This window comes from Muscardinus avellanarius, assembly GCF_963383645.1.
Source record: "Muscardinus avellanarius genome assembly, chromosome: 11".
NCBI classification, from domain to species: Eukaryota; Metazoa; Chordata; class Mammalia; order Rodentia; family Gliridae; genus Muscardinus; species Muscardinus avellanarius.
Window position 1 is genome coordinate 13,020,243 of NC_137797.1, and position 70,547 is coordinate 13,090,789.

At 53.3% G+C, this 70,547-nt stretch overlaps 2 protein-coding genes across 2 annotated transcripts in view; both read right to left on the reverse strand.

Moving 5' to 3' along the window:
* Positions 1 to 30,570: 30,570 nt before the first annotated feature.
* MCM5 (minichromosome maintenance complex component 5) lies at positions 30,571 to 57,318 on the reverse strand (the record flags this gene model as incomplete). Its single annotated transcript, XM_080705903.1, has 16 exons — positions 30,571 to 30,672; positions 31,528 to 31,655; positions 34,451 to 34,593; positions 35,692 to 35,820; positions 36,952 to 37,064; positions 37,841 to 38,017; positions 38,242 to 38,307; positions 38,675 to 38,818; positions 41,551 to 41,662; positions 42,576 to 42,747; positions 44,623 to 44,789; positions 47,100 to 47,255; positions 50,054 to 50,226; positions 55,299 to 55,427; positions 55,507 to 55,633; positions 57,152 to 57,318. The coding sequence occupies 16 exons, from the start codon at positions 57,316 to 57,318 to the stop codon at positions 30,571 to 30,573; spliced, it is 2,205 nt and encodes a 734-aa protein (XP_080562029.1).
* A 5,852-nt stretch (positions 57,319 to 63,170) lies between these two features.
* HMOX1 (heme oxygenase 1) overlaps positions 63,171 to 70,547 on the reverse strand; it is a gene marked incomplete at both ends in the record, with an annotated part of 9,150 nt that continues 1,773 nt past the window's right edge. Inside the window, 3 exons of the mRNA XM_080706233.1 lie at positions 63,171 to 63,301; positions 66,575 to 66,674; positions 68,250 to 68,741. Coding sequence (XP_080562359.1) covers positions 63,171 to 63,301; positions 66,575 to 66,674; positions 68,250 to 68,741 — 723 coding nt within the window. The remainder of the gene's footprint in view (positions 63,302 to 66,574; positions 66,675 to 68,249; positions 68,742 to 70,547) is intronic.

The window sequence follows — 70,547 nt, forward strand, 5'->3', positions numbered from 1 at the left end:
CAGTACCACCAAAAAACAAAACAAAACAAAAAAACCACCAGGGTCTCATTGAATTGCAAAGGGCCTTACTAAGTAGCTGAGGCTGTCCTCAAACCATGATCCTCCTGTCTCAGCCTCCCAAATGCTGGGATTACAAGTGTGTGCCATCACACCAGGCTCCCAGTCCTAGTTTTTATTCTTTATTTTGAAACAGAGTCTCACTAAATTTCCAAGGCTGGTCTTGAATCTGTGCTCCTCCTGTCTCAGCCTCCACAGTACTGAGATTAGTGTGCGACCACACCTGGCTTATTGCTGTCACTTTAACTGTGCACCTCTTTGTCACCTGAGGAGGTGAAGACAGTACTTGAAGCTCAGTCTCCCCCGGGGCTACCTCATGCTCTCTGGCCCTGGGCCTCCTCTCCTCCCTCCCACCTTGGAGTCCTGGCATCAGGAACCATGCGAGCGAGCCTGATCCCCAGAGGATCCCAGCTGAGGACGAGGCGCTCAGTTTGCAGCTACTTGGAATTGGATCCAGCCATGTATTACTGGGGTGTCCTCGGGCAGGTGACTTGACCTCTCCGCACCTCGGTTTCCGTATGTGTCTAGTGAAAACTTGAGCGAGTTCTCCCCCCACCCCGGTGGTCTGCATGTGGGGCTCCGCAGGGCTCTCGCCTCCGCCTTGCGCTCAGGACAGTGCTGGGAGTGGGGGTAGGGACCCAGGCAGCCTGGAGTAAACACCCCGTGGCTTCCAAGACATCAGGGCTGGTCTTCCCATGCAGCAAGTCCCAGGAGACGGGGGCCATCTGGGAAGTGACATGCACTGAGACCCAGGACAACCACCCCAGGCCACAGGCAGGTTTCCCAGGCCAGTGGGCAGCTGGAAACTGATCAGTCCCCTCCCCGCAACCCACTAGGGAGGCAGCCCGGGCCCGGGAGGACTGGCGACCTGTCCACGGCGCCACACAGCTGGCCCTGCCGGCTTCAGGGCCCAGCTCTTTTCTTACCCAGGACTATCATCTTTGGCCTCTCCTTGGAGACGACTAAGACATGAGCCACTTGTGACAGAGCTGCCACCTCAGGTCACCCCCAGCTCTGTTAGAGGAACCCCGGGAAGGGAGAGGCCTGTGGGGAACAGGTGCTCGGAGAGGGGTGTCCACGACTGTGCTCCGTCCTCTCCCCTCTGGGCCTTTGCATATGCGGGGCTGCAGCATCCTGCAGACCCCAGGGAGGCGGCCAGGGCACAGGACGGGAGGCTGGTCCCTCATCCCTGCGCTGGCTGGCCATCGGCCTTCTCAGGGCATCAGGTCGCTGCCGTTGCTGCCACCGGAGCCATCTTACCATGGCCACCCGTGCTGGGGCTGTGCTCAGCACTGCAGGAGGGGCAGTTACTGTGCCCCCTTGACAGCAGAGCAGGCAGAGACTGACAGGGGAGAAGCTGTGGCTGGCCTGGGCCACCCGGCCCCTCGAGCAGGGAGAACTGTAGCCCGGGTTTTACACAGGGAGGAGCCAGCCAGATTAAGTCCAAGTCCCACATGCCCCGCTGGGTGACTCTGAACAAGTACCTCCTGGATCTGTGGGGGTGCTGGTCTGGATACTCCACCCGGTTCTGGTGATGTGTTAGATCCAAACCATCAGCCCCTTGGGGGTGACCTGATAGGCACAGAAGGGCCCTGCTTCTCAAATTATTCCCAATGCTTTAGCTCCCACAGGGCAAGAACTTTCCCCTGGGAAAGAGAGGAGGCTCAGGGATTTTTTTTTATTAAAAAAAAAAAAAAGAGCCGGGTGTGGTGGCGCATGCTTGTAATCCCCACGCTTCCAGGAACCCCAGTACCACCAGAAAGGAAGGAAGGAAGGAAGGAAGGAAGGAAGGAAGGAAGGAAGGAAGGAAGGAAGGAAGGAAAAAAATAGGGCTGGGGGTATAGTTCAGAGGTAGAATGCCCCTGGGTTTCATCCCCAGTACTGAAAAAAAAAATTGTACTGGGCTGGGCATGGTGGCACACACTTGCAATCCCAGCATTCGGAGGCTGAGACTAGAGGACCACGGTTCGTGGACAGCCTCAGCTATTTAGTGAGGCCCTCTGCAACTTAGTGAGACCCTGTTTCAAAATAAAGAATACAAAATAGGGCAGGGATGTAGCTCGGAGGTTGAATGCCCCTGGGTTCCATCCCTAGACCTACAGGGGGAAAAAAAAAAAGGGGACTGGGAGTGTATCTCAGAGGTAGAATGCTCCCAGGTTCAATCCTCAGTACCACAAATTAATTAATTAATTAATTAGTAGCAGCAAGCTGAGTGTGATGTAGCATGCCTGTGATCCCAGTACTGGGGAGGCTGGGACAGGAAGACCGCAGGTTTGAGACCAGTCCCAGCAACTTAGTGAGGCCCTGTGCGACTTAGTGAGACCCTGTTTCAAAATAAAAAGAGTAATAAAGACTGGGGAATGTAGCTCATAGGCAGAATGTCCCTGGGTTCAAATCTCAGCACCACACACAATAACGATGATGCTGATGTTGATAGCAGTAAGCATCAATGCCAGGAAAGATCTGAGAAAGGAAGCCCAGGGGAAGTGAGGGCCCGGGCACTGGAGGGCAGCGGGGGCGGCCATGTCTTCAAGGTCTGTAGGGAGCTCACCCAGAGGAGACGCCACTGGAGCCAGGGACCCAAGAGTCAAAGCCAGGACTAGCCAGGAGAGGTGCCCTGGGCTCAGGACCTGCCAGCACAAGAGCCTTCCCACAACTCCACAGACAAGGTGGAGGCTGCCGGGAAGGCCCAGGGCGACGAGGCCTGGCCGGGTTGTGGCGTCAGCCAGGGCTCCTCTGGGCCAAGATGGGATTTGCTGATCACAGCTGACTCATTTCATCCTTGCTAACGGAGTCCTGCTCACGGCTCAAAAGGATCGTTGAACCACTTATGACACTTCTCCTTTGCCAAATCCTTTCCCAGCCTGACTGCAAAAGCAGACTTCATGTGTCCCAGTTCTGGCCGATGGGCTGTCTGCTGAGCAATCTCTAGAAAAGATTATGTGTCAGCCGGGCATGGTGGTGCACACTTGTAACCCCAGTACTTGGGAGGCTAAGACAGGAGGCTCGCAGGTTTGCAGCCAGCCTCAAGCAACTCAGTGAGGCCCCGTTTCAAGATAAAAGAATAAAGCTAGGCGTGGTGGCACACGCTTGTGTCCCAGCATTTGGGAGGCTGAGACAGGAGGATCACAGTTTGTAGACAGCCTCTGCTTCTTAGTGAGGCCCTCTGCAACTTAGTGAGACCCTGTTTCAAAATAAAGAATAAAAAATATGGCAGGGGGTGTAGCTCAGAGGTCAAATGCCCCTGGATTCCATCCTCAGACCCACAAAAAAAAAAAAAAAAAAAAGAATAAAAAATAGGGCTGGAAGTGTGGCTCAGAGGTAGAATGCCCCAGGGTTTCATCCCCAGTACCACACACACAAAAAAAGATAAGATAATAAAATAGGTAGAATGCCCCTGGATGCAATCCCCAGTACCATAAAATAAAATGTACCATCTTTGTACAATTTTGGACTCGACATGTATTATAATAATGACTAGGTATCAGAGGATAGTTAGTTGGCTTTTTTGTTTTAAATTAATGGAGGTATTTCGTAGCTTGGAGATATGTCCAACACATAAATAGCACAGTGGAACTAAGATTCCAACAGGATGTGGTCTGGGAGACAGAAGGGAGGCGAGTCCAAGCAGCTTGAGCACCTACTGTGTGCAGGCGCCTCATAGCCCCCTCCTGGCACAAGCAGAGCCCGGAGCCCCCACGGGGAAAAAGCAGGGGCAGGCTCTACCCTGAGGCTGGGCCAGCTTAGAGGGCCAGGGTCCCGCCTCTGTCCCTCTCCACCCTCAGGCCGACACCCCTGTGGTCCCCAGCGAGGACCCAGCCGAGCCCCCGTGGTCCCCAGTGAGGGCGAGCACAGGACGGGCCTCCTCTCAGTGTGGAACACTTGCCTTTCATTTGCCTTTCACGTGCAAGGTTGGGCTTCCACCCCCAGCTCCGCCAAAACAAACAAACACCAACAAAACCCTTATTCTTCAGATAAGACAGAAGGAAAATCTAAAGCACACGGCACTATTCCGGAGCGGAGGACTCTATAAATATCACTAGTATTACTGTTGGTGAAACTGCCTAACCACAGTCTCTGAGGACAAAGGTTCAGCGAGGGTCACGACTGACCAGGTCCACGTGGCCAGCGAGTGCAGAAGCGAGTCTCTTCCCACCTACTGATAACAGTGATGAGAATAATGGTCACAGCACCCGACACTGCGCCCCCGTCCATCCTCGGTGCTAAGCGTACGTTTCTCTTTTAACCCTGAAGACTTCCTGAGACAGGTTCACTATTTTTATTATTATTATTATTATTATTATTATTATTATTATTATTGCCATCCCCACTTAAGAGATGGGAAGACCAAGGCATGTTAAATCAGTTGCCCAAGCTGGGCGTGGTGGTGCACACTTGTAATTCCAGCATTCAGGAGGCTGACACAGGAAAATCTCAGTTCGCGGTCAACCTCAGTTATTGATAGTGAGGCCTTTTGCAACTCAGTGAGACCCTGTTTCAAAATAAAGAATACAAAATAGGACCAAGGTTGTAGCTTGGAGGTAGAATGCTTCCCGGTTCCCACCTCAGTTACTGGAAAAAAAAAATCAGTTGCCCAGGGCCACAGGGGCAAGGAGGCAGGACTGGGACCCAGGGGACTCTGGCCCCTTTTCCCTGGAGACCTCCCATCAGACCCAGCTGCAGTGGCTGCACGAGGGGTGTCCAGCAGGGGGTCCAGGTCAAGCTGGAGGGTGCTGCTGCCCTGTGTCTCCTGCACCCTTCAGGAGCAAAACACACACGCCAGTCACCTCTGGGCCCCACATGGGTGCGACAGGGTCATGCCTGGCTTCTCAGCTGCTTCTAGAAGATTGGAGACCATGTTCAAAGAGGCCCAAGGGTGGGGGCTGGAGAGTCTCACCTGCACTCCCTTGAGTCTCACCTGCACACCCATAAAATGAGGGCATGGTGTCATGTGGCAGGGGCATCATGGGAAGGCACACCTACAGTAGAATTGTTTCTGCAGGGACCAGTGCCCCGGCCTGCCGCAGACACTTGGATTCCCTGAGGGGGAGCAGGGGCTCTGGGCTCCCTGGGCTTCCGGGTGAGGTCTGGGCGAGAAGCTCTGGTCTAAGAAGCCCAGGGGGGTAGGGCAGAGACTCCAAGCCAGCCCACTGCACGGCTGTCCCATGGGAGGGCAGCCGGGTGGTCGGGGCTGGGAGGCGGTGTGGGAAGGAGGAGGGCTCCTCTCTGAATACCCCTGGGCCTTGTGCGGCTTGGCCCATACGCACGTATCATCTATTCAAATAAGCTAAGATGCTTAGAACCATAAGCATCATAATTCAATCCCACGCACCCGTTCCCAAGATTGGCAGGAAGTCCTTGGCTGGAGCATTTTTAGCTCCTCCCTCTTTCTGGATCCCACCAGAACCCCAAGGTCACCTCGACCCTGGGAAATGGAGGTGCCACTGGCCAAGGCACTGCACAGCAGTGGTGGTCTGAATCGTGCCCCACATTCACATGCAAAGTCCTAACCCCAGTACCTCAGAATGTGACCCTGCTTGGAGACAGGGTTTTGTGTTTGTTTGCTTTTGTTTTTGCAGTTTTGTAACTTTGACAATCAGCAGTTAATTCTTATCCTCATCAGCTGCAGGTTTTTTAATGTGCACACAGAAGCTTGTCATGACTCCTCCTGTTCCATAGGTTTTCTGGAAACTGCACAAGGATGCACTCTGGGAAATTCCTTATTCCTCAGCTGAGACAGCTGTGTGGAGCCTGACACCCCCGTGCACATCTGGAGTCCCCAGGTCCTCCATGGCAAGTTTCCAGATCTCTCTGAGTGCCCAAGGGGCAGCCTCTCGAAGCAGTATTAGGCTGCTACTGCTGCAATACGGCTGCATAACAAATCAACCTCAAGCCTCTTTACGATAATACCCCTTTACTGTTCTTTTGTGGGTCCCAGGGTGGATCTGCCTCAAGCTGGGGGTTTGGTGACTCTGCCCCTGGCTGCAGTTGGACAGGGGCCTCTGAACCTTTCACTTTCCTCTTCCTCTCTGCATATGTGACCCGCAGGGACTCTTCTGGCACCTGAGCTGAGGCCCCCAGAGTGTCTAAGAGCTCTGTGGCCCAGAGGAGAGGGGAAGGATGCACGTCTCCAGGAGGCCACGGGGACCCCGGGCTCCCCAGAAGCTGCAAGGAACCGAATCCCATTCTTTGCACCACGCAGGGGAACTCGGTGCTGAGCTATTGAAGAAGCTCGCCCCCCAAAACTGAGCTGGCGCCCAAATCGACCCGCTCTCCTTGAGGCTGGGGAAGGGGACACCGCTCACAGCCCGGGGACTCACTGGGGCTCCTGGGGGCTGGGAGAGCAAGGGCGCGGGTGACAGCGTCAGGCCCTGGGATGCCAAGCTGTCATCGCACGTCTTCTGGGAGCACCCCCGCTGGCACCCTGCACCCCGCCCCAGCACCCACCCACGCCGTGCCACGCTGGGCGGAGGGAGCAGAGTGGAGATGTCAAGCGGTGCCGGGACACGCCAGGTGCCGCGTGAGCGCTGGGGCTCCGTTCAGCGGGGAGCACAGCGCTGCCCCTGGCCAATGGGGTTACTGCGCCCACTCCTGCCCTAAAGGGATTCTCCAGCTCCCCGCTCAGGGCCAGGGGGAAACCTGAGTCCAGAAAAGCGAGGCTTCCCCGACCACCCCCGCATGCACACAGCTGGAAAGGAGCGGGCCCTGCTTCCGACCCAGGCTGGCCACAGCCCCAGGTCTTGCGTCTGTTCTCTCCCCCCAGTCCCTCTGCCCCTCCCTAGCCCCAGCACCCTCAGCCCGAGGCCCTCCTGCCTCCTGCCTGCCTCCACTTAGCTTCATCCTTACCCACCCACAAAGGTGTTTTTCTACCAAAAAAAAAAAAAAAAACACAATGTGTTTCTGTCCTTACCTTGCTCAAAACCCAGGCGTGGTAGTTGGGCATGGTGGCACACTCTTGTAATCCCAGCATTTGGAAGGCTGAGACAAGGAGGATTGTGGTTCCTGGGTAGCCTCAGCTATTTAGGGGGGTCCTTTGCAACTCAGTGAGACCTTGTTTCAAAATAAAGAATAAAAATAGGGCTGGAGGTATAGATCAGAAGTAGAATACCCCTGGGTTCCATCCCCAGCACCACCACCCCCCAAAAAAGGCATGGTGATGCATGCTTGTAATCTCCCTGTTTAATTAAACAGGGAGAGTGTCCTGGATTATCCAGAGGTTCCCTGTGCAGTCACCAGGGCATTTCAGAACAGAAGAAGAAGGCAGAACTGAGAAGGACGGGACCCAAGGAGCCTGGCATCAGGGGCTCTGAAGGGAGGCGGGCAGCAGGCAGGGACGTGGGCAGCTGGAAGGGCCGGGACAGTTCTCCTCCAGGGCCTCCAGAGGGACCGCAGCTGCCCACCACTGGGCCAGCTTGGGAGGCTGAGCCGGGAGGACTACAAATTGGAAACCAGTCTCAACAACTTAGTGAGGCTCTCAGCAACCTAGCGAGACTCTGTTTCCAAATTTAAAAATAAATAAATAAAATAGGGATAGAGGTGTAGCTCAGAGGTTTAATCTCCAGTACTTGAGTTTAATCCCCAGTGCAACCGCACACACACATGCACACACAAACACACACACACACACACACACACACACACACATCTTGCTGTGCCTTTCTATTACTTCTAAAAATCAAACCAGAAATCCCCAGCCAAGCACATCTATTTCCAACACAGGAACAGAATCGTGTCTCATCTCCCTTTCCTTCCCAACAGACCCTCAGCCAGAGGCGGAGCCAAAGCCCAAGCCTAGTGGGCAGAATACGCCTTCCCAAGGAAGTTCACATCCTAATTCCGGAGCCCGTGCCTGTGTGGTTACCCAGCAAGGGTGATAAGATGCTTGCAGATGGGACCGCTTGCTAATCAGCTCACGTGAAAACAGGGAGGTTGGGGCCGGGGATGTGGCTCGGCGGCAGAGCGCTTGTCTAGTGTGTGCGAGGCCCTGAGTCCCACCCTCAGCACCTTATGCATTGTAAATAAGTAGACAATGTCAATTAAACAGGGAGAGTGTCCTGGATTATCCAGAGGTTCCCTGTGCAATCACCAGGGCATTTCAGAACGGAAGAAGAAGGCAGAACTGAGAAGGACGGGACCCAAGGGGCCTGGCATCAGGGGCTCTGAAGGGAGGCGGGCAGCAGGCAGGGACGTGGGCAGCTGGAAGGGCCGGGACAGTTCTCCTCCAGGGCCTCCAGAGGGACCGCAGCTGCCCACCACTGAGCCAGCCCGACCGCCTCGGTGAGAGAGTTCTCATCTACAGAAGTGTCAGGTGGCACGGAGTAGACACTTGTTTTCACAGGCCAGCCTGGCTCCTGAGAGCGAGAGCTGTGAAGAGCCACTGGGCCCTCCTCAGCCCTGATGGCCACCGACGCAGCAGGCAGCGGGCCAGAGAGGCGCCAGGGAGGGCGCGTGGGAACAGAGCCTGTGCGCGCGCCGATGTGGAAATGTCACCTGTAAAATTAATATGAATGTATAATTATAATTTCTAAAAGGCAGAAAGTAACTCAGCAGCGCAGGTGTGAGCCAGAAGCCCGGGTCCCTCCTCAGCTGGTGGCAGTGCCGTCCTTTGTCCCCTGACTCTTAAGCCCAACCGGGGCTGGTTCTTGTGTTTTCTGGGTTTCTTTTCTGAGTGGGGCCTGGTCTGTCCCCCTACATAGGTGGTTAGCATCCTGTGGCTACAATTGTCTTCACCATGGCTGTGTGTATGTGTCTCTGTGTGTGTGTATGTGTGTTACTGGGGATTTTACTCAGGGGCATTCTACCTCTGAGCTATACTCCCAGCCCTTTTTATTTTATTTTTTTGTTTTTATTTTTTATATTTTATTATTTTTTTATGGTACTGGGGGTGGAACCCAGGGGCTTTTCTACCTCCGGGCTACACTCCCAGACCTATTTTATATATTTTTTATTTGGAAACAGGGTCTCAGTAAGTTGCTGAGAGCCTCACTCAGTAGCTGAGGCTGGCTTTGAACCTGTGCGATCCTACTGTCTCAGCCTCCCAAGCGCTGGGATTACAAGCATGCGCCACCACGCCCGGCTTGATTTGTTTTGAAACAGGGTCTCGTCACACTCCTGAGTCTCACTACATTGCTGAGCTGGTCTCAAACTTGTGATCCTCCTGTCTCAGCTTCCCAAGAACTGGAATTACAGGCATGCACCACCACAGCCCGCTTTCACCATGCCCTTTAAAATGTTTGTTCTTGGTTTGGAGGTGTAGCTCAGTGGTAGAGCCCTCGCCTAGCATGTCTGAGGCCCGGGTTCCACCCCATCCCCGCACACACAAAGAATCATTCGTATGCTTGATGGTGATATTAGCTCTGGTTAGCCTAATAGTTCATGGACAGGGTTAATTTTGTCTCCAGGGGACATCTGCCAGTGTCTGGAGACAGCCTGGGTTGTCTCAACTGAGGGACACTACTGGCATCTAGTGGGTAGAGGCAGGGGTGCTACTGAAGACCCTGAAGCACTCACACAGTCTCTCACAGCAGAGAACCTGCCACCCCCAACGTCAGTGGTGCAGAGGAACCAGGGCTTATCCTGATGCGTGGCACTGCCCCGGCAGCTTTAGACACTTTAGTACTAAACCTCAACAACTCTGCAAGGTTGCATCATCACACGGAAAACAGCACTCTCTGAGCCCAAGGAACTTGTCCAAAGTCACACAGCTAGAAAGAGGTTGAGCCAGGATCCCCTCACAAGACTCCACCATCTGCTCCCCACGCCAGGGAGCGGAGGAGGGTCCTCCTGACCATGGGCCTCCTGTGGAGGACGAGGGTCACTCCAGGCTCAGCGTCCCTGAGGCCTCCTTGCTGTGACGAGCCTGTGCCTGGGCTTGTCCATTCTGTCGGGGTTCCCTCAAACAGCCCTCTAAGCCAGCCAGCGGTGTGTGGCGTCACAGGCCTGTAATCCCAGGACTTGGAAGGCTGAGACTGGAGGATCTCAGATTTGAGGACAACCTCAGCAATTGAGTAACACCTAGTAAGACCCTGTCTCAAAACAAAAAAATAAAAAGGGCTGGGGGTGTAGCCCAGAGGTAGAATGCCCCTGGGCTTAATCCCCAGCACCCCACCTTCCCCACCACACACACACATGCACGCACGCACGCGCGCGCGCGCACCCTTAAGTACGTAAGCGCTCAGGGGACCCATTTCCTTCAGCAACAGATATCTGTTTGTTTAATGGAGGGCGAAGACATTCCCCAGGACACCGTGGAGTGTAAATATTTACCAATGGAGAGTTCCCCAACCGGTCCTGGGGCAAGGTGAGGCCTTGGAGGACATCCCCAGGCTCACAGGGTGGGGCACCTGGGACTGGGGAGAACTTACCTCCCAGCACCCACTGGGCTCCCTGTCACAGCCCTCCATCACCCCAGGGAGGGAGGTGTCCCTCCCAGCTGGCGGGCAGCAGGGCTCTGGGAGGCTGAGGCCGGAAGAGCCTCAGAGCACAGGGCGGAGACCAAGCGAGCGGGACTGTCGTCCCTCTGTCCGCCATCTCCCTCCCCGGCTCTCTCTCTCTCTGCCATTCTCTCCTCTGTCGCTGTTGGTCTCTTTCTGTCTCCATCTCTGCCCCCCTCTCTGCCGTCCCACCTAAAAGGACGGTGCTGAGACACACGCAGGCGACAGAGCTCTGGTCACGACACTGGGGGACCCGGTTCCTGTGTCTGGAACAGGGAGCCTGTGGTCTGCAGGAGAGGCGGGGTCATGTCATGGGGGGGCCCTGGACGGCCAGCAGAGGCCCCCAGGAAAGGAGGAGCCAGAAGCACAGTGGTAGTGGGGACCCTGCCCAGGAGCCGCCGCCTGCATTTGGGGTTCAGTACCTCGGGCTCGCAGACCCGATCTCAGCCCCCTCAGGTCTCCTGGCCGTGGTTTCCTCTCTGCCAAGTGAGGATGGTGATGCCTCCTCAGGCTGGTGGAGGTGCCAGGGAGGTGACCTAGGGAAGCCACCGCAGGCCCACGTGGACGGAGCGTCAGGACACGAGCGCCGGCCCCTCCCTCCCTGGCCTGATGCAAGAGGTATGTAAATATTTACTGAAAGAGAACAAATCCCACAAGTTTGGAACTACTTAAAATGCGTCTATTTGCACAAGAACCAGCCACCCTGGCACCGACAATGGGGGCAGGGACTTCGTTCTTTAACATAAACAGACTCAGAGAGCAAATAGGGACTGAACCATCCACTCCTAAGTACCTCTAATCACTGGACACACGATGCAGAACTTGACACCAGGGACCGTCATGGAAGCCCTGCCCTGCCAGGCGCTTCTGTGTGGCTTTTTTTTTTTTTTTTTTTTTCAGAACTGGAGATTGAACCCAGGGGCATTCTACTCCAAACTATACCTCTAGCCCTAGTTCTCATTCTTTATTTTGAAATAGGGTCTCACTAAATTGCAGAGGGCCTCACTATGTAGCTGAGGCTTTCTGCGAACCACCATCCTCCTATCTCAGCCTCCTGAGTACTGGGATTACAGGCGGCATGCACCACCCCACCAGCTGATATGGCATTTCTTTACTTTGTTGTTGTTGTTGTTGTTGTTGTTTGTTTTTGTGCTGAAACTTGAATCCAGGGGAATTCTACCCCTGAGCTATACCCCTAGCCTTTCGTATTCTTTAATTCAAAACAGGGTCTCACTAGGTTGCTGAGGCTGGTCTCGAACCTGGAATCCTTCTGTTTCAGCCTCCCAAGGACTGGGATTACAGCCGTGCGCTACCGCCCCCGGCTCATGTGGTATTTCATTGAACCCAAAGCAAGTAGATCCTCAGAGTTACTTTGCCTTGGAGGAACCTGAGAGGGTCGCCCCCCAGGTCATTTAACATTCTCCACAGGCACCCACAAGGTGCCAGGCACCATTCTGTGCTTTAGGCAAAAAGCATAAATGAAGGAGACAGAGTCCCACCTACATTCTACTGCAGTGGTAGATGGTAACAACACAGATTCGGAGGGAGATACCAGCAACGGGACAGTGAGGGCCCGGGTGGCGGTGATCCGGGCAGGGGGCTCAGCAGTTGCAAACCCAGGGGGTCGGGCCCAGCCGAGAGGTCCGCGGGGACAGGAGAGACAGAGTCGCCAGAGTGCCTGCGGTCAGGGACTGGAGCGGAGCGGAGCCAGAGAAATGTGCAGCCCACGTCCCCACACCCCAACCTGAGTCCGTGCCTGGTGGTCACACGTTAGGTGGGCAGGTGCTAGACGAGGCACACAGGAAGGGGGGCCCAGAAGGCAAAGGGCCTCAGTCCCCTTGGGTGGCCTTGTCTGTGAGTGGACCAGGCCACCGCCTCTTTCCTCACTAGCCTCGGCTTTTCTCTCTTCTTCTCCCTGGAGAGAGGGGCTCGTTCTTTTTATCTGCTCAGTAACGGCTGCTGACAATTACAGCACCCTTACACCATATGCTGAGCACCCTCGTTGGCTTCGGCAGGGGACGAGGGACACATGGTTCACCCAGGTAGCAGAGGCCCCGGCAGCCCCAGCATGAGACGGGCGAGGACGCAGCAGCCCAGCGCCCCGTCCACCTGCAGCAGCCCTGATCGCCGCCTAGGGCTTGTCAGGAGTCAGAGGACCGGGAGACGCAGATCAACTGTTGTTGGAAACTAGCCACCCCGGAGCTGGGCTGAGCTCGCGCTGCAGGACCGCCTGGCGGGGGCCTTGCGGAGGACAACCTCCCCACGCTGCGGCCCACGAAGTTTGACTTACATGTTCCTGTTACCCTGGCAACTTCTCCGCTGCTTCTCCCGTGTCATTCTCCATCACAGACCGTGGCAGGAACTTTTCACTTCAATTGGAAACTTACGGTTGCCAAGGCAACCACCCCCCCCTGCAGCATCCTGAGGATGGGATGCAGACAGGGGTCTATTATAGGCCAGAGATGGCTGCCTGGAGGGATAGGGCCGCAGCCACGGTGGGGCAAGGTGAACCATTTGGTCAGAGCATGGGGGTAAGGGGCCATTTCAGGAAGGAGGGCAATGGGGCCTCCGCAAACACACTCACCCATTCACTCCCTCACTCACCTGTCAGCCATTCGTTTACTCATTCATTTGCCCGCATCCTGTCACCCAGGCGTCTGAGCACAGGTGGCTGGAGGGATGGGGAGCCTCTCCACCACCCCTGTGGATTTGTACCTGGACTTCTAACTTCCCTCATTTCTAAGTGGAGCACAAGCCATGGCTGTTCTGAAGAATCTGCGAGGCTCTAAGCAGAGCCCGGCCGGCCGCCTGCAGCCCCGACCCAAGCCTCGGCCTCTCCACCGGCTCCAGCTTGATCCCCTGTGGGGGTGAAAGGGCTGACCCCAGGGTGGACAGTGGGCTGGTGCCCAGGGGAAACGGCCAAGATGGGAAGGACCGAGCAAGCCCTGCACCCGTCCTCCCCCGGGTCCGTCCATAGAGGGAGGGAGGGGCACCCCGGGGTCCGGCCTGCGGTGCTGCGGGCTCTCTGGACCCGTCTGAGGCATTCCCAGTCTTGCAGACTAGGAAACTGAGGTCGTTAGCGAGGTGGAGTGAGGTCACCCAGAAAGTACACGGCTGATCCAGAAGTCACCCGTGGGCTAGGTTCTTCCCAAATTTCCTCATTTAATTCTCTCAACGGCCCTACGAGGCGGATTCCATTATCCCCATTCTGCCGACGAGAAAAACAAATCTGTGACATGAGACAGCTCCGCAGGGATCACACGGCTCCCCGGGTGAGCTCAGCCCCGCGGCTGGGTGAGCCCGCCCGAGCCTCGCGCCGCCGGCCACCCTGGCCTCCCGCCGCCCAGAGCTCTCTCCTCCATAGCCTCTGGCGCCCACCCCGAAGGAAAGGCGCTCCGTCTGAACCTCAGGCCGGGTGCAGAGGAGCAAGGCAGCCATGCCAGGCAAAGGAGCCAAAGGGCTCCTCGTTCTGTTCTTTCTACTTACATATGTTTGCAAGTTTTCATACTGTCTTCAAAATACGAAATAGTGGAAACCATCATCCCGTTTTACTTCCTTCATAATATTTAACCCCGCCGCCCTCCTTCCACCATTTGTCGGCTCGTTGGTGGCTCCTGGAGAACTGGGCTTCGTCCTGTTCTCATCTGCACCTGGAGCTGCTCCTGGCACAGACGAGCTTCATCAATGCCGGCCCAGTCAACGAGATGCTCGCAGCAGCCGGAGCTGACCTGTCCTGGGGAAGAGCCGCCCTGTGGTGGGGGGCGTGGGGACCCCAAGCTGTGATCACAGAAGTGGGGGGCAGGGACTCGCAGAGTCTCCCCAGTGAGTGCTTGAGGCCCTCCATCTTGCCAAGCCCTGTGCTGACACTCACAGTGCCCAACAGGTGTCCAGGGAGGCCCCTGGCTGGCTGGACACGTCTGAGCCTGCCAGAACCCTCAGAGGGGACCTTCCTCTGGGGGTTGCCATTAGACAGAGATTTCTCAATTAAGTGTCATCTTGGTTTAGTCCCAGGATGAGCGGCACTCGGTAGGCTTTCCTGGCAGAAGACCCTGCAGGACCAAAGGCTCGGCAGCCGGACAGGACTGGAGCTGGGGGACCCCTGTGTGCATGGCTGGGGCTCAGCACAGACCAAGTACAGTGGTGCTAAGTGGCCGAGGAGTCTAGGTGCTGTCCTGGGTGATGGGGGCGCCCGCTGCGTCCCTCGGGTGATGGGGCGCCCGCTCCGTCCCCGCCTCCTGCCAGTTCCTAGGTGCGTGATTTCTTTCCTGCTGCCAACGCTGGCACTCGGTGCTTCCCCGGGATGCCCTTCCCTGGAAGCCCCTGGCCCCTGGCTTCCTCCCTCCCAGAGGCACACTGGCCTTCCTCTGCCCAAAGAGGGCGTCTGCTCTGTGGCATCTGAGTCGGCCTCGCCCTCAGACTGTGAGCTGCGCCCTCTGACCCCTCTGCTCACCAATCATTCATCCAATCACGCATTCGCTGCACAGTACCAGGCAGATCTGGGTGCTGCAAACACAGAGAGGGGCTAAGGACAGGTCTTATGTATTGACGGTATGAGAGAGAGAGTTCTAGAACAAGAAAGAGGGCTTTCCTTTGGCCCCACACCTGGGCATTTGACTTCCTCTGTGGGAATCCAGGTGCTGCGATGTTCCAGCCAGTCCCCTGCAGTGGTAACTCTGCTTGGATGCTCCCTGGTGCCAGCCACTGCTCAGCAAAGGAGAGGTGGAGGGAACACACACACCAGCTTGGAACTGTAAGACACTGGGTTGCTCAGATGAACGTCTAAACCAACATGACAGTCTATGTGGCCACCACAAATTCCCAAGTAGCAAATGTTACTAAGAGTATCTGCTGGACTGAATTGAACCAAATGCCAGAAGCGTTTTTTTTTTTTTTTCTTTTTTCTTTTTGGTGGTACTGGGGTTCCTGGAAACCCTTCTACCTCCAGGATACACTCCCAGACCTATATTTTACTTTTTATTTGGAAACAGGGTCTCCTAAGCCAGCGCGGCTGACTTCGAACCTGCGTGATCCTCCTGTCTCTGCCTCCTGAGCGCGGGGATTACAGCGTGCGCCACCACGCCCGGCACAGCCAAAAGCATTTTCACAGCACAGTCAACACAGTTAACATGGTATTGTGTTCCCCCGAGGCCCAGGAAGCCCATTAGGACCTCAAAACATAGCAGGGTCCAGGTGGGAACAGCTGCTGTAGGAGCCCTCCTGTGAGGTCATGCTCATTCCCACTTCACAGGTGAGATGACCGAGGCTCAGGAAGGTCACGCAGCCAGGGAGCAGCAGATCTGGGGATAGACCCAGGCTGGTGCGACCCCAGGGGCTACGTCCCTACCGGCCTGGCCCAGGCCCTGTTGCTAAACAGGAAGTCCACCTAGTGAACCCGTGCTTGGGTCTCATTGGCCAGACATGCCTGGTGTTCTTCTGAAAGGAAGAAGGGAGAATGGCCATGGGGGGGGGGCACACTGTCTCTGCCTCATCCTGGATGTTGACAAAGGTCATTATCATACTCCTCATTACTATGCCTCTCCCCGCCTGTCCCAGCACACCACCCAGCCCCACCTCCCCGTGGCCGCCCACCATGCGCACCCGCAGACTCCGCAGCTGAGGCTCCCTGAGCCCCCACCTCAACCACATGGCACGGATACAGGGCTCTTTGCCAGGCTCTGGGCCACAAGTGTCCAGGAGGGACCGGCTGTGTCCAGATGGGGTAATCAGCCCTGCCCTCCATCATCCTCAGCCCAGCAGGGGCTGCTATTTTGGGAGCAGCTGCCTGGCAGATGGCACCTCGTGATGAAGCAGCTCTCTCTGGACCCTGGTGGTGCCCTCTGCTCTCTCTGATGCCCCGCTACTCTGCCTGGCAGCCTTCGCTCCCCAGCCTCATGCCCCCTCTCCCCACACGGTTCCACTCATAAATCCCCCAGCCTCCTCTCTCCACTTTCCCCCTCTCCCACCTCCTTCCAGCCACCATCCTGAGTTCATAACAGCGGCTACAGCCTCATCCGGCACAGACTGAGCCTCTACTGAGGGCCCGGTGACATCCTACAGCACCGTCTCCTTCAGTCATCGAGACGACTCCAGGAGGCAGGCGCTACCCGCCCCTGTTACAGATGAGAAACTGAGACCTGGAGAGGCCAAGCCACTCGACCAGACCACAGACCCGGCAGGGATGGAGCAGGTGTTCAAACCAGGCATTTCTAACCTTCAACTCTTGGCCCATGAGCTGGGCGTGGTGGCGCACGCCTGTAACTTTAGTCCCTGGGAGGCTGAGACAGGAGGCTCGCAGATTCGCAGCCAGCCTCAGCTACTTAGTGAGACTCTCCACAACTTGGTGAGAACCTGTTTCAAAATAAAAAGAAAATAGGGCTGGGAGTGTAGCTTGAGGTTAGAATGGCCCTAGATTTAAAGCGCAGTAACAACATATACACACACACACACACACACACACACACACACACACACACACACACACACTTTAGCTCATTGTTCTCCCCAGAGCCTGCTAGGCTGGAGCCCTGGGACGCAGACGTGCAGGAGGGCTGGAGGATGGAGGCGGGAGTCGGTGGGCTGCCTCCGGCAGGATCAGGGCCAGGCAGGGAAGGCTGGGCACCCATGGGTGGGTTAGGGTGAAGCATGGTGTGGACCCAGGAGTGGTGCTTCCACTAATCCTGGACCTTGCATGCCTCTCTTCACCCTGTGCCCTGAGCACCCTGCACGCTGAGCCGGGGGAGTGCAAGAGTGTGGAAGGAGGACTAGGAAGGTGACGGCCTGCCTCAGAGCACAGAGGAGGGTGGCTTCCCCAGGGCCAAGACCAGAAGCCATCTCCATGGCTGGCCAGAGGAGAGCACAGGCCCGCAGAGCTGTGAAGGGAAAGCCAGTGGCCAGGGCAGCATGGGCAGCCTCCGTGGAGGGACATAGCTGGCCCAGGAACCTTAAAGGAGGGGACTGGGCACTCGTACCCCAGCCTCACTCTCCTCCTGCTGTTCCACTACCGGTGTGCCAGCAGGAACCCGGTAAGGCCATCTGTGATGGGCAGAATAATGGTGCCCCAAAGATGCCCATGTGCTCACACACATCCCCAGACCTGCACATATGGTATCTTATGTGGCAAAGGAAGCTCTGCAGACTAGTCTAAATTAAGATGGAAGTGTATTTTGGAATTTTCCAGGTGGATCAATCCTAAGTCATTAAAGAGGCTGGAGGATGCTGGGAGTGGTGGTGCACACTTGTAATCCCAGCACTTGGGAGGCTGAGATAGGAGGATCATGATTTGCAGCCAGCCTCAGCTACTTAAGTGAGGCCCTTTGCAACTCAGTGAGACCCTGTTTTAAAATAATGAATAAAAAATAGAGCTGGAGGTGTAGCTCAGAGGTAGAAATGCCCCTGGTTTCCATCCCTAGTACAGCAAAAAAAAAAAAAAAAAAAAAAGGCTGGGGAGCAGAGGCAGAGGAAGGAGATGTGATCACGGAGCCCGAGGGCCAGAGAGAGTGGACGGAAGAGGCATGAGCCCAGGGAGGCAAGTCTAGAAGCCAAAATAAACTCTCCATAGAGCCTCCAGGACTTTGACGCTGATTTTGGACCTCCAGAACTATAAGACAATAAATGCGATAAATGTGTGTTGTTTGAAGCCCCGACCTTTGTTGTACTTTGTTGAAGCAGACACAGGAAGCCACCGCTGTCCTTACCAGGCTGCCTCCAGGGGTAAGGGGAGCTCTGGAAGGGCAGGTGTGAAAATCCTCCAGCAACAAAAGCACCGGGCATGTTTAGGGGTGACGAGCCTCCACTGGGACTGGAGACCTTGCAGCAACGCCAAGCAAGGAGTTTGGGCTTTATCCTCAGGCACTGGGGAGCTCTGGGAAGTCCCTGAGCAGCAGCAGCGTGGCCAGATTTTTAGATCGGGTTAGTGAGAATCTAGACAGAAGCAGGAAAGGCTGGAAGAGGGAGGGAGTCAGCGGTGGCAGTCTGCTGGCTGAGCAGCAGGAGGAGCTGGCCCATGCTCTGGGTCCCTGTTACGCAGTTCCAGCCATGCCCGCCGAGCCTGGCTCTTCACACCCGTGCCACCTTCCCACCTCCCGGCCTCGGCGCCCACCACTTCCCTGGCCTGGAGCCCCCTGCTCAACTCTCCATCCATCCTTCCCAGATTTCAAGTTCAAGCCGAGAATACTGCTTCCAGGGAGCCCTCTCTGCTGAGCCCCCAAAGCCGCAGGTGTAGAGCCACCTCGGTCGCTGGCCCCTCCATCTCCAACCCCTCTGCTCTGCTCACAGCTCCACGCCGGGACTCCCGCAGCCTGTGTTCAAACCCCACCGCTCCATGTCCTAACATGTGGCTCAGCCTCCCCGCGCCTGCTCTGGCTCATCCATAAAATGGGCCCAAGGGAAGAATCACGCACAAGGAAGACCTGGCCCAGCGTTGGTGAGGACGTGGTAAGCAGCCCGCAAGTATGCGTCTATCTGCTGCTGTGACTGTCCTTCCTAGGCTGAGCCTGCCCTTTTGCTCTGGCTCTAGCCCTGCCCCTGGGGCCGCCAGCGCACAGCTAATCCGTCTTCCACATGGTGTCCTGTAAATATCCCAAGGCAGGGTCATGTTCCTTGAACCTTCCTAGTAAAGCAGCCAACCCCTGCCCTGCCTCTCCCAGACGCCCCAGCCTCTGCGCGCGCCACGCCCCAGCCTCTGCGCACACCCCGCCCCAGCACAACCCCCTGGGGTCCTGCTCCATGCTGGGCTCTGGGGACACCCAGACAGAGAGGCTGCCTCCCTCCTCCAGGCCCACTCCTGCCTTCCTCAAAACCTGGGGATAAGGGGCAGGGGAGAGGATAACGGGCAGCCTGGGGGGCAGGAAGTCCTGGTCCAGCCTCCCAGGACCAAACGAGGCTCAGACCTGCTGACTGCTCTGCCACACTGGGCGCTGCCCCGCTTCCTCAAGTCCTGGGCTTGAATTGTTGTGGCTCCCAGTGGCCGGGAAGGTCGCTGAGGGCAGAAGACATCCCTGCTCCCTTCCTCCCCTCCTCCCTCCCACCCCCCCCCCCAGCACCTGAAATGTCTGTCCCAGGTAGATCATGGGTCACAGGCCCCCCCAAACGGGGCCGGGGATCAGCTAGCTTAAGGCTCTCATTTTGTAGGGAGCTGTTCGGGGAGCTCACATGGCTGGTCCACGGCCACTTCCACCATGACCCCCCAGGGGCCCTCTGCGTCCTCCCAGCCCCAGGAGGCCGTTGCTCCAGGCCAAGCCCCGCTTCTCATGCTGATTTTTACTGATATCAAGGGCCTTGCCAAAGGCTCTTAAAAAGATTGAGTGTCTTGACGTGACTTTAGAGGAAGTACCAGGATCCCATTCTGCCACTATGACATGACTGTGTGTAATTCAAGACTAGAGAAATCAGACAGTGAGCAATGTAGGAAAAGAGGAAGGATTCGAGGCAGGCCAGCCGGCTGGCCTGCCTGCCTTCCTTCCTTCCTTCCTTCCTTCCTTCCTTCCTTCTTCTCTTCTTTCCTTTTTCTTCTCTCCTTCCATCTTGAGGAAGGAGGCACAGCCAACATGCCTGGGTACCCCTTTCAAGAAGACAGGCCCACCAGGTGGCTACCCAGCAACCTGAGGCAGAGGTGGGACAAGAACCCAGGCCTCCTGCCTCCAGCCCAGGCCAGAGAGGCCGAACTGGGGATGCTGGGAGGTGAGGCCTGGTGCAAGTCCTCCGGGGCCAGGGCCACGTCTGGCTCACATTCGCTGTCCCCAGGCATCAGGGGACAGCCCAACAGGACAAAAGCTGCAGCAGGAGGGCCTGGGGACAAAGCCGCTGCTGTGCAGACCAAGTTCCAAAATAAGCCCTACTCACAGAGAGTCTGGTCACCATGGCAACAGGAAAGTTGTTCTGTCGAAGCTGAAAGCCCCATCAACCGCAGCGTCTTCCCTCCTGCAAGGAGTCCATCCCATGGTTACCAGAAGGAGCCCGCTAGGGTGGGCACTGCCAGTCACACACGGTCCCACTGAGGCCCCCAACTGGGGACCTCGTCACCCTTGTCTGGCAGATATGAGCCCCAGGGCTCGGTGACAGAGGCCATCAGCAGGATCTGCACAGCCCTACTCTCCCTGGCTCCAGGTCCAGCAACATGCAACAATTGGGAAGCCTTGGAACAGGCTCCCATCACTCTCCTGCCTCCCACCCGGCTCCTCGCAGCCAGTTTCCTCTCTCCAACCCAAAGCATTAACGGGTGGAGTGGGGGCTGTTCTGCTCCTTCCTGGGGTGTGGAGTGGAGCACAGGCTCGACTCTGGGACTCTTGTAATAATCTCCTCTCAGGGCTTAATTACAGCCAAGTCCCCCGTGGGGCTCATTACCAGCTCCTCCCTGTGGCACGGGTGTGTCAGTCAGACTGCGGCAGTTAATGCTTTCTATGTGCCTGAAGCTTCTTCACATTTCTTCTGGGGACAGGCCCTGCTTGCCTGGCCATCATCATAGGAAGTGATCCAGCCCTGACCAATCCATCCTTGTAGCTCATCTCTCAGGCAACTGTGATTGGCCCAAAAGTTAAGGACCGACTCATGCAGAGCCAATCAGAGCACTTCCCCCTGGGACTAATCTATGGAGACTGAAAGAAGTCTTCCTTTCTTGGTTGGGAGGGAGGTTTGGATTGCTAGTTGGGACTTTCAGGGACCTTGACACACATACTGTGAAGAAGGTATGTCAATCAGAGGTTCAGTGACCGTCAACAAAATCCATTCTAACTATTAGAAGCAGAAGATTTTTTTTTAATTTTTAGCATATTAAGTGGCTAAGCTTCCAGAAACAGCTATCCAAAACACACTGTGGAACCAGGCTGTCAAAGGCACCACAGCTCACGTCTCCTCGGGGAAGCTGTGGAATTGGAAAGCCACCATGCCAGCTGCCAGCTCCACGATTATGCCTGCGCTCTGTATAATCCACACAGCAAGATGCTCAGTGCCCCACCCCACTCCCCAGAAACTCAGCTCCGATGCCTAGACTGTGCGAGAGCATCTGATGTCAGGATTGATGTGGTATCCAGAATGCTAGCTGCAAGAGAGTCCAGGCGATGCAGTTGTAGATTTTCCAGCTTCTGAAGCACAGCCGGGTTCACCACCAGCAGGTGTAGCAAACGTGGCCTGCACACGGGCAAAGGCTAAGGCCGTCATCACTGTTGTCTTCGGCCAACACTGTCACCATCTCCCATGCTGCCCGGCAGCTGGAGCTGGACCCCAGCCCCAACCTGGGGCTCTGCCATTTTTTTCTCCATGTATCCTCCAGCACCATCTCTCATCTCTGGGCTGCAGTCAGTTCTTCTGTCACCTGAGGTGTTCAAACTTGTTCCAAATACATCTCAGGGTGATTATGAGGATCAAGGTGATAGTGGGTAGGAAAGACCTCATACACTGAAAAGAGCTACATACCTGGGAACGTTTATTACTACTCAGTAAACAGCTTTCACCAACAGGAAAATGATCCCAGAGGATGAAATGGCTTTCCAGGTCACACCTTCAGCCAACAACATGTGGAGGACTAGACCTGGAGATTGTGACACCTCCTTCAGTCTCTGGGCAGGAGCAGGAGGCAGAAGAAGAAAGGGAGAGGGTAATAGCTCCCAGAGTGGTGGTGATAGGGAGAGGTGCTGTACGCATGATCTGTGGCAGTATAGCAACTGTCCCCAAAGCTTAGTACCTTAAAACAGCAGCATTTATTGCCTCACGGTGCCTGTGGTGGGGTTCTGGGCCCGGTTCAGCTGGGTCCTGTACTTATGATTCATGAAGTAGGTCGGGGCTGCAGCTCACTCACAGGTCCTTGCCACCGTCAGCCTGAGCCAGGCAGCTCCGGGCGAGTGAGAGTCAGGTGAACGGATGGGTTCTCACGCTCTCCATCGGCAGGGTCAGAGGCACAACTGCGATGAAACTGGGACTCCTGGCTTGAGCCGAAGGGTGCCAGGCTGGCTCTCTGAACATAAGAGGGAGCCAAACTACATTCACGTGTGAGCAAGGGCGGCCAGAGTCTAGGGTTGTTGACTTCAAAGGGTGCTTGTTTTTCTCCTTGGAGGGCGCTTTAACTTCTGAGGAAGGTGAGGTCAGCCAGTGAAATGCACGTCTCTCCCTGTGCACTTTGCCTTGTGATTAGGCGAGTCCTCGGCTAAGAGAACGCATGGGTGCGAAGTGGACGAAAACACAAATCATGCCAGCAGCAAGTCCCGGGCTCCTGCCGCCCTGAGAGTCGTAACAAGGGCGTCCTGGCTTCAACAACACACCTGGTTCCTGAGGTGGATATGGCTGAGAGGAAGCGAGTGAGGGTTGGGAAAGGCACACGTCATGCCCTCGATGGCCAGCGAGCCATGTGCTAAGGGGGACACGGGGCTAACAGGCTGTGAGCGAAGGCCTGGGAGTGCACCTGCCCCCATTGCCATGGTGGTCCCTCACTGTCTCAAGAGCACCCGAAGCCAGGCGTGGTGGTACAGGCCTATAATCCTAGTACTTAGGAAGCTGAGACAGGAGAATCACAGGTTCAAAGCCAGCTTCAGCAACTTGGTGAGGGTTTCAGCAACTTAGCGAGACTATGTTTCCAAATTAAAATTAAAATAGGGCTAAAGGTATAGTTTGGAGTCAGAACACCCCTGGGTTCAATTCCCAGTACTGTGGGGCGGGGGGGAAGAGTACCCAAAGTGAAGCTGTAGTCTCCAGGATCTGATGTCAGAGCGGCCCCATCACTCCATACCGTGTTCTGCCTCTCAGACTCAAGTCTCCAAAGCCAGCCACTTTCAGAAGATACAGGGGGGTGGTGAGCAGGGCCCACCGCGGTCTCCAGCCCCAGGCTATACCTCTAAGTAAGGGAGGAGTTCCCCCATACCACACGCCCAGCCTGGTCCCACTGATGGAAAAGCTGAAATGAGGCCTCACTTGGCCACCGCCATTTCCCCGGCAGGGTGCACCCCTTGGAAGGGGGGATGAGAACAGAAGTGCAGAGTTCTAGCCATTTGGAGCCATGTCGGGCTGAGCTTGCAGAGGATGGAGTGAATGGCCAGGCTGGCTGCATACTGCCAGGGGCTGGCTCTGGAGACAGGCGCTCATCTTCCTCTCTGTGAGGTGGGGAAAGAGACTTGCAGACTCCTGTGCCACTCCCCTCCCCAGCTCCGCTGCCGAGGAGCCCGTTCCATGTGGGGGCTGTGAACAGAACTGTCAAAACAGTATCCCGGCTCCCAAGCTGGGGGGCTTATGTAACAGATGACTGCCACCCCCACTCCTAGCCAGCCCCCTTGGCTCCATCTCAAAGAACAGGGCCACCGGTACCCACGCCCCAGGCCTTTCCTGGGTCCCATCCTCCTGGATGGTCCCGTCTCCCCTGTACTGTCTCAGAGGCCCTTTGTGCTAACATTGACATTCTTTCTGGATCTTCCCCCCCCCAAGGCAGAAACACGCTTTGTTCTCTATTCTCCCAGTGTCCAGGAACACGTGGTTGGCAAATTCATTCAAATGTACCATAACATATAGTAATAAACACAGAGAACCCACCCCAAGCCAGGCACTACTCTATGAACGGTACGCACTAACACAGTTAAACCTCACCTAACCTATGTGAGGCAGCACTTCCCCCCGACATGAGGGCAAAGGAAGGAAGGAGTGCCGTGTTCTCTCCTGGGAGGCACTGATCCAAGAGATAGCAGATCGTCACCAGGCACAGAGCGTGAGGGTGAGCAATGTGGTACTAATAGCCTCTTCCCTGTTACGTCGCCTCTTTTGATTATTGCAACAGCCCAGGGAAGTAAAAAGGCAAAAATACTGCTGTAATCCCCATCTCCCTCATCTGTATTGGTCAGAGGAGATGAAATTAAAGTGACTTAACAACCCCCAGGGTTCACTGACTCCTAAAACAACCGAGGCTTATTCCTCTCCTGCAATGCACCCACTGTAGGGGTGGGGACAGGACTCTGCTGTTATCCTCCCCAGAACCCAAATGGAGTGCCCTGGAGGACAGGAGCTGGAGGAACAGCGCGCTGGTGCTCAACGGCTGCTGCCTACTTACGGCCAGAGCGCCTCACCTGGCCAGCTGGAGAGGCACGACTGTGATCCTCGGTGGCCCAGGAGAGAGGACTGTGAATGTTGGTGAAAGGAGTTGGGTTAAGCGTGGAAGGTCTGCTCTGTGCTGAGCATGGGGAAGGCATACAGAATTCAGTGCAGCACCGCCCTCCCAGGGCGCCCCTTCAGATAAGGAGAAAACTGCATTCAACCAGACCGGGGACCCCCAGCCTGAGCCCTGGCCCGTGGAGGGAGGGGGCAGCTGCTGACTGCTGAGGCCGGCCTGCCTCCGGCCCGGATCTTCCAGGTCAGGGGCCTCGGCCCTCCCAGGTGGAGAAGGGGGATCCCCAGGCCTTCTCTGCCCTCCTTTCAGGGCAAACCTGTGGGGCAGGGAGCCGCGGCACCCCAAACATGCCATGAGCCAAGGAGTTTCTGATAAGCAGAGTGGGAGGCTGGTGGGAAGCACTGGCAGAGCCACCCTGCCGGCCCGGCCAGACCCGGCTCCCCCCGCAAGCCTGGTGCTCTGGCGCCCTCTGCTGGACACTGTCCTCTGCACACCCTGGGGCTGCCAGCTGGAGAGGCGTGGCCTCCCTGGCTGCTTGGGGGCCCCAGCCCAGAATACAGCACTTGGCAAATGCTCAGGACCTCTAGACATGTCCTCATGAGACACAGAGACCCAAGATGAAGCAATGGCGCTCCACCACTCCTGCTCCACGTGTGGCCCTGCAGCTTCTCCCCAGAGTGTGGCCGCCCGGGTACTGAGCACCCACAGCAGGGGCTTCTGCACCAGCAGCCCCTTGGGGGTGGGGCCTGCTCCCCACAGGACCAGGAGGTGGTTTCTGAGTGGTCAGGATGCTGAGCCTGCCTTCCCTGCCCTGTCCACACCCCAGTCCAGGTTGGAACCAGGACTTGACATCGACAGTGGTGCCCCAGCGGCTGGGACTCGTGTCTTGCAGTCTGTTCTTTGCCGTTGATGCCATCTGCCACCAGCTGCTCAGGAAGAGTCCTGGTCCTGGTGATCCCTACCACTCACCAGCTGTGTGCCTGGGGTAGCAACCCTCTGGGCTTCTCCTCACCCCCCGGGAACATGGTAAGCACTGAGCATGAGCTACCTTCACGGTCCAATCAGTCCGCAGGCCTAGCGCTGCAGAACCCCACAACCTGCACGTGAACTGCCGGGGGGCCCCGCCAAAGGAGACACCAGAAACCCTGGGCTCCCCATGAAGCCTGTCCCCAGCAGACCTGCCAGCCTTGCTCTACGCCCCTTCTGTGTTCCCCACGCTACAGGGACAGTACTTGGTTCACTGTTGACTGAGAAGACACACATTCCTAACGCCAGAGTGACCACCGTCCCCTCTGAAATGCCCTACCCTTCTCTGGAAGAGGAGGAGGTCCGGGGACCACCCAACAGGTACTCAGACTACAAGTTTCTTCTCTTTCATGAAAATTCATTCGGCTGGAAAGGAAGACTTTTAATTCTCAATTGCTCTCCTGCCTCTGATACTTCCCACACCACCCAACAACCCGTCACAGGCTGAACTGTGTCCCCGCCACATTATGTCGAAACTCTCACCCCAGGACCTTGGAATGGTTTTATTTAAATAAAGTGCTTTAAAAAGGTAATTGTGTTAGTAGGGCACAGTGGCACATACCTGTAATCCCAGTACTCAGAAAGCCAAAACAGGAGGATCCCAGGTTTGAAGACAGCCTCAGCAATTCAGTGAGACCCTCAGAAACTTAAGAGACCATTTCAACATTAAAGAAGCCAGGCACACGCTTGTAAGCCCGGCATTTGGGAGCCTGAGAACTAAGGATCGCAGTTCGCAGACAGCCCCATCTACTTAGTGAGGCCCTCTGCAACTTAAGAGACCATTTGACATTAAAGGGGAAGAGACTGGGCGTGTCAGTCGGAAGCAGAATGCTCCTGGGTCCAACCCACCAGTTTAACTGGTATCCTCATAAGACACTAGAACATGGACACATACAGAGGGGACACGGGGAGAGGCCTCAGAAGACCCTAACCATGGGCCGGGGCATGGCTCAGTGGTAGGCCGCTTACCTAGTACTCACGAGGCCAGGGTTCCAGCTCCAGAACAGCAAACAAAACAAAAACCAAAAAGCTACCCACTCCCACCCAATGACACTTTGATCTCAGACTTGTCTCCAGAACTGTGAGGATGAGTTTAAGCCCCTAGTCTATAGTTTTGTTATAGCAGCCCCTGTAAGATAATAGGGCCCTGGCCATCACTCTCAAAACCTAAAGGGCAAGCTGGGCACGGTGGCACACGCTTGTAACCCCAGTGTTCAGGGGGCTGAGACAGGATTGCGGGTTCCAACTTAGTGAGGTCCTTTGCAATTTTGTGAGACTGTTTCAAAATAAAATAACAAGCCGGGTGTGGTGGCGCACGCTTGTAATCCCCGCGCTTGGGAGGCAGAGACAGGAGGATCGCGCAGGTTTAAAGCCAGCCGCGTGCGCTGGCTTAGGAGACCCTGTTTACAAATAAAAATGTAAAAATAAGTCTGGGAGTGTAGCCCGGAGGTAGAAGGGCTTCCAGGAACCCCAGTACCAATAAATAAATAAATAAATAAATAAATAAATAATAAGATAACAAAATAGGCTAGGAGTATGGTGGAGGTAGAATGCCCCTGGGTTCCATCCCCAACACAAGAAAACCCAAAGGGCCTGTCACCAGCCCACACCAGCCTTTTGCCAGACACTGGAGGATGTGCTAGAACCATAAATTACATCTTGCAAGTTTAGTTTAGAAGTAACTTCCTCCACATTGCGCTGGGACATTCTCAATGCTCAGGGGAGGCGGCTGATCAACTTATCCCACCAGGGCCTGCCATACCTGCCAGCCTCGCCCTCATCCTCAGTCACTGGCATGATTCCACTGCAGGTGAGGAAATTAAGGCTGAGAGGTAGTTAATGACTAAGCTAGGACCTGACCCTAGGCCAGCTGGTTCCCGGTCCATGTTGACTCACTGTGCCTTACTGCCTTTTTCTGGGAGGTGGGGGGCAGACACAGGGCTTCACTTATGCCCTAGGCAAGCACTCTACCACTAAAATATTTCCCTAGCCCTTACTGACCCATTTTTAGAAAGAAAAAAAAAAGGCTTTTGATGTTTATATTATCAAAACTTATACTGGAAATCTTTTTTTTTTTTTTTTGCAGTACTGAGGATGGAACCCAGGGGCATTCTACCTCTGAGCTACACCTCCATCCCTATTTTTTATTATTTCGAAACAGGGTCTGAGTTGCAGGGTCCTCACTCAGTATCTGAGGCTGTCCACAAACCCAGGTCCTCCTGTCTCAGCCTCCCACAATATTGGGATTACACGCATTCACCACCAAGCCCAGCTGGAAACATTTTAATATATCCTGTGGTCATACCATAATGGTTGTTTTGCTTTATATTTTTGTGGTGCTGGGGATGGACCTAGGGCTCTTAAGATGCTAGGCAAGCACTCTACCACTGAGCTGCACTCCCAGCCCATTGTTTTTAAAACAAATGGTCTACCTCCATCCCTCCAGATCTGACCCAATTAAAACTTAAGTACCAACTGACATTCTCATGTCTTAATACAGAGTAGTTGTTATGTTACAGCATCCAAAAACATGGATGGAACCCAGGGGCATTCTACCTCTGAGATATGCTCCCAGCCCTATTTCTTATTCTTTATTTGGAAACAGGATCTCACTGAGTTGCAAAGGGCCTAAGTAGTAGCTCAGGCTGTCCGCAAACCCTGATCCTCCTGTCTCAACCTCCCAAATGCTGGGATTACAAGCATACACCACCATGCCTGGCTCAAAACCCAGTATTTTTAATTTTTTCTAAAGACAAAAGTAGCAGGTGTGGTGGAACACGCCTGTAATCCCATGATTTGGGAGGCCGAGACAGGATTGTAGGTTTGCTGCCAGCTTCAGCAATTCAGCAAGGCCCTATGCAACTTAGTGAGACCCTATCTCAAAATAGAAAACTAAAACAAGGCTGGAAGTGTAGCTCAGAAGTAGGATGTCCTTGAGTTCAATTTCCTGTACCAAAAAAGAGTGGATTTTAGGCTATTACTTGCAAATACTTCTCTAAAATAACATTTTCCTTGAGTATTGGCTTTTTTCCCTTTGCATTTTCTTTTTTCTTAGAATTGAGTTTTAAGTGTACTTATACTCCGCAAGACTTCTGATCCACTGAAGTAAACAGATTGAATAAGGAGAATCTAACCATTTCCATCCTCACCAACAGTTGCTTAGGCTTCTAGTTTTTCTCCCCCCCTCCCCCAGTACTGGGGATTGAATCCAGGGGGACACGACTCTTGAGCTACACCCCTGCCCTTATTATGGAGGGACAGTTATGTTGCTGAGGCTAGCCTCCAACTTGTGATCTCCCTCAGGCTCCCTAGTAGCTGGGATCACAGATGTGTACCTGCACCCACAGCCTTCATCTTAAACCAACCGCCCAGATGAATTAATAAATTAGGCAGGACACTACATAGCAATGTTTGAGTCAGACGGGCAGCATATATGATGGTGGCTGTGCCAGCCTAGGTGTGTAGTAGGCACACCATCTACACTTGTGACTCAGTTTGTACTCTCCCCACCACTAAGTGTCACATGACTACGTAACTAAGGAAACTAAATGGCAGGGCATGGTGATGCGCGTCTATAAACCCAGCTACCCAGGAGGCTGAGGCAGGACTCAAAGTTCAAGGTCAGATGTCCCTATCACTCTGAACTGCACGATGTGTGGCCTCCTCTGGTCCCTCAGCATCAGGCTTGACAGGTGTGCTATCTGCTCTTGAGAACCATGCTGGCCCACCTCCCCCACTGGACCAGCACCTGCTCTAGGCCAGGAGCATCCTATGCCAGCATCACTCAGGCTGGGCACAGGGACTGCCCAGGGAGGATGTCTGATAGGCAAACCCTCGTGGCACGGCTTGGAGCCAGCCTGGTTTACAGCCTGACCCTGTACTTCCTTGCTGTGAAGTGACGCTAGTGGCACATCGCCGGGGAAGGGCCGCGAGCAAACACAAACCAGGGTGTAGCAGCACAAACGCGAAATAGGAAGACCTCAAGTCTAAGCCGGACGCAAGAAGCTGCGAAGCTCTCGAGACTGCGACCCAAACAAGAGCATAGGCTGTTCCAAGCACTCCTCACAATCAAAAAAGAAACAGGCTCTGAACACGGTGAGTCAGAGCAATGCTGATTACGCTCCTCTCAGCTCGCCGTTTCCTGGAAGTCGACTCAGGTAGGGCTTTGAGCAGCTGGCGATGCACGCACAAAGCCAGCACGCTGCTCAGCCTTCTGTTTTCAAAAGGATCAGAGTCAGATTTCATTCTTGCTAAGCTTCTTCATTTTCACATGGCATTTATTTGTAAAATACTTCACCTGCCAATAACTTACTAGAAAATATTTTAATGTTGCTAAGTTCATGTTTCCCTAGAGACTCTATTTCTAAATGTTTTAAAGAGCAAATATTCCATGTCACTGACTTTTCCTTAATTGTGTGAATTCTGGATTTCAAAGAAGCAAAATAGAAACTCCTAGTGGTATTTCAGTACTAGGAAAGTAAGGACTGGAACCTGGGCCGTTTCCCTCTGGCGTCCCTGTGCCTGGTGCCCGTCATTCAGGGTGATCTGACGGCAAGCCACAGGTTAGACCCACACCCGAGTGTCGTCACAAGGATCCCTGTTATACCCTCAGCAGCGGGGACCGGCTTTATTATGTCCACTGAACAGATGACAGACTGGAGCGGAGTCAAGTGCCTCGTTCAGGATCCCGGATGAGGTCATCAGAAACCCAGTCTGTTTGGCTCCAAGGCCCGTTCTCGTCGCACACCCACCCTGCTGGGGTGGGCAGGATGGGGTGGCAGGCCACCAGGTGCAGAAGCCCCAGGAACCCAAACACACCAGGCTTTATCATTTCAATAGACTACAGTGGTCACACAGAGACAGGGATCCATCCATCCTCCAGGCCAGAGGCAGGCTCACGGGAAGTTCGAGGACATGGTGCGGAGCAGAGCTGACTGCGACGATGCTGACAGTGGAGGGAGGGCCGGTGGCGTGGACTCACTTGAGGCGGTAGAGGACCTTGCGCTGCATGCGGTGCTGGACCTCGCCCCGCCGCAGCATGAGCTGCAGCACCTTGTGGATGGCGTGCTCCGGGTACTTCTGCAAGAGCACAGGCTGGATCAGCGGCGCGTCGCCCACCCCAGGCACCGAGGAACCTGCCCCCGGCTCACAGGGAACTTTACAGCACATGAAAGGCCTTCCTGCCAGTCTCCCGAGTCACAGGAAAGGCTGTACTTCCGAAGCGCCTACTGTGTACCGGGCACGGTTCCAAGCCTTCGGCATATATTAACTCATTCTATCCCCAACAAAACTTTGAGGCTGGTACTAGGATTATCCACGCGTTACAGGGGAGGAAACCGAGGCACGGAGAAGCTGGCTAAGGCACATGCTTGAGGTTACACAGCAATTAAATGGCAGAGTTTGGAATTAATTAAGTCTCTGTGACTCTAAAGCTCAAGCCCTTGTCATGTATAAACCTAAGATTGAATCACCTCACCTACAAACTAGGCCAGATGCCACCCACTGCCTCAAGTGCTCCCAGAATTAAAATGAGAACACGCAGGGAGGGAGCCAGACCGGAAACTAGGACTGCTCTGTGACTTTAAAGGTGGCAGGTTCTCCACAGCATCTGGAAAACCCCACCTCCCCACTATGGGCTCAGCAACACCCTCCCCAACGAGCCTTTGTCCTCCGGGCTCTGGCCTCCCTACCCTGCAAAAAGCCAGGCAATAGGGGGAAGGAATACGAGAAGGGCTGGGGAGATCACCCTCATTTCCTGGCTTTATGGGATATAAAAAAAAAAATCCCTTCACCTGATTAAAGCACCCTAAGAAAAGCTGGAATCCCCCACCCCCACCTAGGGCCTATCTGCTGGGCAAAAGATGCCAGAGCTGGGTATGGGGAGCCCATGGGAACCAATGAGATTCCCTGCCCCCAGCCGTGACGAGGGCCTACCTGTTTGGTGAAGTCCTGGATGATGCTGTGCTCAGAAACCTGGGAGCCAATGGCAAAGCGGCGCTTGAGCTGCTTCTCGATGCGGCTCAGCATCTCCTGGTCCTCCTGGCTGGTGAAGCCCTCCACCCCTGTGGTAACAAGAGAGACTGGCGGTGACTGAGGTGCTCGGACCCATTTGCCCATTCGGGCGGCCTGGAGAGGCCTCTAACACAAGTGGCCTTAGAGACGTGTTCCTGAGAGAAGGCACGGGACGTGCTGGGGACAGCGAGGGCCAGACCAAGGAGCAGACGGGACAAGGCAAACATGGGAAGAATGCTCTAGGCAGGGGCACACCCGATTCCTACAACAGCCCAGGTGCCAGGGACAAGACCAGCGTGGTGACTAAGGGCCAGGTCCCATGGTCCCTGTGGCCACAAGATAGTCTGCTTTGATTCTGCTGAGAGCAGCCATTGGTTGCCTCTGAAGGACACGAGCCGCCTTTGGGGGACAACTGCTAACAAGCAAGAAAGTCATGCAGGCTCTAAAAGATGAATTCCATCCAGCTGGACGGGCTGCAGGGACAATTTCCTGAAGCTGACCCAAGAGAGCTGGAGGGAATCTAACAGTGACCCAGAGAAAGGGCAGGCCACCTGGAGACCACATCTGGAAGGTGGCCCAAGCAGCCCTGGGCAAGCAGGAGGCTCTTGAAATTTCCAACTTCTGCTCCCTCCTGGTAACTTGACACGGCAGCCCCTTACCTGGGTGCTCTTCTCAGGGAAACACGGTTCCTCACCACAGAAATCACTCCTCAGAGAAGCACCGACCATCTGATGGAAGGAGCAGCATCCCACCTCCAACACACCTGGGCCTGAGTCATTTCCCAGTGCACCTTTCACTACCTAAATTTCTATTTCTAGTTAGGCGTGGTGGCACACGCTTGTAACTCCAGTACTTGAAAGGCTGAGAGCGGAGTATCACAGATTCGAGGACAGCCTCAGCAAGTAGTGAGACTCTTGTCCAACCTAGTGAGACCCTGTTTCAAAATAAAAATAAGGCTGCAGGTGTAGCTCAGAGGTAGAATGCTCCTGGGGTTCAAGCCTCAGTGCCACAAAAATAAATACATAAATATGTATATGTATTTCTCTTTACTGTCTCTTCTTGAGAAAAAAACAAGACTGTATGGGGCAGGAACTTGGCGATCTGTTCGCTCTCATATCCCCAACACCTAAGCAGTGCCTAGCCCCTGAAGAGGCAGCCAATACTGGAGCCCAGAAAAGTACCGCAAGGCCCAAAGAGAGCAGGCAGTGTGGTTATGATGGAGGCCAGGAGACCTGCATCCCAAAGACCACCGACTCTGAGCACCAGAAAAAAGGCCAAGTTGCCTTTCTCACCCTAAGACGGGAAGGACTGACAGCCCCACCTGGCTCCCAGGAGGTGCCTGTCAAGGAAGATGAGATGAGGACCACAGCTCAGGAAGCACTCAAAGTGACTTGAGGCCAGATGTGGTGGGCCACACCTCCATTCTCATTACTCGGGAGGACGAGACAGGGAGGATCACAGGCATAAGGACAGCCTCAGCATCTAGTAAGACTCTCAGCAACCTAATGAGAGCTTGTTTTAAATAAAAGAGCTGGCGTGCTGGTGAACACCTGTAATTCCAGTACTTGGGAGAATGAGACAGCAGGATTGGAGGTTTGTGGCCAGCCTCAGTTACTTAGTGAGGCCCTTGCAACTCAGTGAGACTCTGTTCCAAAATAAAGCATAAAAAATAGGGCTGGGGGTGCAGCTTGGAGGTAGAATGCCCCTGGGTTCCATCCCCAGTTATATCTATCTCTCTCTCTCTCTCTCTCTCTCTCTCTCTCTCTCTCTCTCTCTCTCTCTCTCTCACACACACACACACACACACACACACACACACACACACACACACACAAGGAATCAAGGGCTAGGGATGTAGCTTGGAAGTGCAAGGTCACTGGGTTCAATTCTCAGAGCGCGAGTGCGCATGCTCCCTCTCTCTCTCTCTCTCTCTCTCTCTCACTCACTCACTCACTCTCTCTCTCAGATCAGCACACAGGTGGGCTAATCACTACTCCAAAGCAATGACAAGGTCAGAATTATTTTTTGTGTATATGTGTGGTGCCAGGGATTGAACCCACAGGTGCTTTACCACTGAACTACATCCCCACCTTTTTTTTTTTTTTTTTTCATTTTTTATTTTTTTGCAATACTGGGGATGGAACCCAGGGGCATTCTACCCCGAGCTACACCCCCAGCCCTATTTTTTAATTCTTTATTTAGAAACAGGGTCTCACTGAGTTGCAAAAGACTTCACTAAGTAGCTGAGGTTGTTCGCGAACCTGGATCTTCCTGTCTCAGCCTCCCAAATGCTGGGCTTACAAGCATGTGCTACCACACCCATCTCCTCAACCTTTTTTATTTTGAATCAAAGTCTCACTAAGTTGCCCAGGCTGGCATTGAACTTGCAATCCTCCTGCCTCACCAAGTAGCTGGAATTATAGGTGTGTACCACTGCACCAGCAACACTGCAACTTTTGTTGTTTTATGTGTAATTCTACCTCTGAGCTACACCCTCCACTCAGTCCTATTGTATTTCCTTTTTATTTTGAAACAAGTTCTCACTAAATTGCAGAGAGTCTCACAAGGTTGGGAACCTGTGATCCTCCAGTCTCAGCCTCTCGAGTACTGGGATTACAAGTGTGTACCACCACGCCCGGCTTACAATTAATTTTAATGAACTGGACACGGAGATTGTGTTCAAGGGTCTGGAGAGAAACTGCTTCCTCTCAGCTTAGAGGAGAAATGGGGAGGGGGCTAGATCAAAAGGGCACCCTGAGAAGCTCTGCCAACGCAGAGCAGCAGCGCCCTGCGGGCCCCCAGCAGACCAACGCCCACCCGTGCAGCCCCTCGGGTCCATGCTCACCTGACAGGGTGCCTGACAAAGCAGCATCCAACGTGGACACCTGGAAGAGCCTCAGGGCCTCCTCCACATCCGCCTCCGTGGCAAAGGGCTGCAGCTTCATCTTGCTGAGGGCCTCCGCGATGCGCACAATGGCCTCCAGCTGCCTGAGGGAGCGACAGAAAGCTTAGCGCGGCTGTGGCCCACGGTCGCCCTGTCCACCCCTCCCTGCCACTAGGGAGGGCTTGCCAGGGGAGCTAGCATACAGAGGAGACTGTGGGCCGGCCTCGGGATCTGTTGCCCTTTATTTTTAGTCAACAAAGGCCCGGTGTTTATTCTAGCATGTGCTACCCCACGGAAGGACACTTCCCAGAGTCTTCTGTGTTCAGGTCTATCTGTGTGACCAAGTGTGGCCAGCAAGCTCTCAGGCAGTGTCATGAAGGAATGTCGGAAGTGTGCTTTAGAAGGTATACCCTTAGCCAGGCGCGATGGCGCACGCTTGTAATTCCAGCATTCAGGAGGCTGAGACCGGAGGATCGCGGTTCGCGGACAGCCTCAGCTACTTAGTGAGGCCCTATGCAACTTAGTGAGACCTGGTTTCAAAATAAAGAATAAAAAACAGGGCAGGGGGTGTAGTTTGGAGGTCAAATGCCCCTTAGTTCTACCCCAGACCCACAAAAAAAAAAAAAAAAGAAGAAGAAGGTACACCCTTCTTTCTCTTCCTCCTCTGCCGTCTGGAATGTGGAGGTGCTGGCTGGAACCCAGCGGCCTGACAGAGCCCAAGATGCTGACAACTGAGGAACCACCGCAAGCCACCTGCCTCCACACACTACACTGGAAATAAGCTTCCCACTTACTAAGCTACTTTGAGTTTTCCACCACATACAGCCAAATCTACTTCTAATTAATCAGTACCAGAAGACAGATAAGAACTTAAAAAACCAAAACACTGAGACCCAGGAACGGAGGCAATTTCCTGCAGCCAATGGACCAGAGGCCAAGACCAAGATCTGGACTCCCAGGCCTGGGTCCCTCACTCACCATGTGGCTGCCAGCCCCTTGCTGGGGAGATAGACCAAATTCAGAAGAGAGGGGCCCAGGCTTCCCCAGACTTATACAGACTGAGAAAGGCCACAGTGCGGGCTCCTGAAGGACCCCTCCCTGCCCAGGTCCTCAGGAACCTGCAGTAGGTAGCAGGCAGCGGGCCACCGCCTCCTGTTGCCACGCACACCCAGATCTGCAAGGTGAGGCTAGTCTCCACTCACCGCACAGTGATGGGGATGCTGGAGCGGCGGTCGCTGTCCCTCTCGTGCTGACGGGCGCCGCTCCGCATGATGATATAGCGGTTCTTGAGCTTCTCGGCGGCCTCTGCCGATAGCCTGGGGCCGCACTTCCTGCAGGATGAAGCGGAGCAAGTCTTGGGGTGCCCACCCAGTCCCTGGGGCTGGCCAACTCGTGCATCTGCTCCCACCACACCCAGAGCTGCCGGCTCACACAAGCTAGGCACAACACGTGAGAGACTCAAGTAAAGCCTGGCTGGCTGTGGGCAGGCTCTGAGATCAACAAGGAAGAAAAGCAGGTGCCTGTCAGAACACAACAGATGTTTTCTGATGGAAACATCTGCAGTGGTGGAACCACCTCCCCTGCTGCTGCAGCGTCTGGCCACCACGTAAGTGGGCACTGCCCCACCACAGAGCTGAGGGGCCCGTCCCCGCAGCACAGACCTGCGGGGTAGCCATCCTCACAAGGGGTCTCCAGCACATCTGCGGATGCGAAGTACTGATGACACCCACAGGAGGCTGGGCGGTGGCCATGGTCCAGGGACCAGGCACGTCAGACAGCCCAGCAGAACAGGCACCACAGGGAGGTCTGCTCAGCATCTGCCTGACTAGCCCTCCACATGGCACAGAAGATGCACTACGTGTATGGTTACTATTACTGAAACTGTGTGAGAATAATAATTATAGCTGCAGCCAGGGGGGTGATGCACTCTTGTAATCCCAGCATTCAGGAGGCTGAGACGGAGGATCGGAGGATCGGAGGATCGCAGTTCACAGTTCACGGACAGCCTCAGCTACTTAGTGAGGCCCTCTGCAACTCGCTCGGAGATCGGATGCTTCTGGGTTTCATCCCCAGACCCCTCCACACACAAAAATAATTGCAGCTGCCATTTATTGAGTATTCCCTTGATGCGGGGATACGCCAAGTCCTTGTACAATCCTTACAAAAAACCTAAGGAACACCAACCTGGGGAAACTTAGGTTCTGAAAGATTGAGCAACTCGCTCAAAGTCGCACAACAGGGTGAGCGTTACCCAGAGCCGTGCCCACAGTAATCTCCCTGCATGTCAGACTCAAGGGAGCCAACGACCATCTGGAATCCCACTACTCATGGAGCTGGAGAAACTGAGGCAGAACACCAGAGTGACTCATGCAAGGTCAGAGAGTAGCGGAGAGGACCCAGGGACCGGGCTCCCTCCCGCCCCGGGAGGCAGAGTGACCTCAGCCCACGTGTCCAGCACTCACGCTCGGCAGTAGGCAATGAACTTCTTCAGCTTGATCAGGTCAATCTCACCCTCCACAGCCTGTGTCTGCGTCAGCGCGCTCACATGCAGAGTGATCACGTGTTTGGCCAGCATCTGGGGAGGGCAGGGGTCACTGGGTCAGCAAACAGGCCCTCCTGAGCCCAGGTTACCCATATGAAGGACAGACAGGCAAGAAGAGCTGAGGGGCCTGGCGTCATGGAACCAGAAAGGGTATGCTCGCCCCACTGCTGCACACCAGTCCCTCCTGAGTAGCATCTGCCCCGGTCCACCCACGCCTGGGGAATTTGTCTTCTGTAAGGATGGACACTGGCCCCACCCAAACCAATGACAGTACATACTGGGACTTCCACTGGAACTGCTGGAAAAGAGGCCTTTACTTAACTCGGGGCCAGTTAAGTTCCCAGCTAGTCAAACAAAATCTCACTGCCTTTGCACCACAAGGGGAATAGCTTCTGGAGGACCCAGCCTCCATCAAAGGAAGCAAAAAGAGGCAGAGGCAGAGCTGTCCAACAACCCAATCCCCCTGGGCCGTAAACCTCTGCGTCTGTCAACTCTCTAAACCGCTACGTGTTCTCTTCTTTCAGAATTTTACCAGCGGGTTCTCCTACTTGTAATCCAATGTCAACTCCTCTGTTCTATGTGTAAGGAACACAGGGAAAATGATTTGGACCAAGCCACAAAGCATCCTCCTCCCGGCAGAGACAGGGCCAGGTCACAGGATCCTGGGCCGTCTCACCACTGCCGCATCCCACGGTTTCCCCACTAACTGCCTGTCTGACTTCACTGGCCAAGCTCCTTTTTGCCCTTCCCCCAGGACTACAAGTGCCTGCCTGGAGCCCTGTGGTCTCAGGCCCTGCCCCTGGACATACCACATCCCTCTCCTCATTGTGCTCATCCTTGACAATGAAGATCATGTCGAAGCGGGACAAGATGGTGGGCATGAAGTCGATGTTGTCCTCCCCCTTCGTCTCATCCCAGCGGCCAAACACCGAGTTGGCAGCAGCCAGGACGGAGCACCGGGAGTTCAGGGTAGTGGTGATGCCAGCCTGAGGACAAAGAGGAATAGGCAGGGAGATGACCAAGAACCCCGGGACAAGCCGTATCTATCCTTCACACACAGGCATACGTGCACACATGCTCACGCACACGTATTTCTAGGCCTGCTGCAACCATCGACACAAGCCTGGGAAAAGAGGATTCAGAAGCTAATCCGAGCAGCCTGAGGAGCGGGCTGGATGGCAGCGCGCAGCTTGCCGGGAAGGGCACTCACCTTGGCAATAGAGATGGTCTGCTGCTCCATGGCTTCGTGGATTGCCACGCGGTCATCTTCCCGCATCTGTGGGGCACACACAAACAGCCATCAGACCCGCCCAGGTTGGGGAAGGGGCAACAGGAAAACTAGCAGCACAATCACTCCTGAGGACGGGCTCTGTGCCAACCAACAGCAGGAACCAAGTCACCTCTCATCGTGGCGACAGCCGCATGAACTTGGTTTTACTCTTCCCAATCTCCAAATATGGAGCCTGAGGCTCAGAGAGGTTAAGCAACTCTCCAAAGCTACCCCAGTGACAGGCGCAGGGATGGATTACAAGTCTCCCGAGTCAGCGGTGGTTTCTGTCAGCCGGGAACCTGAGGTCACGCAGCCCAGTCCTGAATGTGAAATGCCACCCGGCTTCCGCCACCGTCTGCACCTCCCCACGTACCTTATCAAACTCATCGATACAGACAACCCCGCCATCAGCCAGGACCATGGCTCCACCCTCCATGATAAAGTTCCGGGACGAGGGGTCCCTCATCACTGAGGCAGTCAGGCCGGCTGCGCTGCTGCCCTTCCCGGATGTGTACACCTGGGGGAGGCAGGGGAGGTGTCAGGCCCACGCCAGCCCCAGCCCCGGCTCCACGGTGACCCGAGGACACCCGTCCAGGGGGCCCAGAGGGTTGTCACTTGCCCAGCTCCCACGTCAGAGCTGGTTGCAGGGTAGAAAGCAGAACTCAAGGCTCAGGGTACCTCCCTTTGGAGGGGGAAGGTGCTGTGGGCCTCAATGTGGCCCAGAAATTTCCCCCTCGAGAAGAGAAATCTTGAGATGAGCGCTGAGGCCCAGAGGAGGCTGACAGTCCAAGTCAGCCTCTGGGCTGGGACAGCAGCTCCTAGACGGTCACCTGCACAGCAAGTCCCTTGTCATCTGCAAAGACCTGCATGCCACGCCAGGTGTGGTGGTGCACACTCGTGATCCCAGTACTTCAGAAGCTGAGACAGGAGGATCACAGGTTTGGGGCCAGCCTCAGTTACTTAGTGAGGCCCTCTGCAATTTAGTGAGACACTGTCTCAAAAGAGTAAAAAATAGGGCTAGGGGTGTAGTTTGGAGGTAGAATGCCCCTGGGATCAACCCCCAGTTCCATAAACAAACAAACAAACAAATAAATAAATAAATAAATAAATAAATAAATAAATAAATGGCCTGCATGGCACATACTGCCACTGAGCCCTTAAGGTGCAAGTCCTAGTTAAGATGCCCTTCAGTGAGCCGGGCGTGGTGGGCACGCTTGTAATCCCTGCACTTGGGAGGCGGAGACAGGAGGATCTTGCAGGTTCGAAGCCTGCCTTACTGGCTTAAGAGACCCTGTTTCCAAATAAAATATAAAAAACAGGTCTGGGAGTACAGCCCAGAAGTAGAAGGGTTCCATCTCCAGTACCACCAAAAAAAAAAGATGCCCTTCAGTACAAGGTACACTCAGGTCACAAAGACTCAGCGCCAACAAGAGCCTACAGTCGTCCTTTGTAACTGTTCACAGCTGAACGTGGTGGGGCACACCTGTAATCTCAGTACTTGGGAGGCTGAGACAGGAGGATCATAGGTTTGAGGAAAGCCTCAGCAATACAGCCAGACTCTCAGCAACCCAGCAAGACCGTTTCAAAACAAAAAATAATGAAAAGGGCTGGGGGTATGTATAGCTTGGAGGCAGAAATGTCCTCAGGACCACAAAAAAGCAAAAGTAATTGTTCATATTAGGGCTGGGGAATGGTGGTAGGCACTTGCCTAGCATACTCGAGCTCCTGGGTCTGACCCCTAGCACAAAGCAAAACAGTAATTGTTAAGCCAAGCTTGATTACATACCTGTAATCCCAGCAATTTAGGAGGCTAAGGCAAGAGGATCACTAGTTCAAGGCCAGTGTGGGCAACTCAGCAAGACCCTGTCTAAAAATAAAAAACAGAAAGGACTGGGGATAAAACTCAGTGTGCTATTGGGTTCTATCCCCAGTACTGGGGGGAGGGGGAGGAAAAAAGAAAAAGAAAAAGCCTGTGATCTTAGTACTTGGAAGGCTAAGACAGGATGGCGGATTCAAGGCCAGCAAGCAGCAACTTGAGATTCTGTTTCAAAAATAAAATAAAACGGGTGGGGCTGCAGCTCAGAAGTAAAGTGCCCAAGAAATAAAAAAAAAAAAAAAAAAAAAAAAAACGGGTTGGGGTATATATCTCAGTGGTACAGTGCCTCTAGGTTCAATGCCCAGTACTATAAAAACTAATTTCACATGTTTCTTTTTAACTTTTCTCAATGTGTCAACTAGAACATTCAGAATAGCACATGGTTCACACTTTCGGGTCACGTGACATTTCTACTCTGCAGGACAGTGCTAGTGGGAACTTTTTTTTTTTTTTTTTTGCAGCACTGGGGGTGGAAAACAAGGGCATTGTACCTCCGAACTATACCCCCAGACCTATTTTTTACTTTTTTTTTTTTTTTGGTGGTAGTGGGGTTCCTGGAAACCCTTCTACCTCTGGGCTACACTCCCAGACCTATACTTTTTTTTTTGAAACAGGGTCTCTTAAGCCAGCGCGGCTGGCTTTGAACCTGCGCCATCCTCCTGTCTCTGCCTCCCAAGCACAAGGATTACAAGCGTGCGCCACCATGCCCGGCTCAGTGGGGACAATTTGACATCCTTCTTCTCTGTCCCAGAGCCACACTCCTACTGAGCAGCCCCTGGTCCCCTGAGCACGGTCATCACGCCCTTTCCCCAGAACCCTCCCCGACCCGCTCAGCAGCACACGGGGTACCCGACTCATCAGACACCCAGGCTCAAGCCCACTCTGATGTCCACTAGCAGTGGCGCCTTGGGCAAGAAGCTTCACTACTGTCCCTCTTCCTCATATCATATCAGGGGCAGTGGCAACTACTGCAAGTTGGGAAGAGGACTGAATGACTAAATACATGTCAAGCACTTCAAACAGCGCCGGGCCCTAGATTTCAGCCATCATCAGATGTTATTATTTAGCAAATGATTAAGCCCATGCTTAATGGGTGAGATTAGGTGACTTACTCAAAGTCCACAGCCAATGACTGGCCAGGCTGAGACCCAAACCCAGCCTCTCAATCCAGTGCTCCGCCCCTCCCCCAACCTGCACATGCTTCTTGGTCTCCGTCCTTAGAGCTCTCTCGCCCTGGCCAAGAGCCATGAAGAGGAAGAGGTTCCGAGTGAGTCAGGCCGCCACGGGTGCCCGTGGGACCCGGGCCCTGCTCAGCAGCCGTCTTCCCTGCTGGGACAAACAGGGTGCAGACAAGTGTGTCGCAGGCCACTCACCCCAATGGGCGAGCACTTCTCCACGAACTTCAGAAGCTGGGACTTTGCTGTCCCTGGGTCCCCGAGCATCAGCAGGTTGATGTCACCTCGGCGAGTGAGCCCATCCGGGAGCCTGGGGGAGGGTGGGCGGGTGGACAGGGCATGAATCCACTTGAGGGGGCTGACAGGCTGGTCCCCGGAAAGGCGGCGGGCATAAACCTCCCAGGCCTCAGAGCACACAGGAGAGCCGGGGTGCTGGCCCGAGACCCATGTTCATACCCAGCTCTGCAGCTGATCGTGGCGGAGTGGCCTAATGGTGGAGCCGGAGCTTGCCTCCCAGGGGGTGAAGGGTTAGAGAAATGGTGCTGGGCGCTGTGTCTGGGCACACTCAGCACTTGATAAACATTTTCCTCCCAGATGGAAAGAAAATGAAAGGAGCTACCCTGCGGATCGTGCGCAGTCCAACAGAAAGCTCCCATGGGGGGTGGGGGGGTTGCTTCTAGCTGCACTCGTGGGCCCAGGAGCAAGTCCCTTGGCACCCTCTGCCTCAGTTTCCTCATCTACAAAATGGGCACTACCGCAGCACTCTCCGGGGTTCCTGCAAGCACTGACTGGGTTTCAGACACATAAAACACTCACAAGAATGCCTGAGTATAGAACACGGTATGCATATCGGTATGCGATTACCACCCAACTATCTAGACAGCTATCATTTTAGTTTCAAAAGGACACGCGCTGTCTTGTGCCATGTCAAGTTTTGCTCCTCAGCAGAGAAGGAGCAAAGCCCGGGTAGGACGATACTTGGTGCCTGGACTCGGAGTCCATTGCTCTCTCACTGCCCTTGCCAGGCCCAACCCGCCCACCCCTAGCCAGGACCAGAGGACCCGAGATAAGGGCATGGACGAGTGCGACGGCTCACCCGGGAGTAGGCGACAGGTGACAGCAATCTAGAGTTCTTGAGAAACTCAGTCCTGATCACCTGGTAGCGTTCTGAAGGTGACGTCACCAGGCCCTGCTCCCAAACCTAGGGGCCCCAGACCTCTCACCTCTTTCGGGAGCCCCCAAAAAGCAGGCAGGCAATGGCCTTCTTCATGTCCGTGCCCCCAAAGATAGAGGGGGCGATGCTCTTGGAGATGACCTCATAGACGTTGGGGAGGGAGGCCAAGCGACGAAACTCCTCCTCCTCCTGCGGGCTCACAGCCCCAGCAAAGCTGCGTCCTGGGGGCAGGGAGGTACAAGAGCATGAGGGGTGCTCCAGCTCGCCGCCCAGCCTGGCCCAGCCTGCACAGCCCAGAGTCCGAGGCCCTTGGGGCCAGCACACCACAGATGCAGTCTGAGTAAAGCTGGAGACCTGCAACCTCGAGAGGCGGGGTGTGTCTGGGGAGCGGGGAGCAGGGGAAGGGTAGACCTGGGTCTGGGCCACTGGAAAGTCTCCCATTTTGCCAGGAGGGGCACAGAACCATTCTAGCCAAGTAACGACACTGTGTCTTTAGGCCAAAAGCACCCTCATTCTGGCTCTGCAGAACAAGAAGGCAGGGCAAGCGGAACCAGTGTGGTCAGCGGGGAGGCAGAGGCTCGGTCTGGCCAGGTCGGGGTGAGGGGAAGCAGTCACATCCTGAGCACATTTAAAGGCAGCAGCCAGATGTGCAGACAGATGAGGTAAGGGTGAGAGAGAGAGAGGCATGAAAAGGACCGACTGGAAGGTAGGGAAGCGGGGACTGAGAAGGGAGCCAGTTTGAGAAGGTGGGGAAACAAGCCAGTTGCAGTCATGTCATGTCTGAGATGCCTGGGGAGTTCTGAGTGGACACGATCTGAGTGGACACACCAAGTCAACAGCTGGATATAGAAGTCTAGAACGTGGGAGGGAAGCCAGGGTAGAGATGGGCACCTGCACACAGATGGCACACGAGTGACTTTGAAGCCATTACTACCCAGGTAGTAGAAATGGTGGGACATGGACAGAGCCCGGAGAAAGACATCTCTCTACATCAACCCACTGCAGCCAGGTCGGGACAAACCTGAAACCCCTCAGTGGCTCCCAGTGAACGCCTGTTCTCCACCCCATTTGCGAGTTCAGAGCCCTTTAGATGACTCCAACTGCTCATCAGTAGACTCCTACTGACCTTCCACTCGGCGCCCTGGCCAAGCCAGGGTCTCCACCAGCTCACACCATCCCCTCCACCAGGAAGACCCTCCACACCTCCATCCTCAAAGTCCAGCTCAGACCTGCTTCTGGAGGAAGCCTCCCCACCTTCTCCTCGATGGAACTGTGCACTCCAGCATCTGACACCCCTCAGCACATCCCAGCAGTTCTCTTCAACTAAACCTGAAAGCCCTGACTGCCCAAAAGCCTGCATTCGTTCCTCTAGTGTCTGCTGCTACAATACAGACACCACACTCATTAATTTCCATCCATTTCACAAGTTCTTCACTTAGACCCTGCATTTAGGTAAACACCCTCAGCCCAGGAGCAACGGCTAGGACAACTGGGTCAAAGTTTCAGGACAACAAATTTTGCTTACTATAAAAATTAATTTTGGTTTTTTTTTTTTTTTTTGGCAGTACTAGGGATTGAACCCAGGGGCATTCTACCTCTGAGATACACCCCAGTCCTATTTTTTATTCTTTTTTTTGTGTGTGTGTGGTACAGGAGATGGAACCCTTCTACCTCCGGGCTATACTCCCAGACCCATTTTATATGTTTTTTTTATTTCGAAACAGGGTCTCTTAGGCCAGCGCGGCTGGCTTCAAACCTGCGCAATCCTCTTGTCTCCACCTCCCAAGCGCAGGGATTACAAGCGTGTGCCACCACGCCTGGCTTTTATTCTCTATTTTGAAACAGGGTCTCACTAAATTGCAGGGAGCCTCACTAAGTAACTGAGACTGTCCACGAACCTGCGACCCTCCTGTCTCAGCCTCCCAAATGCTGGGAAGTGTGCACCACCATGCCCAGCTCTAAAAAATGAACATTCTAATAGTCCAAGCACTGCAAGGATGTCTGGCCTACCTTGTGATATAAAGAGCTGCCTGTCAAGGGAGGTGTACAAGCCCAGCCTTTTGGCAAGACCAAGCAGGACCCTGAAGCCAACTCACCAGAGCCATCTGTGTCCACCTGGATGCCCAGGACTCGGATATAGGAGCTCCGGATGCCCACGCCCACCCTGTCCCGGCCCCTGTTGGAGTTCAGGCCATACTTCTTGATGGAGTAGATGCCCATGATGGTGACTCTGTTCCCAGGGACAACCTTGTCACACAGGTACCTGAGATGAAGAAGAGGAGGATAGAGATGAAGGTGAGATCCTGGTAGGGACAGCAAGTCCCCGACTCCATCCATTCACACACTCTCAGGCTCTCAGCATTCGACCTGAGCCGGCTCCACCCCCACAGGCTGGAGGAAGGGTCCCCACATACAACCCCCCATGCCTGGAACGCTCAGCTGTTTGTGGCAGAGCTCTGACAGCAGTGAGGCCTGACTCACCGAACTCAAGAGCTCACCTGTTATCCTGGCTAAGGGGAGGCTCAGTGTGCAGCCCAGTCCTTCCAGCGCCCCCTCATCTCAAGGTAACCTTATCCGGTCAGGTTCCTGAGGTGGCTCCCCTGGCCGTCTCAGGGGAAGCCTTCCTCCTCATGCCCTCCCAGTCTCCTTGCAAGAGCCAACCCCATTTCTGCTCTGCCTAGCTCTGTGAGCTCAGCCAGGTCCATCTGCCTCTGGGTTTTCATTTCCTCTCTTCAGAACGAGATGTTCAGCCAATCATGGTAGTGCATGCCTAGAATCCCAGGACTTGAGAGGCTGAGACAGGAGGAATGCAGGTTCAAAGACATCCTCAGTAACTTACGAAGATCTCAACACCTAAGCAAGACCCTGTTTCCAAATAAATAAGGGTGGAGGTATAGCTCAGAGGCAGAATGTCCATGAGTTCAATCCCCAGGACCACAAAAAAAAAAAAAAAAAGTTCAGAAAGGAAAGTCTCAGCCAGGTGTGGTGGCACACACTTGCAATCCCAGTAATTAGGAGGCTGAGACAGGAGGATTGCAGGTTTAAGAATAGCCTCAGAAAGTAGTGAGACTCTTAGCAACCTAGCGAGGCCCTGTTTCAAAATTAAAATAAAGTAGGGCTTGGACATAGCTTGGAAGTAGAAAGTCCCTGGACTCAATCTCCAGTACCCCCCCCCCCAAAAAAAAGCCAGGAGTGGTGGCGCATGCTTGTAATCCCAGCATTTGGGAGGCTGAAACAGGAGGATGGCGGTCCAAAGACAGCCTCAGCTACTTAGTGAGGTCCTTTGCAACTCAGTGAGACCCTGTTTCAAAGTAAAGAATATAGGACTGTGGGTGTGGCTCTGAGGCAGAATACCTCTGGGTTCCATCCCCAGTACTGGGAAAAAAAAAAAAATTAAAAGGGGGAATCTCCAAGTGCCCCCAGAGCCAGTACAGCAAAGAGGGGCAAATAGTGGCTATGTGGCCTCAAAGAAGTCACCACACCTCTCTGAGCTGGGAGATGAAGTATTTCAACCCTGCCTCAACTGTTGTGGAATCAAGTAAGGTAGCAGATGCAAAGGTGCTCTAGAGACCCTCGGAGTAACATCTCCATAAAGGACCATCACTGCCACTATAACTATCCTATGAGCCTCCAACTACCCTCATTCCACACACTACCGCCTGAGTCCTCTGGAATGCATACTAGTTAAAGAATAATCTTATGCCCAATAATTGGTTTAAAGGACTTGTATTTAACTCTTGACATGTATTTGCCAAGAAACCCTATAACTTATCAAATACATTCCATTTTACTGATAAGGTAACTGTGGCCCTGACTCCTACACACTCCACCGCCACTGATAAAGCTAACGAAAGGTATGGCTCACTCCTCGAGAAAGCTCACACACACAAACACCTGCATTCATCTCAGGTGTGCAAGCCCAAGTTGAGCGCTCCAGGCAAGGATCTCCAAGCCGTCCCCAGGTCACTGCGGGGAACCGAGCCTGGTGCCCTCTCTCTCTTTCCAATTGCTTAGCAAAACCCAAGGGTACACTTTATTAATGGGAGTGGGAATTAAACCCAGGGATGCTTTACCACTAAGCTACACTCCCAGCCATTTTTATTTTTTATTTTGAGATCGGATCTGGCTAGATTACCCAGGCTAGCCTCAAATGTGGAATCTCCCTGCCTCAGCCTCCTGAGTTGTTTGGATTACAGGCGTGTGTCTCTGTGCCCAGCTCCAAAGGCAGTCTCTATCAGAAAGCCTCAGTGGGGTAGGGTGAGGCTGGGCAGAGGCTTTCCCAACTGCTGATTATCTGGCTGTGCGCTGGGCCTGCCAGTCCTGAGAGGGCTGAGATGCTTCTACAGAGAACAGACTTTGGAAAACAACACACGTAGGCTGAAGGCCTGGCTCCTCCACTCGTGAAGTCAGTAACCTTAGCAAGTTACATTTCCTCACACACAAGATGGGGCTGATGGGAAGCCCCCGGCACAGAAAAAATGCTACGCAGCCAGCCATCCTCCCTCAGCCACGCTGCAGATGACCATGCCCCGCGCAGCCCTCCGAGGCCACCCAGCGGGCCTGCCGGCCTCACCTGTCGCAGTAGAGCTGCATGTGTCTGGGCATCTCGCCGTGGGGCACCGCGTCGGGCAGCTCCTGAAGCTTCAGCGTCTGGAAGTCCACACACTTGCACTTGTCGGGCATGATGAAGTACGGGTCAAGTGGGCACTTGGGGCGCCCGGCCTGTTCCCTGTACAGGGAAGAAAGGGGTCACCAAAGGCTGGGCTCACCCACCCCTGGGTCAGCTCTAAAAGGAGGCAGCTGAACGGTGGCACGAGTCACACCGTCCCCTCCCAGGGTCTCAGCATCCCTACAAGTGAAGGTTTGATCATTGGGTCCCCTACTAAGGGCCACTCACAACCCATGATTGTTTCCAGTAAAATTCTAGGCACCTCCAGACCATTTTTCTTTCTTTCTTCTTCTTCTTTTTCTTTTTTTTTTTTTGGTGTGTGGTACTGGGGATGAAACCCAGGGGTGTTCTACCTCCAAGCTACACCCCCAGCCCTATTTTTTATTCTTTATTTGGAAACAGAGTCTGAGTTGCAAATGGCCGCACTAAATAGCTGAGACTGAGGTGGGCGTGGTGGCGCACGCTTGTAATCCCAGCGCTTGGGAAGCTAAGACAGGAAGATCACAGGTTCAAGGCCAGCCTCAGTTATTTAGTGAGGCCCCTGCAACTTAGTGAGATCCTGTTTCCAAATAAAAAATAAAATAGGGCTGGGGGTGTAGCTTGGAAGTAGAATCCCTGGTTCAACCCCCAGCACCAAAAAAAAAAAAAAAAAAAAAAAAGTCCCTGCTCTTATGGAGCTAAGTTCTTCTAGTCAGGAGAGAATGAAAAATAAGTTCATAAGCCGGGCGTGGTGGCGCACACTTGTAATCCTCGCGCTTGGGAGGCAGAGACAGGAGGATCGCACAGGTTCGAAGCCAGCTGCGCGCGCTGGCTTAGGAGACCCTGTTTCCAAATATAAAATGTAAAAATAGGTCTGGGAGTGTAGCCCGGAGGTAGAAGGGCTTCCAGGAACCCCAGTACCACCAAAAAAAAAAAAAAAGAAAAAGAAAAATAAGTTCATAACTACATAACATGAATGACAGGCACATGTCATTCATGTCAGCAAACACAGGAAGACGAAAGTGAGCAGGTGAGTGGGGCGTGGTTATGCACACCTATAATCCCAATACCTGGGAAGTTAAGGCAGGATCGCAGGCTCAAGGACAGCCTCAGTAAGCAGTGAGACTCCTCAGCCTAGCAAGACCCTGTTTGGAAATAAAAACAAAAAATAGGGCTGAGGTGTAGAATTCTTGGAGGTAGAATGCCTCTGGGTTTAATCCCCAGGACCACTAAAACAAGAAAGAGAAAGTGACTAGGTATGTGTACGTCAAATAGAAGGTGGCGGTTCGCAGACAGCCTCAACTATTATTTAGTGAGGCTCTTTGCAACTGAGACCTTGTTTCAAAATCAGGAATAAAAACTAGGACTAGGGGTATAACTCAGAGGTAGAATGCCCATGGAGAAGGCCACATTGTGGCAGTGTGAGGGAAGGTCATTCAGAGGAGCCAGCAAATCCACAGGGTTAATGTAAACTCTTTGTTTTTTCAGTACTGGGGATGGCATCCATGGGCCTTCTACCTCCAGGCTATACCCCCAATCCTATTTTTTTATTTAGAAACAGGATCCCACTAAGTTGTTTTGAGCCTCAGTAAGTTGCGGAGACTGGCCGTGAATCTGTGATCCTCCTAACGTACTAGGATTACAAGCTTGCACCACCATGCCTGGCTTTAAGGTAAACCTGAAGGCCAGGCTGTGCTTAATGCATTCCAGGGACAGAATGGAAGCAGTGGAGGTCTGCAGAGGGGAAGAGCCTGGCAGGAGGCAGAGCAGACCACAAGGGTGGTGTCAAAGCCACCTGGCTGCTGTTTAAAAGAACAGACTGGCCGGGCATGGTGGCGCACGCTTGTAATCCCCACGCTTGGGAGGCAGAGACAGGAGGATCGCGCAGGTTCGAAGCCAGCTGCGCGCGCTGGCTTAGGAGACCCTGTCTCCAAATAAAAATGTAAAAATAGGTCTGGGAGTATAGCCCGGAGGTAGAAGGGCTTCCAGGAACCCCAGTACCACAAAAAAGAAAAAAAGAAAAAAAAAGAAAAGAACAAAGCCGGGCGTGGTGGCACACGCTTGTAATCCCAGCATTCGGGAGGCTGAGACCTGGAGGATCGCGGTTCGCGGACAGCCTCAGCTACTTAGTGAGGCCCTCTGCAACTCAGTGAGACCCGGTTTCAAAATAAAGAATAAAAAAAATAGGGCAGGGGGTGTAGCCCGGAGGTCAAATGCCCCTGGGTTCCATCCCCAGACCCGCAAAAAAAAAAAAAAAGAAAAAAGAAAAGAACAGACTGAAGGTGGATGCCAAGGGGACAGAAGAAATTGCTGCGCGACTCCAGGTAAGGGATGCCAACAGCACAGAAGGAGGCAGACATGTCACAGGTAGTCGGGTAGCTGAGGAGGAACCAGCCAAGGAGGCCAAGAAAGAGCAGCCAGCATGAGATGGTGGAGGCCCTCTACATCAGGGTCAGCAAGCAGCAGAGTCCCTCTAGATCAGGGTCAGCAAGCATCATCTATGAAGGACCAGATGATAAATACCTTAGGCCAAGAGGCCACACACTCTGCCTCTGCGGTTAGACAGCACATTAAATGAAGCAGTGTGGCTGTGTCCTTGAGCTTGGGACGGCACGCTAGATCTGGCCCAGACAGATTCTAGATAGACTAGTGCCCTGGACTGTGTTTCTATCCCACCTCAGGTTCCCCACACAGGTTGTCTAAGCATCCTGACCGGGACAGAACCCTGCACACCACCCTGAGCCCAGGGAGAGCTACGCCCACGCCAAGGTACAGCCAGCCGCCCCAGCCCTCCCCAGCAGGTCTCTAACAAGCAACTGGGGAGGTGCTTGCTACTTGCGCCCCACCCTTCTGACTCCCACTGAAGCCACCTCACTCACGTGTTGCACTTCCTGGGCAGGGCGTAGCCCTCCAGGCCGGGGCGCATGGCGATGTTGGTGATGGTGTTGCGGCAGCTGCGGCACTGGATGGAGATGCGCGTAGCCTTGGCGCGGACCGCAGAGGCTGCTATGATGATGCCCGGGATCTTCACCAGGTGTGACATCATGTCTGACTGTAATCAGGAGGCTTTCAGTTAAAGGGACTCCGGGGACATGGGAGAAGTGTTGGAAAATGGCCTGGGCAGGGTCTGGAGGTGGCAGAGAGGCTGGGAAGGTGCAGGGGCTGCACCTGAGCTCTTCTGTTTAGCTCAAACCTTTCCAGAGCATCCATCCAAGGCCAGGCTACCTGGACCCAAAGGTTCTGGAAGAGCTTGGGAGCAGCACCTGCTTTTAAGGACGTAACAGGCTCTGGAGCGAATTCTGTCGACGCTGCTATGGGGCCTTCTCTCAGCCTTGGCTCCCCCCCGTCTTAATGGCAACCCCCAAACTGGACAGTAATGTAAATTTTTAACTGGTAATGCTCTAAAATTGATTCCTTATCCTTCCAAGATACATACTAAAGCAGTTTCAGACAAAACGACATGAACAGGACTTGTTTCCAAGGGGCCCCAAGGCCACAGTTGCTGTTAAGCTAGGTGATGAGTGTGGGGGCTCATTATCCTGTTCTCTTTGGTTTTTTTTTTGAGGTACTGGGGATGGAACCCAGGGGCATTCTACCTTGAGCTATACTCCCAGTCCTATATTTTTTTGTTCTTTATTTTGAAAAAGGGTCTCACTGAGTTGCAAAGGGCCTCACTAAAGAGCTGAGGCTGTTCTCAAACAACAATCCTCCTGTCTCAGCCTCCCAAGTGCTAGGATTACAAGCCTGCGCCACCACGCTAAGCTTATCCTGTTCTCTTTAGATGCTAATGTTTGAATTGGCCATATAAAAGTCACTAAACTCCAGCCAACTGCTGCCTCCCATGCCAGCCCCCACCTCACAAAGCTGCTGGGACGCAGGTCTACAGGACAACAATCTCTGGCCACTTCTCCATCTCAGGGCCCACCTCAGGCTGGAGGGCAGAACAGACATGGGCACAAAGGCTTTGTTGGGGCTTTTAAACCAAGAGGCGGTGGGAAGCAGAACGAGGCAGGGAGGCCAAAGTCAAGTCATTACCCTGAGGACCTGAGGCTGTCGCTGCCTCCTGACAGGATGAAAACAGAAGCCACCATCATGTAGGCGCACTCTTCTCCCCAGAATGCAACCAGACCTTCTGACCTAACTTCCAGGTTCCAAAAAATACAAGGTAGCCAGGGACCTGATTTAACCCATCCACAAGGTGGCACATTCTTCCAAAGGAAGAGTCTTGCCTCTTCTCTAGGTTAACAATATCACTGAGAAAGGGCTGACATCCAGAAACTCTGGATTAAAAGAAGCTTAACCCAATATAAAGTTTAGTCCTCCTCAAATTAAACAAGTTATAAAAGGCATTGGGAAGAGCTGGGCGTGGTGGCGCACGCTTGTAATCCCAGCATTTGGGAGGCTGAGACAGGAGGATTCAAGTTCACGACAGCCTCAGCTACTACTTAGTGAGGCCCTTTGCAACTCAGTGAGACTGTTTCAAAAATAAAGGATATAAAATAGGACTGAGGGTGTAGCTTGGAAGTAGAATGTCCCTGGGTTCCAGCCCCAGTAGCACAAAAAAAAAAAAAAAAAAAAAAAAGGCATTGGGGCCTGAATCTAAACCACTGAGGAATCTTTGTTAATTTTGTTAAGGTGTTAATAGTTCTGAATATGTTTAAAAAAAAAAAAAGAACTTAAAAATGTGTATTAAAAGCCAGGTATGGTGGCACATGCTTGTAATCCCCAGCATTTGGGAGGCTGAGACAGAAGGACCATGGTTGGTGGACAGCCTCAGCTACATAGTGAGACCTTGTTTCAAAATAAAAGAATAAAAAAATAAGGCTGAGGGTATAGCTCAGAGGTAGAATGCCCCTGGGTTCCATCCCCAGTACTAAAAAAAAAAGTGTATTAAAAGATGGGCATGGCCAGACGTGGTGGCTCACCCTTTAGGAGCCTGAGATAGGAGGATCATGGTTCACACACAGCCTCAGGTACTTAGTGAGGCCCTTTGCAATTCAGTGAGACCCAGTTTCAAAATAAAGAATAAAAATATAGGGCTGAGGATATAGCTCAAAGGTAGAATGCCTATAGGTTCCATTCCCAGTACCAAAAAACAAAACAAAACAAAACAAAAACTGGGCCTGTAATAGTGCTTGTCTGTAATCCCAGTATTTGGGAGGCTGAGACATGAGGATTGCAGGTTCCAGGTCAATCTTGGCAACTTCACAAGACCCTGTCTCTAAATAAAAAAATAAGCCGGGCATGGCGGCGCATGCTTGTAATCCCAGCATTTGGGAGGCTGAGACAGGAGGATCTCGGCTCGTGGACAGCCTCAGCTACTTACTGAAGCCCCCTTGCAACTCGGTGAGATTCTGTTTCAAAATAAAAAATAAAAAATAAAATAGGGCTGGGAGTGTCTCTTAAGAGGTAGAATGCCCCTGGGATCCATCCCCAGTACCACAAAAAATAATAATAATAATTAAAATTTTTTTTAATTTAAAAAAAAATTAAAAATTAAGAGGGAAGGGGTGTGTATCTCGAAAGTAGGATGTCCCTGAATTCAATCCCTAGTAACATACACACACATACGTAATTGGGGCAGGGGATGTACCTCAATGGTAAAATACTTTCCTGACATACCCCAGACCCTGAGATCCATCCCCAATATGGCAGAGAAAAAAAGGGAGAGAGACAGCCGGGCGTGGTGGCGCACACTTGTAATCCTGCGCTTGGGAGGCTGAGACAGGAGGATCGCGCAGGTTTGAAGCCAGCCTCAGCTACTTAATGAGGCTCTTAGCAACTAAGTGAGACCCTGTTCCCAAATAAAATGTGAAATAGGTCTGGGAGAGGGCATGGTGGCGCAACGCTTGTAATCCCCGCACTTGGGAGGCACAGACAGGAGGATCATCACATGGGTTCGAAGCCAGCCTTGAGGGCTTAAGAGACCCTGTTTCCAAAAAAAAAAAAAAAAAAAAAAAAAAAAAAAAACATGTAATCCCAGCATTCGGGAGGCTGAGACCAGAGAATAGTGAGGCCCGTTGCAGCTTAGTGAGACTTGGTTTCAAAATAAAGAATTAAAAAAAAAAAAAACATAAAATAGGTCTGGTAGTATAGCCCGGAGGTAGAAGGGTTTCCAGGAACCCCAGTACCACCAAAGGAAAAAAATATATATATAGGTCTGGTAGTGTAACCTGGAGGTAGAAGGGTCTCCAGGAACCCCAGTACCACCGCCACCAAAAAAAAAAAAAAAAAAAAAAAAAAAAATAGGTCTGGGAGTGTAGCCCGGAGGTAGAAAGCCCCTGGGTTCCACCCCCAGTACCACACACACAAAAAAGAATTATACTACTCTCCACCTGAACGTCCACTGGCTTCCTAGTGTGCTCCAAATAAATCCCAGGCTCCTTCTTGTGGCCAGAAAGACCCTGGCATCTGACTTCTCCACCGCTTTCCTTTCCCCTCCTTTCCCCAACCCTCCCACTCACTGGATTCCCCTGTTCACTGAAACAGGCCCAGTGCCACCAGTGCACCTAGAACCACCACCCGCTCTCCCTGAGCCTGGAACCCGCACGGCTCGGCGGGGCCACATCACGCAGTTTCACTTCTTCAGAGAGGCCTTTCCAGACATGCTCACTTCCCCCGGCCTTGGTCACCCCGTCCCCATTTTCTCTTCTTCAGGCCTCCTTTTGCACTGCCTGCAACCACCTACCGCCCTTGTTCCTCTCTCGATAAGATGAGAGGATAAGGGGCCTCCTTAGCTCACCACAGTGAAGATCGAGCCCAGCGTGAGTAAGCAGCAGTCACTCAGCCTAGCCACTGAACAAAACAGATGAGTGGGTGACAGACCAGTGCTACCAAGCCCGCCTGCCTCCAGCCGTGACTGTGGTCTGACATGGCCTCGAAATACTGAACTACCTACCATTCCTTCACCTCCCAGGCTTTGCCCCAGCTGACCCCCCTCCCTCCTGCCAAGAATGTTCTCCCCCACTCAGATGCAACCTCCTCAAAGAGGACTTCTCCATCTTTCCTGGAGAGGCCCCATGCTTTCTTGTCCTTCTCTTGCACGCACCATCACCCAGCTTCTTGGCCCTCTCTTGATTGTTTTAATTGCATTTCCAACCATAAAAAAATTACAATGGGAGCATACTTGTGATCCCAGCATTTGGGAGGCTGAGACAGGAGGATTGCACAGGTTCAAAGCCAGCCTTGGCTACTTTTTAAGACTCTCAGCAACTTAGTGAGACCCTGTTTCCAAATAAATTATAAAATAGGGCTGGGGGGTGTAGTCCAGAGGTAGAAAGCCCCTGGTTTCCATCACCCAGTACCACCACCAAAAAAAAAAAAAAAAATAGGGCAGGAGGTGTAGCTCAGAGGTAGACTGCCCCTTGGTTCTGCTACCGCAAACAAAAATTTACAGTGGCCAGGCGTGGTGGCGCATGCCTGTAATCCCTATGCTTGGAAGGCAGAGACAGGAGGATCGCGCAGGTTCAAAGCCAGCCTCGCTAGCCTAAGAGACCCTGTCTCCAAATAAAAATATAAAAAATAGGTGTCTGGGAGTATAACCCAGAGGTAGAAGGGTTTCCAGAAACCCCAGTACCACCAAAAAAAGAAAAAAATTACAGTGGGTGATTTTCCTGGTTTCTTGGTCTCCCCCACTGGACATAAACTTCAAAAGGACAGGAGCTCACTGTAGTATAGTTCACGTATTTCTCTAGGACACAATTCAATATCTTGCTCACGGGACGAGTTAAATAAACACCTGTCCAAGCCAGGTGCAGTGGTGCACACTTGTAATCCCAGTACTTGGGAGGCTGAGACAGGAGGATCACAGGTTCGCAGCTAGCCTCAGCTATTTAGGGAGGCCCTCTGCAATTCAGTGAGACCCTGTTTCAAAATAAAGGAATAAAAAAATAGTTCTGGGGGTATAGCTCGGAGGTTGAATGCCCCTGGGTTCCATCCCTAATACTGCAAAAAGTAAACAAGTAAATAAATAAACAAACATCTATCTGATGGGGTTAATTTTACAGAAGAGGAAATAGGCTTAGAAAGGTCAGGATCATACAGTTGGTACCCAGGGCCACTGGCTCAAAAGCCCTCTGACCATGCAGCAGCCATGCCCCCCGACCAAGCTCTCAGAGGACCCACCTTTAGGCTCCGAATACTGGACGAGCTGGCGTCTGACTTAAGCATGACCTGGATGTCCTGTAGCACCTCCTCGCCAGTGGGTCGGGGCCGGGTCACCTCATCGGCCACCTCCTTGGCGGCTTCCTCCAGCTAGAGAGGAAGAAAGGCACAGGCTGTTGGTGATGGGGCAGGGCCAGCTCTGCAGGCCAGAGGGACAGGTCCCACTCACCAGCTGCAGGTGCTCAGCTGGCTGCTTGTACAAGTAGTCGGCCAGGTCCTCGTCAAAGCTGGCCAGGTCCTCCATCTCCACCTCAATCCAGTACTCCCCCAGGTTGTAATGCCGCTTGAGTTCATCCCTGAAGTGGGAAGGGCAAGAGCAGGAAGGGTGAGAGAGGAGAAAATCAAGAGTGGCTGCAGCCCTGGGAATCTGCCCCCACCACAGTCAGCACTCCTCTTCCCAAACACACAACTAATGTCAGGTCAGTCCATCCTTGAGCCCTGCAGAGGCTCCCTACTGCCAGTTCTTTTACTGCAGGATTCCTCGGAGCCTCCAACTCACTCCAAGAGACTAACAGGGCCCATGCCTCAAACTTGGAGGTGCCAAGGCAGCAGAGATCATGCCTGTCTTGTCAACCACCAGAAAGGCCTTTATACAGAGGACCCCATGGGCTACTGTCCCAAGAATACATCTGGGGACCACTACTCCATACATCTCAGCCTCAGAACATCACAGGCTTCATTCCCTTGTATCTTATATCCAGAAGACAATAAAATGTGCGGGCTGGCCCTGCAATCCCCTTGCTGTAAATGTACACCTAATTCCTCTGCACAAACATCTGCTCCTACCTACAATGCCTTTCACACCTGAAACCTTTCAGCTACAGTCACCTCAAACTTCAGCTCCTCAGGAAGGCTTCCCACACTCTCCACATTCCTCCACCGAGGCAATTATCGTTCGGAGCTTGCTTGTGGGTCTTTATGCCTCCCATCTTAGACTTAAGAGCTTCTTGATGGCAAGAACTTTGTCTTTTTCACGTTAGTTTCTTAGTGCCTGGCACATAGGTGATGCCAGCTGCTGCATGCACAGATGGAGGCAGGAATGGCTTCACGCCATCTTTCTGATTAAGAAACTGAGGCCCAAAGAGACTCACACTTGGAAGACACTCAGCTAATAATTGCTCAGCCAGGCCCAATCCTGTAAACTCATGCTCTCACACCTCAAAGTCTCTATGATGCCAATAGTTTGCCCTACGTACTAGGAGTTCCACATGATGTCAATAGTTTGCCCTACGTACTAGGAGCTCCCAGAACAGCGCCAGACTTACAGCCGGTACTCAACCACCGAAGGTACAAAATCAGAGTGCACAAATAAATGCACAAAGTGAACCTTAACTACCATCTTCACATCTTGCCCCGTGGGGAACTTGACTTCATAGGTGATCACAGACATTACACAGAAGCAACTGGCCACAGTCAAGACCTAGACAAGGAGCTAAGCGGTTCTGGCTGGCTTGGTGGCAGCCCACGCAACTGGTGACTCCCTCCAAAGACAAGGTGTAAAAGAAGCAAAATCAGACCGGAGGATCCCGGTTCACACACAGCCTCAGCTACTGAGGCCCTTTGCAACTCAGAGAGACCCTGTTTCAAAATAAAGAATAAAAAATAGGGATGGGGGTGTCGCTCGGAGGTAGAATGCCCCTGGGTTCCATCCCCAGTACAGGAAAAAAAAAAAAAGCAAAACCTAGGGCCCGGGGGTGGTGGCCCGGGACGGGCCGTGACCCACAATCCCCGCCCCTCCCCGGCGCCTCTCTCCCGCCGCGTCTCCGTGCCGTCCCCCTCGGTCGCGCCCGGCTCGCGGGCTCCACCGCCCGCACCTGTACTTGAAGGTGAAGCCCGTGCGGTCGGTGCCCACTCGGTACTGCCGCAGGAACTCCTTGAAGCGCCTCTGCAGCTGCGACTTGCGGGCCTGCCCCTCATCGGTCGCGGGGTCCCCCCCGAAGCTGTCGCTGTAGAAAATGCCGGGGTCGTCGAAGCCCGACATGACTGCGCCTGGCAGGGACACAGAGCTGGAGCGGGCTGGGGTGACGCCGGCCGGGCCCCGGGTCAGGGCGGGGCGACGCGGCTGCCCGGCCGGACCGCAGCCCCGCTCCCCAGGAGCAGCCCCGGCCCACCCTGCTGCGCCCCGAAAGCAGGCGCCTGCCCGCCGCACTCCCCCGCCCCGCCGCCTCACCTCCCGGCTTCCTCCAGCACACACACCGGGGACACACGGACCTCCACGCTCAGCGCCGAGTTTCGCGGGAAAAAGGAGACACCGCCTTCGGACGGCGCCGCCCGTGCGCTCCCATTGGTTCGCCGGCGTCCTGCGGCCAGCGATTGGGCCGCTCTGTGGCCAAGAGTTCCGCCCTCCCGGGCCAGGGGCGGAATAGGATTGGATACTGCGCTTCTGACGTCAGGCCACGCCTCTTTCCGGGCTCCATTTTGTACGCCGAGCAATTTGGCGCGAAACTTCTGACTAGGAAGGAAGCGGCGACCGCGCTGGCGGCGAGAAGCGGCCGGAAGATGGCGGACGGGGCGGGGTGGGGGGTAGGGGTTTTGGTGCGCTTATCTTACACCTCTCTAAAGTCTGAGAAAATTGCCCCATCCAGAACCCTAAGCAGAAAACATTAGGATTTCAGAAATTATATAGGGTGCAGCTGAGGGTGTGTAAAAGCACACACACACACACACACACACCCTCATCTGCTGTGTCTTCTCGAGCTGTGACTGCTCCATACAGGACTCTGATTTTATTATTAAGAGAAGGAAAGCCCGGGCTTGGTGCGCTTGGGAGGCAGAGACAGGAGAATGGCACAGGTTCGAAGCCAGCCTCAGCTACTTAGGCTGTCAGCAACTTAGTGAGACCCTGTTTCCAAATAAAATATAAAATAGGTCTGGGAATGTAGCCTGGAGGTAGAAAAGCTCCTGGGTATCTAGTGAGGCTCTCAGCAACTTAGACCCTCTGTGACTTAGTAAGACCCTGTTTCCAAATAAAGTATAAAAAATAGGTCTGGGAGTACCCAGAGGTAGAAAAGTCCCTGGGTTCCAGCCCCAGTACCACAAAAAATAAATAAAAAAAAAGAGAGAGAGAAGGAAAGAAGTATATACTCAGAGGTGGGTAAAGTGCAGGCAGTTGAAGAGTAATATACTAGCTAACTACATTTTAGCTAGACTCTGTGTGTGTGTGTGTGTGTGTGTGTGTGTGTGTGTGTTGCTGAGGATAGAACCCAGGGGCATTATAATTCTGAGCTACATACCAGGCCGTAATTTATATTTTTTTTTTGGGGGGGTGGTACTAGGCATGGAACCCAGGGGCTTTCTACCTCTGAGCTACATCCCCAACCCTATTTTTTATTCTTTAATTTGAAACAGGGTCTCACCGAGTTGCAAAGGGCCTTGCATCACTAAGTAGTAGCTGAGGCTGTCCTTGAACCATGATCATCCTGTCTCAGCTTCCCAAATGCTGGGATTACAGCGTGAGCCACCACGCCTGGCTATTTTATATTTTATTTTGAAATAAGGTCTGCAGAGGGCCTCTCAAAAGTTGCTAAAGCTGGCCAAAAATCTAGGAGCCTTCTGTCTCAGCTTCCAAAGTACTGGGATTACAAGCACGTGCCACCATGCCCTGCCAACTCAGCCCTTTTTTATTTTTATTTATTTGTACCAGAGATTTAACCTCTGAACCACACACACACACCCTTTTTTAATGTATTTAATTTTTGTGGTGTTGGAGATTGAACCCAGGGGTGTTATACCTCTGAGCTACACCCCCAGCCCTATTTTATTGTTTATTTTGAAACAGGGTCTCACTAAGTTGCTGCAAGTCTCACTACTTACCGAGGCTGTTCTCAAACCTGTGATCTTCCTCTCATCCTCCCAAATTCTGGGATTACAAACATGTGCCACCACATCTGAGTTGTTGTTGTTTTTTTTTTTTTTAAATCAGGATCTACCTAGGTTGTTGATTTACTAAGTTGCTGAGGCTGGTCTCAAATTTATGATTCCCGGCTATTTAAATATTGGAATTCCAGGTGTGAATCACTTCGCCTGGCTTGTTTTGTTTTTAAACTGTAGATTTAAAATTCTTTGGCAATGTGTGTGTGTGTGTGTGTGTGTGTGTGTGTGTGTGTGTGTGTGTTACTGGGGATAGAACCCAGGGGGCTTTTCTACCTCCGGACTATATTCCCAGACCTATTTTATACTTTTATACTTTATGTGGAAATAGGGTCTCACTAAGTTGCTGAGAGCCTCACTAAGTAGCTGAGGCTGGCTTTGAACCTGTGTGATCCTCCTGTCTCAGCCTCCCAAGTGCGGGGATTACAAGGGTGTGCCACCACGCCCAGCCTTGGCAATTCTTAAAACCATGGGAAAGCTGGACATGGTAGCGCATGTTTATAATCCCAGTACTTGGGAGGCTGAGACAGGAGAATTGCACAGGTTCAAAGCCAGCCTTAGAGCCGGGCGTGGTGGCGCACGCTTGTAATCCCCGTGCTTGGGAGGTGGAGACAGGAGGATCACGCAGGTTGGAAGCCAGCCGCGCGCGCTGGCTTAGGAGACCCTGTTTCCAAAAATGAAAATGTAAAAATAGGTCTGGGAGTGTAGCCCAGAGGTAGAAGGGCTTCCAGGAACCCCAGTACCACCAAAAAAAAAAAAAAAAAAAAAAAAAAAAAAAAAAAAAAAAAAACAAAGCCAGCCTTAGCTACTTAGTGAAGCTCTCAGCACCTCAGTGAGACCCTCCAAAAAAATAAAATAAAATAGGTCTGGGAGTGTAGCCCAAAGGTAGAAGGCCCCAGAGTTCCATCCCCAGTAAAACACACACACACACACACACACACACACACACACACAACAAAAAACCATGGGATAAATTCATGGTCGAATTTCCAGCCTAGCTTGAAGAATTGGAAGATTTGGCAACCCTGAGCTGGCACTCTAAAGCAAGAACATGGATGGCTGTATAGTGTCCCTTTTCTTTGCATTCCCAGCCCCCACCATGAAGAACTGAAAAGAACTTTCTGTTCTTTTTGCCACAGTCACAGAAACGCCTATTTACGGAGTCATGCGCACTTTTACAGGGTCATGTGCATGTTTATAGGGCACAAAAATGTCAGCTGGGCAAGGTGGCACACACTTGTAATCTCAGAGACATGGGAGGCTGAGGAGGAGGATCACAAGTTTGAGGCCACCCTGGGCAACTTATCGAGAAGAACCCTGTCTAAAAATTAAAAATTGCCAAGCGTGGTGGCAAACATCTGTAATCCTAGTACTTGGGAAGCTCAGACAAGAGAATTGCAGGTTTGAGACCAGCCTCGGCAATGTAGCAAGACTCTCAAAAACCTAGTGAGACCCTGTTTCAAAACAAAAATAAAAGTGCTGGGGGAAGCCGGGCGTGGTGGCACACGCTTGTAATCCCAGCATTTGGGAGGCTGAGACTGGAGGATTGCAGTTCACGGACAGCCTCAGCTACTTAGTGAGGCCCTCTGCAACTTAGTGAGACCCTGTTTCAAAATAAAGAATAAAGAATAAGAAAGAATAGGGCAAGGGCTGCAGCTTGGAGGTCAAATGCCCCTGGGTTCCATCCCCAGACCTGCCCCCCAAAAAAAAAAAAGTGCTGGGGGTATAGCTCAAAGGTGAAATGTTCCTAGAATCCATCTCCAGTATCACAAAAAATTTAAAGAATTAAAAAAAATTTTTTTAAGGGCCAGGAATGTAGCTCAGTGGTAGAGTGCTCCGAGATCCAACCCCCAGTAACTCAAAAATAAAAAAATATAAAAGGCCAGTTGCCTTTGTACAAATCTAAGTTGAGTTCTGTTTATGCTCATCTCTTCCCTACTGCAATAGTTATTACTAATTAAAAGCCAATCTAGCCGGGCGTGGTGGCGCACACTTGTAATCCCCGCGCTTGGGAGGCTGAGACAGGAGGATCGCGCAGGTTCAAAGCCAGCCTCAGCTACTGAGTGAGGCTCTCAGCAACTTAGTGAGACCCTGTTTCCAAATAAAATAGAAAATAGATCTGAGAGTAGAGCCTGGAGGTAGAAAGCTCCTGGCTTCCATCCCTAATACCACACACACACACACACACACACACACACACACACACGTGGTTCATACCACTTTCCTGTCTTTTGGTAACTGATAAAAGTATTCAGTTCTTCTCCTGTTAGAAGTCAGGGATCTTTGTCTTTCTCCCTCCCTTCCTCTCCTTGTTGCAACAGTGAATTTCAGTGCCCCTTTCACAGATGAGGACACGGGCCCAGGGTCTCAGAGAGCTCCAGCTGTCATCTGAACGTCTATGCTTGGCCCTCACAGTCTCATAGAGAGCGGCCCCTGGACCTGGTCGCCCACTGGAATCTCCCGGGCCTCCTGGAATCAGGCTCGGGCTCTGTGGCTTGGCCGCATATCCCCAGGTGACTCTCGGGGCTGGCAGACAGGTGTGTGGACACCACGAGACCCCCACCAGCCCTGGGAGGGAATTGATCGCTCTCATTTTACCACTGAACAAAATGAGATTCGAAATGACATGCTTAACTTTTGACTTAGTGGCATAGACGGAACTAGGGACAAAGGTCTCCTGACTCCCAGTCCAAAGAGATTGGTGGTGTGAGGACAGCTATGTCCCTTGCACTGGCCAGAACACCTTCAGCAGAGTGGCTTCACACCCAGATCTGGAAGCTGTCTTTAGTATTTGGTGGCTTTCTCGTATGAGCTGAGGAGACCTGGTTGGAATCCTTCGTGGCCTTAGATAGGGGTCTGAGTAGCTGTGAGATTTAACATGGATATGCCAGCTGAAGTGATTCTTGTCCTGTAGCACCAGAATCACAAAACATTGTCCTCCCTCCTGTCGTAACAGGGGCTCAGAGCATGTAATGTTGACATTTAACATGCATCTCAGCTGCTTCTCAAGGCAGATGGGTAAGGTAGGTATCGCCATTTCAACGTCAGAGGTGATAAAACTGAGCCCCAGAAAGGTTAAGTAACCCGTTGCTCAGACTGCAGAAGTTTTACCCCGGAATCTGCTCATTTCAGTCTAAGAGGGCAACCTGATCCTCAGCAAAGGTGAGCCTCGCATCAAGCAGGGTTGGCACAGCGGTTTGCCCAGCACCCGCGCGAAACTCAAGTCCTATAGACTCCATCAAAGCCCAGCATCTGAAACCAGTTCCCACCAAGGCCGCTGTCACCACCCCTCCCGCTGGGCGTTCTAGGAGCAAGTGTGGGACAGGGTGGCTCCCCCAGCATCGCGGAGCCCATGAAAAACACTTGGAGTTACTATCAGTGTCATTTATTATTTCACACAAAAGTTAGACACCAAGGCCACAGTGCGGTAAACACCTCCCTCCCCACCCGCCCCTCAAAAAGACAGCCCAACCCTGTTATAAAAACAACGGAACGTAAAATACCACAGCTCAGGCTAAACCAGGAACAAACAGTGGTGCCAATGAAAACAAGACAGAAACACAAGACACAACATCTCTGGATATAGATCTCAAAACTGCCACGGCCCATGGGGAGAACGGTCACGGCCACATCGACGGGGGTACGGTGAACCACGGGCACCAGGAAGGCCGAGGCAGCTGCCACTTCTGGCCACGTCTTCGAGGCTCTGCTGCAGGAACTGGAAATGCCAAGTTCAGGCTACTGGCTATTCTGGAATCTTCCAAGCTCTGAGTCCAGAAGTTCAGATGCTGGCTGGATGCGCTTTGGGTTGGGGAAGAGGCTACAGGCACTTTCCTCTTTTCCAGAGAAAGAGGGGCCTCCTGTGCCCAAGATAAAGAAGTCAGCCAAGAGATTCCCCCTCTCCAGAAAGAAGACCCTTCATTGGACAGAGTTCAGAGGCCCGGGGGGCCAGCACATTTGCATTTAAATGGCATAAAATCCCATGACGACCGTTGCTACCAGAAAGCTGACAGTCAGGACCCACTGCAGCAGTGGGGCCTGGGAGAGGCTGTGGAGTATGGGCTTCCCTCGGGGGGTCTCCGCAGGGCTGGCGCCTGAAACAGAAAGTCCAGAGGTCAACGACAGGTGGGCAGCATGGGGGCCTGACGTCACAGTAAGCAGAGCAGAGGGGCTTAGGGCTCCAGAACAGCCCCTGCTAGGTCCGAGCTGCAAATCTTCATCCTGAACTCTTACACATTCTCTAAGAACGGTGGTAACGGGACAGGAGCTAGAGAGTGGAGTCTACCAGCCTCTGCGGTTGGAATTAATTTATTTTTTATTTATTTATTTTTTTTTGTGGTACTGGGGTTCCTGGAAGCCCTTCTTCCTCCGGGCTACACTCCCAGACCTATTTTATATTTTTGAAACAGGGTCTCTTACGCCAGCACGGCTGGCTTCGAACCTGCGCGATCCTCCTGTCTCCGCCTCCCAAGCGCGGGGATTACAAGCGTGCGCCACCACGCCCGGCTTACGGTTGGAATTCAAATCCAGTCTCATCCCCCATCACTTACAGGGGGCAAGCAGGATGCCTGCCACTGCTTCAGGCACAGCGAGAGTCCCCTAGGTTTTGGAAGCAGACAGAGGCCTCTGAGGCAGGACCAGCTGGCTGTGAATCCGGCCTGGGCCCTGAGGGGCGGGGCGAGGTGGGAACCCAGAGCCTGGGGGTGGCGGGGCCTCTGGCTAGGTGGCCCAGCCACAGCGGTGGGGGCTCGGGCATGCCTGTGCTCACTGCTCATGGTAAAGGTGCCCTCTGACACGGGGAGCAGTTCTCAAGTGTTTTGGTCTCATGACCCCTTCCTACTGAAAAGTAATCAGGAGCTTTTGTTCCTGTGAGTACAGCTGCCACTCTACCGCATCAGAAATTAAATCTTATAATCCCAGCGCTGGGGAGGCTGAGACAGGAGGATCACACAGGTTCAAAGCCAGCCTCGGCTACTTAGTGAGGCTCTCAGCAACTTAGTGAGACCCTGTTTCCAAATAAAGTATAAAATAGGTCTGGGATTGTAGCTCGGAGGTAGAAAAGCCCCTGGGTTCCACCCTCAGTACCACACACACACACAAAAAAAAAAATCCAAGTCAGGTATGGTGGTGCACGCTTGTAATCCCAGTGCTTGGGAGGCTGAGACAGGAGGATCACGGTTCGCGACCAGCCTCAGCTACTTAGTGAGACCCTTTGCAACTCAGTGAGACCCTGTTTCAAAATAAAGAATAAAAAATAGGGCTGAGGGTGTCACTCGGAGGTAGAATGCCCCTGGGTTCCATCCTCAATACTGTAAAAAGAAGAAGAAGAAGAAGAAGAAGAAGAAGAAGAGGAGGAGGAGGAGGAGGAGGAGGAGGAGGAGGAGGAGGAGGAGGAGGAGGAGGAGGAGGAATGAAACCCGAGGTTTTCTTTTGGTGCTAGAGACTGAACCAGAGCTCTCACATGCTTGTTGAGTTCTCTCCCAGGCCCACAAACTGAGAAACTGAGCCCGCATATATAGCCTTTTGAAAACTACAACATGCATCATGAAAAAACGAGTTTCAAAAGGGCAAAAAGAACCCAAAAACATTAGTACTAGTATAACAGTAGCTTTCGCTTTGCAGAGCCCTGGGGCGGGCGCTGGCCCCCACATCCTGACAGCTGCTCCATTAGGGCCAAGCCCCCTCACCCACACCAGGTAGCTAATCTTAGACTGACCAGGTCCAACCCTTCCAGGCAGGGGTCAGCCAGGAGGGGTGACCACAGGGGCCTGCACTGCTAGGAGAGCCACAGCCAGGCCAGGTGGGCAGGGCTGGCGCTGAGGGCTGCCACGGTAGCCCACAACAGCCTGCCTCCCTAGAGGCTGGGCTCCACCTCCCACCCCTCCCCACCCCCAAAGCCACACTCGCTCCCGAGGGGTGACAGGCTCAGAGAGGGTGCACTGGGCGGAGCACTTGAGTCTTTCTGGAAGTCTCCAGATGTTCTCTCTACAGCTGCAGCCTCCACAGCTGTCTGTGGGAAGGGCTGACACGCAAGACCCAGATGTCTTCCTAGTATCCCCTCGATGGCTAAAAGCTGAAAACAGGACCCCAGCGCCCCTGCCTCATAGCAGGGGAAGTGCTCAGGAGCCTTTAACAGGCCTCAGAAGCAGGAAGGAGTGCGGCTCAGTGGTAGCCTCAGCATGCTCTGAGGCCCTGGGTTCCATCCGCACACGGAAAAAATAAAACAAAATCTCAAAAGGAGTCCAGAGAAAGAGTGGCCCCTGATTTCTAAGGGGTTTCTGAGTACTTCTGAGTCAATGCACTAAAGACATCTCAACCTCTGTTAATTTTTCCTTTTTTCTTTTTGTGATACTGGGGATTGAACCCAGGGGCATGCTACCTCTGAGCTACACCCCTTGTCTTTTTTTTTTTCCTTTGGTGGTACTAGGGATGAAACCCAGGGGCATTCTACCTCCAAGCTACACCCTCAGTCCTATTTTTTATTCTTTATTTTGAAACAGGGTCTCACTGAGTTCCAAAGGGCCTCACTAAGTAGCTGAGGCTGGTCGCGAAGCATGATCTTCCTGTCTCAGCCTCCCATATGCTGGGATTACAAGTGTGCACCATCATGCCTGGCCTAATCCCTAGTCTTTTTTATTTTGGGGGGTTGAAACAGGGTATTGCTAGGTTGCTGAGAGTCTTAGAGAGGCTGTTCTCAAACCTATGATCCTCCTATCTCAGTTTCCTGAGTTCTAAGATGAGATTACGGGTGTGGACCATGATGCCGAGCCCATTGACTCATTTTTTTTTTATGTGTGTGTGGTACTGGAGATTGAACCCAGGGGCATTCTACCTACGAGTTACACTCCCAGCCCTATTTTACTTTAATTTTTATTAAAAACAATTTTTTTTGTGGGTCTGGAGGTGAAACCCAGGGGCATTCAACCTCTGAACTACATGCCTCCCCTGCCCTATTTTTTTATTCTTTACTTTGAAACCGGGTCTCACTGAGTTGCAGAGGGCCTCACTAAGTAGCTGAGGCTGTCTGTGAACCGTGATCCTCCGGTCTCAGCCTCCCGAATGCTGGGATTACAAGCGTGCGCCACCAGGCCCGGCTTACTTTTATTTTGAAATAGGGTCTCATTAGGTTGAGGAGAATCTCACTACTTCCTGAGGGTCTTCTCGAACCTGAGGTCCTCCTGTTTCAGCCTCCCAAGTACTGGGATTATAGGCACGTACCACCATGCCTGGAGAAGTTTCATGGCTCCCCATATCCTTTTGCCCGCATCCCAATTCTCATTTAGGAAGACAGAGAATGAAGAATGCCACAGACAGCTGGGCCAGGTCCCCTCCCACAGAGCCCAGAGAAGCCCTGACCCGAGGCTCACCTTTCGCAGGGCCACTGGTCCTCTGGCGCAGCCCCGGTGCCTGCGAGGGGTTCTGGTCTTCTGGGTCCTGGTTCAGCAGCTCCTGCAACTCCTCAAATAGCTGCAAGGTAAGACACACATGCCGCTTGGTGACACGTGCCATTGGCCCCAGGTGGCAGTTTTAAGTGTGGTCGTAAAATATTATGGGAATGACAGAAAAACTTGAACATGCACGTATCTTTTTCCCAGTGTTACAAGGTCAGATGTCACAGGTAACCGGCTCCTGGCTGTTCTTCCGGAGCACTCTCCTCACCCCACCCCACCCCAGCCCCGTCCTGTCCCCACCAGTGATGGCTGTGGACTTAGAGCTGGCTATGGCCGCACACACCCTTACTCGGAGTCCCTACACAAAGCACTGGCTCGCTGTACTGAAACAGCACAAGCTGACGTGGCCTTTTGCAACAACTTTCTCCGCTTGACTACACCTGTGGGCTTCATCCCAGGTGAGAGCCGTACAAGGGCTAGGTTGGCTGACCAGACGCCCGCAGCTCCGGGAGGACCAGGATCCAGGGCCGGCCTCAGATGGGCTGAGTCCCAGCCCCTGTTCCCCTCACCACACCCTTCTGAAAGGCAGGGCAACTGGATAGGGGGGGGCGCTCTGTGACAGCTACCTGACCCCACTCTTCTGAGAGCCCAGGCAGGGAGCCCAGGCTCCACAGTGCCTCCTGGTGGTGGGTGGGTTCAGCAACTGGACACAACACTACCGGGGTTAGAGGGGACCCCACTGCTCCAGCTGTGCCCCTAACTCACCCTCTGGGGGCTCCTGCAAACCCTGCTTTCCTCTGTCTGGATTTGAGGCAGGTATAGAAAGATGTGAGCTGTCCCCAAGCTGCCTAGGTCTCCCCAGAGGACACAGCCCATGTCTCCAGCACCTATAACCCTTGCAGTGCCAGCCTGGCTACAATACACAACTGTACATTTTTTTTTTTTTTTTTGCTGTTTTATGGCCCAGGAGATTGAACCCAGGTATGTTCTACCTCCGAGCTATACCCCCAGATCTTTATATTTTTTATCTTGAAACAGAATCTTGCTAAATTGCTCAGGGTCTCGCTAAGTTTGAGGCTGCCCTCAAACCTGCAATTCTCCTGTCTCAGCCTCCCAAGTACTGAGATTATAGGCATGCACCACCATACCGGGCTGCTGTCACAGGCTGCTACCACTGTGACTGCCCCACCCCATCATTATTTTTCAGTACTAGAAGTTGAACCCGGAGGCATTCTTCCTCTGAGCTTCCCCTCAGCCCTTTTAACTTTGAAACAGGATCTTGCTAAGTTGCTGACGGTCTTACTATGTTGCTGAGTCTGGCTTTGAACCTGTGTTCCCTCCTTTCTCTGCCTTCCAAGTACTGGGATTAGAGGCCTGCACCACGGTGCCTGGCTCAGGCATCCTAATTTCAGTTGCTAAAATGAGGGGCTCACCCGGGACTGCTCACCTGTGTGAACGCACATCGCCCTCACAATTCTAAGATGCAGGTGCTATTAGTATCCCCGTTTTGCGGCGGGGGAACTGAGCACCAGGGAGAGGAAGGGATCTGCCACGATCATCCAGCCTACTGGAGGCAGAACTGGGCTTGGTGCTGAGTCCCTGCACAGAGCCACCCCCCAGGAGGAGCAGCGGGGAGGCGCCAGGGCCTCACCTGAATGTTGAGCAGGAAGGCAGCCTTGGCCTCCTCGATCACCCGCTGCCGGACCTCGGGAGTCATCTCCAGGGTGTTCATGCGGGAGCGGTAGAGCTGTTTGAACTTGGTGGCGCTGGGGACGTTGGGGAAGGTGAAGAAGGCCAGGCCCTCACCGGAGCTGGGCAGGTCCAGAGACTTCTGAGCAATCTTCTTGAGGACCTGCCCCCCTGACAGGTCGCCCAGGTAGCGGGTATAGGCGTGGGCCACCAGCAGCTCGGGCTCCTGCTGGCCCACCTCGTGGAGTCGCTCCACGTAGCGGCGCGTGGCTGGCGTGTAAGGGATGACCTCCTGCCAGCGGGGCCCGTACCAGAAGGCCATGTCCTGCTCCAGGGCGGCCCTGCGGTGCAGCTCCTCCGGGAAGTAGATGGGGGAGTAGACAGGGTTGTTCTTGTTGCGCTCGATCTCCTCTTCCATGGCCACGTAGATGTGGTACAAGGAAGCCATCACCAGCTGCAAACGGGCAAGCAGGTCAGGCCTCTGCTTAGGGGAGCGGGTGGTGTGCCATCCCCAGGCCTTGGACAGCGGCCCCGCCCAGGGCCCTTCCAGACCTCAGCAAATAGCAGCCCGAGAGTTTCACCAGAGAAAAACTCCTCTCTGCACTCTCTCGACCAAAACCTTGTTGTTATTGTTGTTGTTTTGAGGGGCTAGAGATTAACTCCAGGGTCTTGTGTATGCCAGGCAATTGTTTTACTACTAAGCTCTACCCTCGCCCCCTTTTTTGGTTTGGTACTGGATACTGAACCCAGGGCATTCTACCTGTAAGGTACACCCTGGCTCTTTATATTTCTTATTTGGAAACAGGGTCTTGCTTAGTTGCTAAGGGTCTCACTAAATTGCTGAGAGTAGCCTCAAACCTGCAATTCTCCTATTTCAGCCTCTCAAGTACTGGGATTAGAGGCATAGGCCACCACACCCAGATTCCCAAATCCTTTTCATAATTTGTGTGTGTGTGTGTGTGTGTGTGTGTGTGTGTGTGTGTGTGTGTGTGTGTGGTACTGGGGAAAGAACCCAGGAGTGTACCAGCTCTAAGCTACACTCCCATCCCTTTTTATTTTATTTTTTGTCTTGAAACTCACTAGGTTGCTGAAAGTCTCACTGAGAGTTGCTAAGACTGTTCTCAACCCTGGCACCCTCCTGTCTCAGCCTCCCAAGTATCGGGATTACAGACAAGCATCACCATGCCCAGCTTCTAATATTATTTGTTTCACTTTGACACAGGGTCTGGCTAAGTTGCGCAGGCTGGCCTCGAATTTGTAATCCTCCTGCCTTAGCCTCTATGGTGGCTGGAGTTACAGATGTGAACCACTGCGCGCAGCTAATTTAATTCCTATAAAAATCCCAAAGGGGCCGGGCGTGGTGGTGCACGCTTGTAATCCCCGCGCTTGGGAGGCGGAGACAGGAGGATCGCGCAGGTTCGAAGCCAGCCGTGTGCTGGCTTAGGAGACCCTGTTTCCAGAATGAAAATGTAAAAATAGGTCTGGGAGTGTAGCCCCGAGGTAGAAGGGCTTCCAGGAACCCCAGTACCACCAAAAAATAAAAAATAAAAATAAATAAAAATAAAAATCCCAAAGGGGCTTTCTAGTTCCATTTTCTAAAAACAGAAAGCTAAGGCTCAGAGAGGACGTGAGACACTGAAATGCACAGGGAATGGACAGCCTGGGACAGCGCTAGGGAGAGGGAGCCGGCACGCACTGGAGGAGGGGAAGAGCGGAGGGAGAGTGCTCGCGGGAGGCCAGCCAGGTGCCCCTGGCCTGCGCCCCCAGTGACCATCCGCAGGGGGCAGCTGTCCTCCCCGGGGGTCCACCCTGAACACCGCCACCTCTGGAAGCTGAGCGCTGTGACAGGCCCAACACAGCTGGGCTCAGGGAAGTACCACTGCAGGTGAATACTCTGTGACACTGGCCTATAGTCCCAGTGCTTGGGAGGCTAAGACAGGAGGAAGGCGGGTTCAAGGACAGCCTCAGCAACATAGTGAGACTGTCGGCAGCCTAGCCAGATGCTGTTTCAAAGCAGAAACAAAGGACCGGGGGTGTAGCTCGGAGGCAGAATGCCCCTGGGTTCAATCCTCCGTACCACAAAACAAAACAACAAAAAATACTCCAGCTTAAAGTTTAAGAGGATAAAGCGAAGGCATTCTGGTCTGGTTGAGGTTTCTAAGTCATTTCTGAGTCATAAACATTCATGGAAGCCCCCCTGTTCCCTGAGAGGGCAGAAAGCCCTCTTGGTACAAAAGCAGCTGGGGCGTTGAGGATGACT